This window comes from Vigna umbellata, chromosome 4 (assembly GCF_029865625.1).
Source record: "Vigna umbellata cultivar VRB3 chromosome 4, Vumbellata_1.0, whole genome shotgun sequence".
Taxonomy (NCBI): Eukaryota; Viridiplantae; Streptophyta; class Magnoliopsida; order Fabales; family Fabaceae; genus Vigna; species Vigna umbellata.
Window position 1 is genome coordinate 47,641,482 of NC_142168.1, and position 72,089 is coordinate 47,713,570.

Here is a 72,089-nt window from a genome sequence, read left to right on the forward strand (position 1 = left end):
AGCAGGAGTAGGAGTAGGAGCAGGAGCAGCAAGAGCAGGAAAAGGAGAAGGAGAAGGAAAAGGAGAAGGAGAAGGAAAAGGAGCAGGCACAAGAGCAAGAGAAGGAGAAGGAGAAGGAGAAGGAGTGCGAGCAGAAGCAGGAGAAGGAGCAGGAGAAGAAGAAGGAGAAGAGTAGGAGCAAGAGCAGAAGAAGGAGCAGGAGCATAAGCGGGAGCAAGTGCAGAAGCAAGAGCAGGAGAAGAGCGAGGGCAAGAGCAAGAGCAGGAGCAAGAGCAAGAGCAAGAGCAGAAGAAGGAGAAGGAGAAGGAGAAGGAGGAGGAGAAAGAGCATGAGTAGAAAAAGGAGTAGAAAAAGAAGGAGGAGAAGGAGAAGGAGAAGAAGCAGGAGTTGGAGAAGGAGAAGGAGAAGGAGAAGGAGAAGGAAAAGGAGTAGGAGCACGACAGGAGAAGGAAAAGGAGTAGGAGCACGACAGGAGCAGAAGCAAGGGAAGGGGAAGGAGCAGGAGCAGGAAAAAGGATCAGGAGCATGAGTAGAAGGAGCAGGAAATTAAAACACAATTGTAAACACAAAATTAAAACAATTGGTCACTTAAGCTAACATCACAATTAAATTACCACAACTGAACACAATGAACAGTATTAAGGTAAATGAAAACACTGAAATAAAACATTCAATTACCAAGGTGCCTAAACTAATTGTAATGCAATAATTAAATAAGAAAACTCATTCAAGACCTTAAATTGTAATATTGAACTAACATATAAAATGCACTTTGGAAGAAAGCTAGCAATAAAAGAGTGTGCTTAGCTAATACTTAATTGAACATTGCATCAAAATTTGGAGCTCTCCTTTTGCTGGTATCCGTGCACACCACTTTTAAAATTAAAATTTCATTCCTCACCATGCTTCCACTCTAGAGGTGAATCTCCAATGCACCGTGCCCCACCTAATCACTTCTTCATTTCTCAAAGAAAAGATTCTCCAAAAGCTTAGCCACTTTCCTTCTACCAGCCGTGACACCAATGCCATTTTTTTCCAATTAAAAATGCAACCGAGAGCTGCTTTCTTTTGAGCCAAAATGAATTGCCTTCCTCCTCTTGGCGACTGCCCTTTCATCCTTCTATTTAAACGAAAAATGTGCCTCCCTTCTCGGTGGCTGCTGCACACTTCACTAAATGAAAAGAAAATCAGAGCTTCTAAGAGAAAAGAAAGTGTGCTTCTCCCAACCAGGCCGTGACACCACCACTTTCTCCATTAGAATGCACTGCATATTTAAGCTAAAAAAAATGTGAATGGCTCTGCTTGCTTATGCTGCAATAAATCAGCGTGTGCCTTCCTCTCCACCGTGTCTTGCTGCACCGCTTCCATAAAAAAAATGTGCTTCTAAGATTCCATCATCCGCTGAACCGTAACAGCGTCAAGATGAAACTAGTGTCGCCTCTCCGTGCAGCACTTCTCCTTCCTGTGAACCACCGTGCCATCTACTGGATACCGTGCACATCATTGCTCCTTCATTGATAGAATTTTTTTCCTCTAAATCCAAACGTTCTCAGGCAAAGAAAAAAACTAAGTGTGGCGGCTCGAGCACACCCTACCCCATCCAGCTCCACAGCTCTTCCCTTGGGTGGCAGTTGCCTTAGAGGTCATGTGTCTCTTTTAATGAGATGGGGTCCACACAAAGAAAAACCCTAGGTGCCAAGTCACTCCCCTTTACTTTTGGGTCTAATCTATTTTACCAAAAATTGACCCGAAATGTAAGAGTTGATTCAAAAATTCTAAACTACTGAATTACAACTTAATTAATTCTAAAATGTCTGTGTGGAGAGTCTTGAATTTAATTGCATTCTTCCTGATGTCCCAAAATGTATCTCCAAAATTCTTCCTGTAATAAAAAAAATTCACTTAATCAGCTCAGAAAACCCAAATTAGCACAATTACAAATTTCCGACCAAATTAAGCAAAATTCGAAAAACGAGGAAATAACATACAATTAAACACAATTCCCTGGTTTATTTAAGTGCAATAAACTAAATATAATTCAAGAAATAACGACTCATCAAGGAGAAGGAGTAGGAGGAGGAGCAAGAGCAAGAACAGGAGAAGGAGAAGGAAAAGGAGCAAGAGCAGGAGAACGATCAGGAGTAGGAGCAGGAGAAGGAGAATGAGAAAGAGCAGGAGCAATAGCAGAAGCACGACAGGAGCAGGAGCAGGGGCACGAGCAAGAGCAACAGCAGAAAAAGGAGCAGGAGCAGGAGCAGGAACAAGAGCAGGAACAGGAGCAGGAGCAGGAAAAGGAGCAGGAGCAAGAAGCAGGAGAAGGAGCATAGCAAGAGCAGAAGCAAGAGCAGGAGTTATAGAAGGATCAAAAGTAGGAGAAGGAGAAGGAGCAGGATCAGGAGCAGGATCAAGAGCACGACAGGTGCAGGAGCAAGAGCAAGAGTAGAAGAAAGAGCAGGAGCAAGAGCAGAAGCAGGAGCTGGAGCAGTAGAAGAAACAGGAGGAGTAGTAGTAGCAGGAAAAAGAGCAGGAAAAGGAGCAGGAGAAGCAGAAGGAGTAGGAGCAGGAGCAGGAACATAAGCAAAAGTAGGAGCAGGAGCAAGAGCAAGAGAATGAGCAAGAGCAGGAGGAGCAAGAGCAAGAGAATGAGCAAGAGCAGGAGCAGGAGCAGGAGTAGAAAAAGGAGTAGAAAAAAGAGTAGGAGAAGGAAAAGGAGAAGGAAAAGGAGAAGGAGAAGGAGCAGGAGCAAAAGAAGGAGCAGGAGCATGAGCAGGAGTAGGAGTAGGAGTAGGAGCAACAACAAGAGCAGGAGAAGGAGAAGGAAAAGGAGCAAGAGCAAGAGCAGGAGCAGGAGAAGGAAAAGGAGAAGGAGCAAGAGTAGAAGCAAGAGTAGAAGCAAGAGCAGGAGAAGGAGAAGGAGAAGAGCATGAGCAAGAGCAAGAGCAGGAGAATGAGAAGGAGAAGGAGCAGGAGCAGAAGAAAGAGCAGAAGAAAGAGCAGGAGCAGAAGTGGGAGCAAGTGCAGGAGCAAGAGCAGGAGTGGAAGAAGGAGCAGGAGTAGAAAAAGGAGTAGGAGAAGGAGAAGGAGAAGGAGCAGGAGTAGAAAAAGGAGTAGAAAAAGGAGTAGGAGAAGGAGAAAGAGAAGGAGAAGGAGCATGAGAAGAAGCAGGAGCAAGGGAAGGAGCAGGAGCAGGAGTAAAAGCAGAAGAAGGGGAAGGAGAAGGAGCAGGAGAAGGAGCAAGAGCAGGGGAAGGAGAAGGAGCACGAGCAGGAGCAGCAGGAGAAGAAGAAGAAGAAGGAGAACGAGAAGGAGAAGGAGCAAGAACAGAGTAGGAGCAGGAGCAGCACCCGGAGCAAGAGCAACTGAAGGAGCAAAAGCATGAGCATGAGCAGGAGAAGGAGAAGGAGAAGGAGAAGGCGCAGGAGCAAGAGGAGGAGAAGGAGAAGGAGAAGGAGAAGGAGCAGGAGCAAGAGCAGGAGCAGAAGAAGGAGATGGAGATGGAGATGGAGCAGGAGCAAGAGTAGAAGAAGGAGCAGGAGAAGAAGTAGAAGAAGGAGTAGGAGCAGAAGCAAGAACAGGAGCTGGAGAAGGAGCACGAGGAAGAGCAAGAGCAAGAGTAGTATCAGGAGCAGGAGCAACAGCAGAAGAAGCAGGAGCACGAGCTGGAGTAGGAGCAAGAGCAGGAGCAGAAGAAGGAGCAGGAGAAGGAGAAGGAGAAGGAAAAGGAGAGGGACAAGGAGCAAGAGCAAGAGTAGGAGCAGGAGAAGGAACAGAAGCAGGAAAAGGAGCAGAAGCAGGAAAAGGAGCAGGTGCAGGAGAAGGAGCAGGAGCTGGAGCTGGAGCAGGAGCACGAGCAGGAGCAAGAGCAGAATGTACTTTGGTTGAGAATGTACTTTGGTTGAATTTATTGTGAATAATCTACAAAGGTTTTGCATTTGATTGAGAATTTACTTTGGTTAAATGCATGATCGCCCTCGAATTAATTAAGAATGTACTTTAATTAATTTGAAACTTAAACATTAATCAATTGAACAATTATCCGTGAATAACCAATGATGAATCTATCTTAGAAAAGCAGTGGAATTAGCCTATTTCATCGTAACTGTTTTTAAGTTTCTTATTTGTTCTTTAAACATTCTCCAAACATTGCTTTTATCCATAAGCATTGCATAGCATTCGTAAGAGTCAGATATTCAAAAGCAATTCCGTGTTCGTTGGGAGACGACTCAGGGTTACTTTAGCCCTATCTACCTTCTTGAATACTACTTGGCAATACTGAAGTTGCCTTGAAAAGTAGTATTAATTTGATAGCTTCAACGACAGCGTATCAAATTTGGCGCCGTTGCTGGGGAATACGGTTAGTATTTTAAATATTTTTATTCTTATTTTGATTTTTCTTTTATTTTTTATTTTTTATTTTTTTATTTTTATTTTTATCTTTATTTTTTTATTTAACGCACATACATTTAATTTAATTTGAGTTATTTTGTAGTCTTTAGTTATTCTTGGTTTAGCAAAAATCTTTGTTCTTGTTTTTATTAAGAAATTTTCTTGAGAAATACTTGAGGCTAGTTTGAGTACACTCTGGCTAGGAAAGACTTGGTACTTAAGTTGTCCATTGTGACGCACCTTTCTTTCCTAGGAGTGGACCCAACAAGTCTCTCTTATCTCTTATTTGAAATCTTTATCTAAAGCAAGAACAAAAGAAAAAGAGAAGTATAGTGCATGACTAGAGCTAATTCGGGAGAATTTTATCAAATTAACCCGGAAGTTGAAAGGAATTTGCGTAAGCTGCGAAGAAGATTGAAATTTGGGTGTTCTACTGAGGGAACACTTCCTACATCTGAAGTCATTCCACCTTCATTATCTCCAATCACAAACATACCATTCAATCCTTTACCTGATCCTAACCCAAACAATATGGCACAAAGAACCATCAGACAATTAGCCGCCTCCCACAATACAGCTATCCGAAGTAACATTGAATATCCTAATAAGGAGTGGGAGTTGAGACCTGACCTGTTAAATGCCTTACCAAAGTTCAATGGGTTATCAAGGGAGAATCCACACAAACACTTGAGACAATTTCACATGTTGTGTGAAAACTTTAGATCTCCCAGGATCACAATAGAGAGCCTTAAAATGAGAGCTTTTCCTTTTACTCTTCAAGGCGCAGCTCAAGATTGGTGGTATTATCTCTCTGCACGGATTACAAATTGGGAAACTATTGAAAGACTCTTTCTTGAGAAGTATTTTCCTGTATCCAGATTATCAGCTATCCGTAGAGAAATTCAAGATATAAGACAGAGAGATAGAGAGAATCTTAGTGAATATTGGGAAAGATTCAAGAAATTATGTTCTTCATGCCCTCAACTCCAAATGGAAGATTTTATTCTAAGCTTTTATGAAGGCTTAAGTCCTACTGATAGGGCATGGGCAGATGCTGCAAGCGGAGGATCTTTCTTAGACAGGTTACCAGAAGATGGTATAGATCTAATAGAACGGAAGGTAGTAGACAATCAACAGTATGGCACAAGAGAAAATTCAGTGACTTTGTTGAAGGGAGTGCATGAAATTGATAATGGTGCAGTTGATGGAAAGAGGATAGATGAAAGATTGAATAAGCTAGAAAGCAAACTTGATGAGATTGCAAGTTTGTTTAAAACCTCAACTCCACAAATTTTTAAGAAGTGTGGAATTTGCATTTCAACTAACCATTATACTGATGAATGTCCTAGCTTGGTGGAAACCACTGTGGAAAACCCATCTCAAGCTTTTGCTGCAAACATGATTGAAGGAAATAGACCATACCAGAATTATCATGATTCGTCATCCAATAGATATCAGCAAAACAGGCAACCTTATGTTCCACCTCAACGAAGGCAGCAATCTGAGCCTGAAATATCAATGCAAGATTTCATGAAGACAATACTTGAGCAAAATTCAGAAATCAAGAAATCAATTGTAGAGTTGACTCAGAGGGTGGAAAAATTAGAGGCTAAGGAGTCAAATAAATTACCTGCACAAACAGTGATCAACCCGCAAAATGTAAGTGCTATTATTTTGAGAACCGATAAGAAAGTAGAAGACCCTGAAGGAGCCCAAGAGGATAAAGATAAGGAGAAAGAAGGAGCACAAATTGATGACAATAGAGGATCAAGTGAACCATCACCTGAGACTACCACTGATAAATCCAGGTTAGTATCCTCTAACTCTTCTTCTAAAACTTCTTCTTCTTCTTATTCTCCACCTCCTCCATATCCAAATTGGTTGAAGCCGAGAAACAAAAAAATGGACTCAGAACAAAGTCTTGGAATTAATCAATTTTGTCCAAGAGTGCAAAGGATAAGTGTAGGGGTGTGCTGGGTGCATATTTATGCCCACATTTATGCTTTAAAATTCAAATTTTTGATGGGATAATTGTACTTAAATGGTTGATTTTAAGTGAATTTGTGATTATTGGAATTGTTGGGTTTGGGAAATAAAGAGACGTAAAAAGTGAGTTTTAGTGCATAAATTATTCTTGGATGTTCTAATGTTTATTTGTGCAGCTGAGAATATAAGTTTTATTGGTCCAAATGGCAATTCAAGGCCCAAAATCAGATTTTATTTGGAAAATTCAAAAAGGGCTAAAGTGCAGATAGAGGAAATTTCAGGGTATTTGTGCAATTTTGGAAAGTCAGAAAATCTAAAAGATAAAATTCAGTTGTTGAATTTAATTTAGGAATATCAATAGAAAATATCTTCCAAATAATTTTATCATTATCTAAATCTTTTAGTTATTTGGAAGATATAGGATATAAGATAACTGAGTTAATATCTATCAAATATTCTTTAAAACTGATTTAATCTAATGAATATTTGAAAGATATAATATATCAACAGAAAATATCTTATCAACAAACTATTCAGAGTCCAAGCCCAATCAAGCCTATATAAAGAGACCCAAGGGAGGCAGAAAAAGGGACTTCACTTAATTCATTCATTCTCTCATACTCCTTTCACTTTTCTTTCATCTTGTATTCAACTCCATTCATGAAGAGCTAAGCATCTAGGGCTATTCTACTGTAATTCCATGACGGATTCTAAGGTTACGTTCAGTTAATGCAATTGTTTACTTTGAATATTGATTTAAGTTGTTCTCTCTATGTCTTTCATCTCTCTATCTTGTTTGCATCATAATGTGTTTGAATCTACATGCATATTGATTATATGAGTTTTAGGGTTTCTAGGTTTAAATTGAGAATCTACTTTGATTTAATTTAGGAACTTTCATATGATTAAATGGTTTTTACTATCAATTGAAAATGTACTTTGATTGATTAGTAATAATTTCAACTATAATCAATTGAGAATTTACTTTGATTGATTAGCTTTTAATTTGGTTAGGAGATTTAAGAATAGACATGATTAAACACAATAGAATTTGATTGAGAATGTATTTTGGTTGAATTTATTGTGAATAATCTAGAAAGGTTTTGCATTTGATTGAGAATTTACTTTGGTTAAATGCATGATCGCCCTCGAATTAATTAAGAATGTACTTTAATTAATTTGAAACTTAAATAATAATCAATTGAACAATTATCCGTGAATAACCGATGATGAATCTACCTTGGAAAAGCAGTGGAATTAGCTTATTTCATCGTAACTGTTTTTAAGTTTCTTATTTGTTCTTTAAACATTCTCCAAACATTACTTTTATCCATAAGCATTGCATAGCATTCGTAAGAGTCAGATATTCAAAAGCAATTATGTGTTCGTTGGGAGACGACACAGGGTTACTTTAGCCCTATCTACCTTCTTGAATACTACTTGGCAATACTGAAGTTGCCTTGAAAAGTAGTATTAATTTGATAGCTTCAACGACAGCGTATCAGTAGGTTTATTCCATTCAGGGTTTCTTCACAGGCCATCACACAATCAATGAAGCAATAATATTTGAGTCCATGGCCTACTTGAGGAGCAATACCTGTAGATGACAAAAAGTCATTCTGGTAGCATTTTAAGGTGAACAACCAATTAAACTAATTGTCATTCTTATTTTAGTATGTTCATTAAGCAATGTTTGTTTTGTTTATTGTTACATATGAAGGTGCAGTGGAAACCTGAACATGAAACTCAAATACAAAGAAATTTCCACATGAAAGCGCTGGTCATGAGAGCGCTGCTTGGTGCTTCAGACATTCATTCCATTGTCCCTTCGACCCAGTCACGACCCTCCCCGTCACCTGCCATTCCTCAGCAGCCCATATCAGTCCAACCCACATCAGTCTAGCCCACACCAGTCCAGCCATCTATAGAGCACCGGGATGAAGATCATTCTGATGATGACTATGCAGATTATTAGTTTTATTTTGTTATTGAACATAGTTGTTAGAACATTTGGATGTTAGAATATTATGTTTCATGTCTAGATGATATTGTTTTTTGTTTCATGTTTCATTTATAAATAGAAGTTCTTAAATTTGAAGAATACAAATGATGTTATATTGTTGTCTTTGTCATTATTGATTGGATGATTTTGGGATGCATATTATGGAGGTTTGTCTGTGCTGTGAACATTTTATGCAGGTTTGTTTGGTTGGATAAGAAATACAAATATGACTTAGTTTTGCATGGATCATACCGAAGGCTTTCGCCCTTCGGTAATTACTGAAGGTCATTGCCCTTTGGTAATTACCAAAGGCTTTTTTCCCTCGGTCATTACCGACAGCTTCTGGCTGTTTCTGAGGGCTTCCGACCTTCGGTAATACCCTTCTCTTTTATAGTATTAAAATTTAAAATTAACCTAACTCGACTCAAACCCATCGTAAGCCAGATTGACTCATGAATTTTAGTCCATTTTCACATCACTAGATTAAATAAATGAATAACCTTTAACTATTACCATTAAAAGAGTACACATGACACTTTTAATAAATAAGTATGATATTTATATTAAAACTTATTACATTAATATAATAAAAATTGAGTGAATATCTATACTATTATATAAAGAGATTCTCCATTTTAGTCTACACATTTGTTTTATATTTTTATCCTATAAATATTTATTTTTTAAATTAAAATAATTATTTTTCTAATTTTATCATTTTTTTAAATTAATATTTTTTATTTGACCATATTTTGAATTTAAATATTTTTTAAAATTAAAATAGTTATTTATAATAAAATTATAAAAATCATTTATATTTACTTTTGTAATTATAATAATAATTTTATTATTTTTTGTTACCATAAAAAAAATAACAAACAGTCTAGTTTAGTAATGATCATTCAACTTTATTTTAGTTTAATTCTTTCTTTTATTGTACTTATTTTTCAATCATTTTAATGTTATAGTCCTGAGTTGTTTTATTTTATTTTTACGTAAAATAAAATTTTAAAAAATACTTTTTATAATGTATAGAATTGTCATTCTTATGTTTTATAATATTATTTATATTTGTTCCTTTATAAAATTATTAACAATGTAAATGAATATATTTATCTTTTTCTATAGTTAAAATTTATAATTTGTTTATAGATATAACGGTTAACTTCAAGTCATATGTATATTAAAATCATGATTATAAAAGTATTAGACCTCTAAATATTATTATTACTATATATAATGTTTAGATTCATATATGGTTTAGTTACTTATGCATATAATAGTTATTTTTGAATTAACTTACAAATTATTTTCAAATTAACTTATAAAGAAAAGCTGCCTAGATGTGTGCCACGGTTTTTGGAAAAATAAAAGTTGTCCTTAATATGCGTTTCTTTGAATATTTGACTCAATTTACCTTTTCGAGCTGATTTTCTCTTTTAATCTATCGAGCTTCATTAAACATTATTTATGCGTAATTTCTCTTAAATTTAGTTATTATTAGTAAATCTCCTTGAAAAATATGTATATCATATCTTATAACAGTCATATCTTATCAACACAAATGTTCATATCGCGTTGAAGGTTGGTTAGTCCACAGTCAGCATGGCTCATTTATGGGTGGATTTGTTACCTATGAGTCTTTCTCAAGTATTTTCTTCCCTAAAAGTCAATTTGCTAACTATTTTACACTTCTTATCTTGTTATTCATGACAAGAATGAATTTTTTCAATATGGTAAAATCATGTGTTCATGGCCAACATTCAATTTGAGTGTGAAACTTATTTCAACAAACAAAATAAAATAGACAATTATTTTTATATATTCTACATTTTATTTTTCATTGTTTTTACTTTGATATGAACTTTAATAATGTTAATATAAATCTTAATTTTATTTTGGTGTATTCACAATATAAAGGTTTAATGTCTCCTTAAGTTCCTATTTTCATCCAAAATTTCAAATAGGTCCTATTTTTTTTTCGCATCTCAATTGGGTCCTTATTTTTGTAAAATTGGATCAAATAAAGACTTTCCGTCAAATTGATCAAACACCGTTAAATAGGGTGTTACGTGACATGCTGACGTGACTAAACTGTGTTTTTTTTTAAATTTTGAATTAAAAAATGAAGGATAAATAATGGAAAGACGTTTTAAATTAAGGGCAAAGTTGAAAATGAAATAAAATTAAGTGTTGAAAGGGGGTGTTCTCTTTTCCCCTCTGTTAACTATTCTTAATGCATCTCTTCTCCTGTAAGGTCTAGTAGACACCACCATACCCAAAATCCTAAAACAAAAAATGTTTCCCTTTTTGTCCATACAATCCCGAAATTCTCCATGATTCCAATTTCATCTTCCAATCTTCATCCCATTACCATTCTTCTTTTCAAGTAAAACTCTCAAACGTCTACACAACAATCATCCATCATCATAACTTTATTCTTCTTTTCAAGTAAAACTCTCTCGGATTTACAACAAATTAAAGAAAGAGTTCCAGCAAAACTTGGAGAGGCGAAGCAACGTTCCTCTGTTGCACTTTGATATGGAAGTTTGAAGGAGAAGCGGCAGCAGTGACACGTTCTTGCTCTGATGGTGGCTCGCGTGGGGGAAAGAAAGAAGTTGGAATGCCGGTGTGTGGTGGCACTTCCAGCGCGGAGGGCGTCGTCGGTGATGATTATGGCCGGCCGGAGAGAGCCACGGCGGGACTGGTTCGGTGGAGATAGGGGTTGCCGTGGAAGGGAGTGAAGGAGAAAATATAAAGGAAAAAAAATTACATAAACTTTAACTGTGTTGAATTCTGCAGGTCTTCTTTCTGAATCATCCTCCCCCTACCCCTTCCTATTATTCTATTCCCTCTTCCAAACCTCAGTCCTCTAACATGAACAAGGGCAAAATGGAGAATTTTTCTCAACCCCCCTCCCCAATAGCAGCTTTGGGGCCTGCCATCCCTGTAGCCCACACCACGAACAAGAATTGTAAGCTTAACTTCGTTTTCCATGGATATCAGAGAAATCTTCCGGCAGATTTGTTTAAAATCCCCTGCTCAATCATGTTTCATCGACCAGCCACCACTCGAAAGAGTTAAAATCATGTTTCATGGACCAGTTACAAGATGAAATTTGTTTTCTCCCAAGAACCCTAAACCTCAAGTTCCCCCAATTTCATTTGGATTTGGATTTGGATTTTGCAATTGCAGAGGAGATCAATACTTTATTTTATTTTATTTTATTTTCCAACTTTGCCCTTACTAAAAAAGGTCTTTTCACTTTCTATACTTTATTTTTTAATTCAAAAATTAAAAAAATACAATTCAGTCACATTTTTAATGCTACGTAATAAAAAACTACACTGTCAACATATCCTCCTTAACGGCGTCATCTCAATTTGACGGAAAGCCTTTATTTGATCCAATTTTACAAAAATAAGGACCCAATTGAGACGCCGAAAAAGAAGGGAACCTATTTGAGATTCTGAACGAAAATAGAGACTTAAGGAGACATTAAACCTAAGATAAACTACTTAATGCTTAAAATTATAATGTTTTTCTTTGTCACTTAATAATTAATAAATTTAAAGGAAATCTTAAAAATAGTTTCTATCTTTGATATTCATCTTTTTTAAATAAGTATCTACGTGTACTAAAATATATATAGACTAAACTATAATTTGATTTACTTAAATTAAAGTATATTTTAGTAATAATATATAAGAATTATTTTAAAAATATGATGAAAGTAAGTTACTTCTTGTTGAAATTCACGTGTAAGTTTAAGTTTCATGTAGAAATAAAAAAGATGAGTAATATATAAAGTTGAATAACCATAAGAGTTTGGATTATACGTGATATTAATTTTTTACATAGATTTAACTGATATTTCATTGTTATTGTGATTTTTTGGAAAACTCATTAAAATAAAATTAGTGTTCATCGTGATAATCAATTCATACGAGTATGGTACAAACAATGTCTTGTTAAGATAAATGATAAATGAAAAATGAAAAATGAAAAAATTTCAAATAAACAATGTCTCGTTAAGATAAATGATATATATATCATTCATCATGCTTTATGTTTGTTTTATTTTACTAGTAAGTTAATAACTAATTCAACGTTATCATATATATACTTCAGGGTCAAAATATATATATCATTCTTTTTATTATTTATAAATTTCCCATACTTTGATTAATATATAATAAAAGTATTAAATAAAATTTAATGTGTTTTGCATGGTTTATTAACCTACTAGTAAAATAAAACAAACATAAAGCATAATCACGGGGTAATATAACATACATGGCCGACAAGAACATTAAGAAGTTATTCACACTCACATATGTCAATCATTGCACCATATTTTTAAGATTCAAATTTAATGAAAAAGCAAGCGTGAACTAAAAATATTAAATAATAAAACTTTTAAAAAGAATTTGTCCAATGCCAAAAGAACTGCATAATATGCATCTGATCTCACAGATAGGACAGAGACATTTTACCCATCACTAATAAAAGAATATTAACTTCATTCCTTTACGAAAACAATGGTGCCATTCATACAAATTTTTAAAAATTTACAAATTTAAGTAAATAATCTTTGAATGCACCATTTCAAAATAAAAAAGGTTGTTTCTAAACACGAATTTCACTTACACGTTAAAATTGATCTTCAAACACGTTTTTAAAACGTCTTTTTAAATAGGCTTAATACCCTATTTTGTCTTCAGTTTCGCTACGTCCTCACTTAATAAAATTTGCATCAATGAAATTCCTCCCGTTAAATCCGTACAAACGGCGTTAATTATTTTTCTCTTTCTTCTACTTCCTCAATTAACGGACTAATTTACAAGTACATTTTTAATTTTTGGAAAATCTCAGTTGTGTTCTTTTTAATGGTTATTTTTAATTTTCTTAAGTTTGGTTTTCGGTTTTAGAAGCACATTTTATCGTTTTTTTTAATAAATCAACATTTTTTTGTTTTTTAATCAATTTATTTGTTTTGTATTTATTTTAAAATGTAATTTATAATTTGAAAATAGTGTTGTTGATTGAATGTATTTTGGAAAATAAAAATTATGAAATTTTAGATGAAGATAATTGCCAATGTTAAATAACCATAACGAAGAACAAAAAAAATTAATAAAGTGGAAATTAGTTTTTTTTTTATCAATAACACTTCACATTTAAGAAAGAGAAAAAAAATTATTTTGTGTCACTAGTTACTTTACTAATTTATCTCCTATGTTTTAGTTAACGTGGTTAAGTTCGTGTATGAATTTCTATTTGTAGATTATCATAAGCGTTGTTATTATCTTCATCTTCTTTAATTTTAAAATTGGACAACACTATGAGTTTATAACAATCCATGGACAATACCAAATTGTATATTGAGCATCGTGTCATTGTAGTCACAAATATTTGATGTGATAGAAAAAAAAATTGGTTTAGATATAAACATATTTTAGGTGTAAGGAATTTGTTGGTATGAGAATTACGTGGGCACGTTGAAATGATGATCCTCATATTCGAACATTGGAGAAAATTGAAATGTATATTGACCTGTTGCTGAGGTAAAAAAATGTTTATTGATCAACTTGTTGATAAAAAAAAGTTGTGATTGAGGTTATTACGTCTCCTACAATGTATTGTACTGTTAGAAAAATAAATATGAATTGAGAGTGAATAAAAAATTATTAATGTATTTGAATATCAACTTAATCATATTGATACTAATTGTTGATGTGATATGCATAAGATAGTGTGTGGAATGTATTATTGCATGTATGCTGTGGTGTTATAGAAATTGTAATTTTTTTGAATTTACTTTTTTTTAATTAATTTGGTGATTCTGATAATTTTTTACTATTATTATTTTTATGATATTGTGATTAATTTTATTTGTTTATTCTTTCATTTATTCAAGTTGTATATTGTTAGCTTTTGATTTTTTTTCTTATCGAGCTTGTATAAGAATGGTTAACTACAACGGTAAAACAATAGTCATAGAGTATGATGTAGTTTCTATCAAAGTACTTTCTTCAAAAAGGAAAAAAAGCTAGTGTAAAATATTATATGTAGATGTCATAAATACGTAACAATTAAGAAGGTTGCATTAAATATCTTTAAAAAAAAAATACAAAATGATAGTTGACATGCAAAATTGTCACAATAAAGTGGTAGATGTAGCTGAGAGATCTTACATTAGAGATATATATATGGTGGTTAACGAAAAAAAACAATAAAAGTTTAACCGAATCACATGAGAAAAATATGTGCATCTTCGTAAAAAAAGTGACAAAATTTGCAAATAAGTAAACCCTAAACAAGCCTTTGTGCGAAAAAAGAAGTAGAATTTCTGGTGTGCCGAGCTTATATTGTATATGAGTCGGTCTTGTTAACACGTTTGTCATGTCGACCTTGTCTCCTACTCAATTTATTGAAGTTGTCTCTTGTTGAGCTTGTTAAGTTTGTCTTATACCAAGTTTGTATCCACATTTCCCTTGCCGAGGTTGTCTCATGTTGAACTTGCTACTTGTTTCCTATACTTGAATGTATGTGACTCTCTTCTATTGAACTTGTTGCTTGTCCAATCAAAAGTATTTCATGGGTCCACAATTTTGCTTCATGAGGTTAGTATGCTTCTTGTAACATCCCAAAAACTATACTTAGGGGTCCTCACATTTATAATAAAAAATAGAACAATTTACAAGTAGAATAAAGTTAACTTACAGTTATCCCAAAATAACCATAAATTAAAACTTTACAGAAAACGGTACAAGTACACATTAAAAGAAACTACTGATCGGTCATAACAAAAGGGTTTCGATCGAACGATCTTATTCTACTAGAAACCATCCTCTTCTGCCAGCTCCTGCTCCGGAATACCTTCTGCATTCTCTACTCACACCCACAGGGTGATCATTGCAAGGACAAAACGACCGAACGAACAACATGACAAGACAGGAAAATAAGGGTAAGCTAGTGTAATTTAATTGACTATATTAACATATAATTCAGATACCCACCTAACACAATCATACATATACAAAAATCATAAAAACATGTTGTAACCGACCACTTTACACTGATTGTCCGGACTAGTATGAATATGAGCTATGGTCGTTCGTGCACTCGTGGGTGGTAACCTGGAAAACCATCAATATTACCACAGCATGGAAAAACCCTTGAGCTTGCCACACGAGGTTAACCCATTATACCTCACCTTAGGTCAAGGTAATACATATCGCCCAAGCTAGGGTCTCCTGCTGTTCTCACCACATGCATCACCATTGTCTACTTGAGACTTAGTGACCATTAGAATTTCAAGATGAACGCCAATACTAAGCTTTCCCTATTCATACTTTTACCACAATACAACCAATCACTAAGACATTCCTCCTTGAAATTCTCTTTTAGATCCATAATATAATTTTCACATCATACTTTCTCATCCCATCACAATTATCCTATCATAACTTGATACCATCACACTTTCACATTACAGTAGAATTATGATCATTCCTCATCCATCACATCTTTAACTAATTTCAAACCAAACATTAAATCAACATCACCATGGAGCATAACTGACTTGGAAAATATCAACAATTATTATAAACAAAACTTGACAGTAGAACACCTTCAATCTGCGAATCTGACCGTACGGGATATGGTTTCCCTAAGATGAACCTGACCGAATGGGATATTGTTTCCCTATGGTGATCATGACCGAACGGTCATGTAAAGAGTGAAACCCAAGCATGAGTTGAACGCTATTAGTTTGATCTGAGTACTATTGAATTAGACCGAACACTTATTGATTAATGTCAACCACTAGTAGACCATACCAAACACTATTATCTTAGACTAATCACTATAGGTTTAGGCCGAACACTGAGAGCTTATACCGAACGTTATAACCAGGCTAAACACTTTAGATGAACCAAATACTTATTGTGAGACAAATCATTTTCTCATTATTCAAAGAATATAATCGAACGACATTTACTAGACAGAATCCAAAGAATTGACTGAATGCTATATAACATCTGTAATTGGACATAATCAAATACTAAAGCTTATAACAAAAAATCTAAGAACTTAGATTGAACAGTACGAGCTTAGACCGAACACCCTGATTTTCAATTTCAATTACATAATTTGCAAATATGAAGAAACCGAGTGCTTAGTGAATTCACCGAGCACTACTAAGACCGAGTGTTGGCATCTAGCCGAGCACTACCAAGATTGAGTGTTGGCATCTAGCCGAGCACTACCAAGACAATTCAAGACCGAGCGGTCAATAACAGTTATAGCCTATGACAAACCGAACATCATTTACGAACGAAAGCTATGACTAGACCGAAGTCTACAATAAATTGAAAATCACACTGAACCGAACGTTCATTATCTGAGGATCCACATTAGCAGAATTCAGTTAAGACCGAATACTAGAGAGAAGTCGAACGGTCAATTAAAGACCTTCAGCAAACTACAAAATTCTGCAGAATAACTGCAGAAATAGGATCAATACCAAACCTTACCAATTTCACTCAACCACTGAATTAGAACCAAACAGAAACACAATCATCATAAACGTATCTGTCAACACCCAATTTCGTCCGGATTGGCTAATAGATTTATTTTTTCTTAGCATGAAGAGTGACTAAAAAAAAAAAAAAAAAAAAAAAAGCGTTCGTCCTCTCCTGTCCGTCGTTCGTCCTCCACCATGCTCTTCTCATCTCCATATCTCGTGACGTTCGGCATTTCTTTAGCTACAGGCGTTCCTGCGTTTTGCCGCTCGTTCTCAACCGTTCGACCGTTCGTTTTCGTTGACGTTCGTCAATTCTCAACTTCAACCGCTCGGTCATCCACTAGCAACCGAGCCATACCACTACTCCTAGTGCAAACGTTCGTCTAGCCTGCCGGACCGTCCGTCCTCTACACTGAGAAACCGTTCGTCCTTAACCGTGCATGTATCTCTCCATATCTCAATTACGTTCGGCAACCCTCAGCATTGACCGTTCGGTCATGTTGTGTTAGTGAACGTTCGGTCATGTTATGTGTTAGTGAACGTTCGGTTATGTTTTATGTTAGTGAACTTTCGGTCACTTTATGTCAACGTTCGGTCATGTAATGTGTTAGTGAGCGTTCGGTTTATATTGTTTAATGAGCGTTCGGTCTTCACTCGAACGCTCAGTCCTTCATTTGAACGCTCGGTCTCAATGTCGGTTGTCTTTAGCGTTCGTTCTCTTGCTTCATTTCGTCCAGTGTTCGGTTTTAAGCGTTCGGCCAGGAAACAAATAGCGTTCGGCAAAGAGTGTGGTGAGGTGTTCGTCCTAATCATTCCTCCTACCGCTCGTCCATCACTTTCCTTCCTACCGCTCGTCCATCACTTCCCCTTTCTACCGTTCGCCCAGCTAATTTCTGTCTTCTACCGCTCGTCCTGACCCTCCCTTCCATTCTTCTACCGCTCGTCCTAATCATTCCTGTCTTTCTGCCGCTCGTCCTAATCACTTCGCCTCTTCTACCGCTCGTCCATCCCTGACCATAAGCGTCCGTCCTGCACCTTGCGCGTGCGTTTTCTACGCTTTCAAACGTTCGTCGTCTGTCCTACGTGACCGTTCGTCCTATATTAACGTTCGTCCTATTGGGGAGCGAGCGTCAATAGGTAGCTTTTGGTTTTGATGATGTATATTCTCATAAAGCAATCTCGAGCGTCCGGTCTTGTGGGATTGGTGATTGTGGGCGTTCGTGCTTTAATTTGTAAATCTTAAGCGTTCGGTCCTTGTAGTAGTGATTTTGAGCGTTCGGTTTTGGCGTTTGGAATACTCGGGTAACTCTTAAGCGTTCGCGTTCGACCTGGATGAACTTTTACCTTGTGAACGTTCGATCTGGACGTTCGTTCATTTTATGTGCACGGTCGTCCGTTTCCCGTATGGACCGAGCGTCCAAAAGCAGTGGTGGTTGCGTTTTTTAATTTGGCCTGAGCATTACACCAGGGATCCCCACCTTGACCACTAACGAGAATTTGCAGTATGGGTTTCTGCAAGAGAATATTTTTGGCAGGCTTTCACTTTTGGATTTTAATTTGGATAAAGGTAGATGTTTGGCTGGAAGCAGACACGATTGGAAGCATGGGGAGCAACACGCTGGCAGCAGCATGGGCAGCTCCATATTCACGGCCTGGCTGGAAGGGAAGCGTACCAACGCGGCAGAGCAATTGTCGGAGACACATGATGAAGCAAACACGCGTCCAAAGTGAAAGCTAGCTCATAGTACGGGTTTCTGCAGAAGAGGGGAATCATTTTTTGACACATTCGCTTTTGGGTTTGTCTCCCACGAGCACCCATCCGGAGGCTTCTCTGATTTTTTTTTTCTTTCTCATCCTTACACCTTACGGCCAACATCAATCTTCAATCAATACCTCCACACAAAAAAGTTCTCAATTCCTTCAGTACACTAAAAGCAACAGAACCCACCACTTTTTTTGATTCTATCTTCCATTCACTCTCAGACTCTTCTCTATTCACTCAACAAAATCACACCCTCCAAAACCAGGGCAGAAACGATCATCTTGATCATTATACTGGCCTTCATCTCCAACAATATCACAGGACCATCATCATTCATACACAGCGAATATACTCTCCAACCCCTCTGCTCCTCCCATCCGTAACCATCCCAACCATTTCCTCTTCACAACTCACTCACTACCTCCACTACATTTTCCCGTCACCATCCTTATTCTCTCGAACATCATCATCTTCATCACATCATCTTCATCTTACTCTTCATTCATCATTCATCTGGAACACCTGGTGACCACGGCTACGGGGGGCACTGGCTCCCCCGCGACACCCTTCCAGCCATCTTTTCCTTCCACTACCACTTTTCACAGACCAGGGAACCAAGCTTTCAAACCTCCCTTCATCTCCAACGCTCACGGCTACTAGGAACACCCATCACCTCCAACATCCATCTCTTCATCCCTACGTCCACTGCTACTAGTAACTGCCCATCCTCTATATTCACTCACTACCATAGCCATCTTGACACGGCCAAACACCCACGGCCACTGGAGGACCATCATCATTCACACAACCAACATGATGACCATCATCTAGAACACACTTTCTACACCTTATACTCGGCCACTACCAACACCGCACGGCCACCATCTATCCTCACCCAGTCGTCATCTTCATCCATACTCACCCACTGTCATAGCCACCCTTCAGCATCCACCCGTAATCGTGAAGATTGAACCGAACCTCCATCACCATCAGCTTCGCGTAACCACACCTCACACCATCACCCATAAACTAACCACAACACAACCAAATAACCCAACCCATTCCCAAATCACCATCAACAGCGGAGAGGGGGGCAAGATCTGACGCTGCGGCCAGCGGCGGCCTTGGAAACGCCTGTGAACTGCCGGCGACATTAGAGATCAGGCAGAGAGCTCTTCGCGGCAGCCGGCTTGGCAGAGGCGGCCTCACGCACGCGAGGAAAAGAGAAAAAAGGGGAGCGTGGGACTCCGGTGGTGAGCGGCGGTGGTCAGCGTACCGGCGGTGGCTTTGACTGCAGCTGGCGGAAGCCGGTGTTGGCTGAGGCAGTGGCGTTGCGTGACTGGGTGGAGGGACCTCCGTTGGCTGCCTTGGAAGAGAGACTCTAGGTTTTGCGCTTGAATGAGAAGGTGAGAATCCTGTTCTGAGAAAGAGAAATGGACCTGGGGCCCGGCGTGGGCTGCTTCTTTCTTCCTGCCACCTGCATTCCATTCCCACCCCCATTTCGTTTGGGCTTAAGCCCACTCTTTTTATAAGAAAAAAGGAAAATTGAATCTGGGCAAACATTTCGGGATGCACTCCAAATTTCATGTTTACACCCCTAGCAGATCCAAAGTTGAAGAAGAAGAGTTTTGGGCTCAAACCAAAGAGTTTCATTTCTTTCCACACCTCTGGTTTTTATCTCTACACTTTTATGCTTATTGGTTGCTTTGTTTTATGCTCTTTAATGTTTTTTTCGCTTTTACTTGATTGTTTTCTTTTCATATTATTGTATGTGACTATGTATGCATCTTATGTTTTGCCCGGTTTGTTCATAAAAAAATCTAATAAATATAAAAAAAATTAAAATTAAAAGACAAAACAAAAAGGAAAATACAAAATAAAAATAAAAATTAAAAATTACAAAAATATGTTTTAAAGGGGTTAGGCACATGTGTGATCGCACGCATCGTCCTTGTGCTAAAACCTGTTCTTCTTCTTTTCTCAAATAATAATAAAATATGTTTAAAGGGTTTAGGCACATGTGTGATCGCACGCATCGTCCTTGTGCTAAAAACCTTTTCTCTTTCTTAATTAAAATTACAATAAAATATGTTTAAAGGGTTTAGGCACATGTGTGATCGCACGCATCGTCCTTGTGCTAAAAACCTTTTCTCTTTCTTAATTAAAATTACAAAAAAATATGTTTTAAAGGTTTAGGCACATGTGTGATCGCACGCATCGTCCTTGTGCTAAAAACCTTTTCTCTTTCTTAATTAAAATTACAAAAAAATATGTTTTAAAGGTTTAGGCACATGTGTGATCGCACGCATCGTCCTTGTGCTAAAAACATTTTCTCTTTCTTTATAATAAAATTACAAAAATATGTTTTAAAGGTTTAGGCACATGTGTGATCGCACGCATCGTCCTTGTGCTAAAAACCTTTTCTCTTTCCTAAATACAAAAAATTCAAAAAATATAAAATCTTCAAAGACTAAAAAAAAACATCCATACTTTCAAACAACAAATAGTCTTGCTACCCAGAACTACGTAACCCTTGATTCTCCATCGAAAGTGGAGATACGTAGGAGCAAGGCTAGCCCTTGTCAGGTTCACTTTCCCAAAAATCCAAATTTATCCATAATCATTTTCCAAACAAAATTTTCTAAACAATTTTCAAACAAATTTTCAAGCAGTTTTCTAAAAGAACTACGTAACCCTGATTTCTCATTTTGAATGAGAATACGTAGGAGCAAGGTCAATCCTTGTCGGGCCCAAAAAAAATAAAAAAATATGTTTTGTTTATTTAGAATTCTATTTTAGGGGATAGTTAAACATTTTGAAAACCACATCATATTCGTGCATTTAGTTAAAGGTACTGCCTTAGGGCAGGCGTTGTGGGGTGCTAACACCTTCCCCACGCGTAACCGACTCCCGAACCCAGAATCTGGTTTTCGCGGACTGTGCTTTATCGTTTTATGGTTTTCCCGTAGTTTTCCATAATAAACTATGGTGGCGACTCCAAATCTCTTTTCCAAAATCCCGATTTCTTTTTGGATCGTCGTTCCGTCGCGATTCCGGTTGCGACAGTATCATCAATATTTCATACCAACAACATCAAATATCAAGTCATTCAATTTCATACACATGCATAATCATTAAACCAAGTTATCATCAATATTTCATACCAACAACATCGAATATCAAATCATTCAATTTCATACACATGCATAATCATTAAACCAAGTAATTAAATTAGCTAGCTTCCCTTACCTCGAAACCCAGAAAATGCTAATCTTTCACAATACTGAATATATCCCAAGTAACTCCTACGGCTTCCTACAAGATTTTGATTGGTGCAGAAGAACCCACCATGGAATCAAAGTTGGAAAAATAGTTTCAGAGAAGAGCTTGATGAACACATGCAAGACCAAACAGTACTTTGCATGTAACAAGAATGCATGAATGAACGAGATTGGATTTACCACTTCAAAACCACAACTTGATCGGTCTAAATGGAAGTTCTTGATGCCAGGAGAGCTCAAACGTTGTCTGAATGTTGATCGGAGGAAGAAAAAAGTAAGATTTTGTAGAGAAAAGAAGGAAATTGTAGAGAGAAGGAGGAGAAAAGGTAGAGACTTCAGTTTTAGAGAGAAAAAGTGGTGTCACGAAATGACAAGAGGATTTTAAAAATTAATTTAAGTACTACCACCGAAGTCACTTGTCCACTCCAGAAACACACACTTGCCTATTCCCTTCCACATGTCATTTTCGGGTGATGACATTTCTCCTGGCAAGTTCAGTTCTTGACTCTTGTCGAGCTTATATCTCTTTTGGTGAGCTTGTATCCACGACTAACATTTAAGTCAAAGTGAAGAACTTAACCGGACCATAAGCTATTATGTTGTTGGACTAACGAGATAGTGAAATCTCATTGAGAAAACCAAAAAGTCTCATTTATACTTTTTGTTGACCACATGTGTAAAATAAAGAACCACATGTTCAATCATTCAACAGGTCCCATTTTTGGGTGAGAATCTCAAATTGGTCATTCGGCGTCTCAATTAGGTCCTTATTTTGTGAAAATTGCAACAATTGGGCCCTTGCCGTTAAATTGGGCCCAACAGCATTAAGCTATGGTTGACATGGCACAATGGACTATCTTTTTAATTGACGTGACTTAATGATGTGGATTTGGATTGTTTTAAAATTAAAAGTTGGTAAAAACTGCAAGAAAAGTTGAAGGGAGATAAAGTAGTTGAGCTTGTTTTATAAATCCGTAATAAAAGGGGATAATTTCGTTCAACTTGTTGTTGTTCTTCGAAGGTGGATAACTTTGTTTGCTTGAAGATGGCCCACCCCTGTTCGTCTTTGTCATGCACTGGATGGCTCAACCACTTGGCATCAAGTAATTTAAGGTTGAACTCCTTATTGCAGGTATGGTTGTCTAGCATATTTCTCAAGTGCCATGTATTGATTGTCTTCATATAACCACAATATAACCTTAATGGGCATTTACCTTTTGCATCCACACACTTGAACCTCAATCTTTTCTTATCATTTTTAACAAACTTAATATTTCTTCCATTATCCAACGCATAACTTTTAATAGCGTCCAAAATGTCTTGCTTTTCAGCAAAATATGTCCCAACTTTCCACTTGAAGTCAACCATACTTTTTGGCATAAAATATGTTGCAAAAGTCCCATAACCCTTTACATCGTTAACTTCTTCATCATTAACACACCACCAACTTCTTCAACTCCATGCACGTCTTCCTCCATACCACCATCAACTTGTTGACCATCAACATGAACCCTCTCTTCAACTTGTCCTTCATCATTAGCAACACACTCACACAGACAAAGCAAAACAACTTTAAACATGGGGGGCCACAACATCACAATAAAAGACGAAACACAGTACAACCACGGGGGACCACCACCCAACATCGCAATCAAAAAAAGACAATATATGACCCCTATGATAAAACAAAATCAAAGATTTACTGACTCGACGACTCGAGATTCCACCGAAAGAAGGTCCCACGACTCGAACAACCACGTGATGGAGACTGAAGGCCCTCTATCAACGTCAACTACGATTAAACCCTAGATCCCCAAATTGATACCCCAATTTGTGAAATTGATTGAACTTTGCACAAATCCTACAATGTCAGAACCAACTTCTCCCAATCCTAATCCCCAATTTGATTAAATTCAATCCCAATCCCAATATTTCATTCTTACTCTCCATTTTTTTTGTTTTTTTAAAAAATTAAATATCCACGTTAGACTCAAGTGCCCCTACTAATGTCAGCCACGTCAATTAAAAAAATAGTCAACCGTGCCACATCAACCATAGTTTAACGCCGTTGGACCCAATTTAACGGCATGAGCCCAATAGTTTTAATTTTCACAAAATAAGAATCAAATTGAGACGACGAAAAAAAATGACCAATTTGAGATTTCCACCTAAAAATGGATGATTAGACCTTTTAAAAATAAAGTATCACGTTTTATCCTCTTTTAATTAAAGTTTTGACTTTTTTGTTAGTTTTTTTTTACTAACCTTAAAAGATTTGTTTTTGTGATGGTTTTAAATGAATTTTATATATGTATTGGTGGATTAAGAAGATGTGAGTTTATGATTATGACCAACCAAATACAAGTTCACTCATTAAAAATAGACATTTTGCAACACCATAAGACAAAGATGTTTCGTGAACCAAAGTGGGCCTAATCTTGCGAAGGATCAGGCTGAGTCAAAAAGTACTCAATATCATATTAAATATCCTTATCTACACAACATAATATCGTCGGGTACGAAAAGCTCCATACCAATACAAGATGGTATCTTAAAATGGACACCGCTTTATGTTAGCCAATCGTTGTTGGCAGGCTTTTTTGAACGATTGCCTTTACTAACATTCACTATCTCTCATATACAATCTAATTAATGAACCGCACCGATTAAAAAGGAAGTGGTCATGCTTACTAAAATTATGAAGAAGTGTACAACGTAACCTCTAATTGGTTCAGAGCTCTAAGGAATACATGTATTTGTAAAATTCAAAACAACACATTTAAAAAAATAATAAAACTGTTCAAAAATTTATATAAACGTGAATTTAAGTGTCGTATTAAATAAAAATAAGAATGTTAAATATTATAGGAAAAAAATCTCATAAATATATTATCGAGTGGTGTATGAATGGGTTTGTGAGTTTGGCTTATATTTAAATTTGTGAATTATTTCTTTTCAAACATCATCAGTAAGAAAGATCTGTCTTAATGACTGGGAGTCTCGATATAAAAGTCTTCTTGGTAAACCAAATACCCGTGACGAAACTCAAATTGAACAGGAGAAATAATGTTGAACTGAGTGCAAGTATTTTTCTGAGTTGTCTTGCGGTGGTGTTGTCAAGTAGTGCAAGAGAGTTTGAAGTTTCAGCTCTCGTAAAGCATGATGCTAACTGTTGTATGAAATCATCCATTACGTAAGCTATATTTCCCAGCCTAACTTTCCAGCGCGAACTCCCATGTGGATTTGTCTTCAAACCCTTCTCACATCCTTTATATAGACTAACGCAAACAAGAATCGGCCACACACCCTCTTAACTCAACACTATCAAGCCACCTTCAACAACCATGGTCACTCTTTTACACTTCTTTCTCACGTTCATGGTTCTTCTCTTCTCTTGGAACTTCTTCTTCAAAACAAGAAGGTTCTGGAACCTTCCTCCTGGGCCCTTCTCCTTCCCCATAATCGGAAACCTCCACCAGATGAGACAGCCGCTCCACCGCACCTTCCACGCCCTTTCTCAGAAACACGGCAAAGTCTTCTCTCTCTGGTTCGGTTCGCGCTTCGTCGTGATCGTTTCGTCGCTCGAGGCAGCGCAGGAATGCTTCACCAAAAACGACATCGTCTTGGCGAATCGGCCTCGCTTCCTCGCCGGCAAGTACATAGGATACAACAACACCACCGTGGCGGTGTCGCCCTACGGCGACCACTGGCGCAACCTCCGCCGCATCATGTCGCTCGAGGTTCTCTCAACGCACCGTTTGAACTGCTTCTTGGAAATCCGAAGGGACGAGATCATGAGGCTCGTGCGAAAGCTCGCTCACGACTCGCGCAACGGCTTCGCCAAAGTGGAACTCAAATCCAGGTAAATTTGGCTGTAGAATTAAGTTAGGTAGAAATTGTTGAAAGTGTAGTTAGCAAAGTTTTGATTATACTCCATAGTTTTTTTAATTTTGTATTATTGTTTGTATAATTTATTGAAGCTTTTCGGAAATGACTTTTAACACTATAATGAGGATGGTGTCTGGGAAGAGATATTACGGTGAAGATTGTGATGTGAGTGATGTGGAAGAAGCAAGGCAATTTCGAGGGATTATTAAAGAGTTGGTGGCTGTGGGAGGGGCAAATAATCCTGGAGACTTCTTGGCTTTGCTGAGGTGGTTTCGTTTTGATGATTTGGAGAAGAAGCTGAAGAGAATTAGTAAGAGAACCGATGCCTTTTTACAAGGACTCATCGATGAAAATCGTAACAGAAAACAAAGCGCCAATACTATGATTGATCATCTTTTAACACAACAACAATCACAACCCGAGTACTACACGGATGAGATCATCAAAGGACTTGCCCTGGTAATTACTATATCTACTTATATCATTTGGGGTTGTTTAAAACAGTTAAAAAAAGTAAAGTAAATGCCTAACTAGTGTATTCAATATTGCTTTGCTTATTGGCATCTGGATAAGTCAGTCTTTTCTAGCGTTCGTGAATAATTATGGTGATGTAGGCCCACGTGATTTGAGATTGGTTATGTGAATGGAATGATGCATGAAACAAAAATTGGAATGAAAAATAATACATGGAGCATTAAAGATGACAGTTGTGCATGTGGTCTTAACAGACTGAATGTTGACTCTTTTGTGAGCACGCATTGGTCCAGTGAACGGTTGTTCAACCATGTACTTAACTCCTTTCTCAAAATCTGTGAAATGAACTGTTAGAGAGTAAAAGATAATTTAAAAATTGTATTTTTCTTAAATGAAATTCAAAAACTAAACAAAACTACTTAACATTGTTGATTAATTTGAAATAAACTGAATTTGTTTATACTGAAGTTTTTGAAGAAATATAGAAGGGTATTATTTAAAGTGTTATTTTATTTTTTTTAGAAGTTGGAAATTGTGTATTTTAGTTTCATTATTTACTAGACTTTTTGTATTTGGTGCATTACAGGTTATAATAATGGCAGGAACAGACACATCAGCTGTAACTTTGGAATGGGCAATGAGTAATTTATTAAACCATCCAGAGATGCTAAAAAAGGCAAAAAGGGAATTAGACACTCATATAGGTCAGAACCGTCTAGTAGATGAAGTTGACATTCCTAAACTTCCTTATATTCAAAACATTGTTTATGAGACACTTCGTCTGCATCCTGCTGCTCCAATGTTGGTACCCCATTTCTCTTCCGAAGATTGCACCATTGGAGATTACAATCTTCCACAGAACACAATTTTGTTAGTGAATGCTTGGGCTATTCACAGAGATCCCAATTTGTGGAATGACCCAACACATTTTAAGCCTGAAAGGTTTGAAAATGAAAGTGAAGTTAACAAGTTGCTTCCTTTTGGGTTAGGGAGAAGGGCTTGTCCTGGATCAAACTTAGCTCAACGCACAGTGAGCTTAACTTTGGCTTTGTTGATTCAATGTTTTGAGTGGAAACGAAGCAGTGATGAAGAAATTGATCTGATTGAAGGAAAAGGAATCACTGTAGGAAGGAAGTTTCCCTTAGAAGCTATGTGCCAAGTGTGGCAATCATCAGCAATGAAGGATATTTTCTAGTTAAGAGCACTACAATGTAGAAATGTTCTTGATAAAGTTATGGAAATATGCATTATAAAAGAAATTAATAATACTTTGTTTAAAAACAAATCATAGGATCAAGTCTATCTTTAACTACACAAACTTTTTTGCTTATATATCCTTTTTGTTTTGAGTTATCTATTATATTACTTTAAGTTATATCGGAATGTATTAATACATCATATGCTGTGTTCATTTTTAAGTCATTTTAATGATATGCATAAAATATGACTAGAAGAATGTAAAGGTAAACAAATCAAACTAAACTGAGTAGAACATAAATATATAAATTAGACTTGACTATTATTCTTCACCAAAACAAAAAGTAGTGCATTTTATTCAAAATAAAAATTAAGTCGTACAGTTAAGTGGAAGAATTACAAAATGGCGGTGATTCTTCTCCTGTCATGTTTATTCTTTTGGCAAATAAAGTAGAAGCAAAAAGCTATATAGAAGTATGAAATGACAAAAATATTGCAAGTATTTTAAATGCTGTCCCATTCTGAACAATTCAAATTTAAATTATGGTTTATGTTTTTATTCTATTTTGTTTGTCAAAAAGATATCAGAAAAGCGAAATAATCTTGATCCGTGATCATACAGAGATTAAATAATAGTAAAATTTATGATACAAGAAAACACAATCATAGTTCGCTCAAAGATTTTGAGTTGTCATTACCTATCAAGAGATATTTAGAAAATAAAAATTATGTATTATTTTTTAAATATTTATAATATAATATTTTTTACAAGATTATGTTATATTTTCAAGATATTATAAAATATTTCTAAAATATTTATTATTAAAATTTTATGATATAATAATTGATTATCATTTTTGTCATATTTCTAATATGTTATAGTAATAATTTATTATTTAATATTTCTAAGATATTATTGATATAATATTTTCAAGATATAATATTTGGTTATTTTTAAGTAATAAAATTTGTTTAATATACTTGTTTATAGTTCAAGAAGTTATAAATACACGCAATCAAAGAAAATATAGGAATTTGCTAATAATTTTACTTTTATATATATTTATTTATTTTGTATCTTTTTTCAACTTAAAGCATTAGTCTCTTTCTAACTTGAATGTAAAAAAATCTATACAAATAAACTTTTCACTCGTGGTTATTCAAAACTTGGTGACACACTAGCAATCAGGTAAATCCATCTCAAAAACTACTCCACCAAATATGATAAGAACAAACACAAAAATTAAAAAGTGATTTGAATTCATGAACAAGAACAAATTGTAAATAAAAATAACTCAATTAAACCATTAACTCATTGTTTTAAGATTTTGGATAAAAAAATTGGATTCAGATATTATTGGTGTTTGTGTTTTCTAATAAACCTGCTGGATAGACCCAACAATTCCAACACATTTTGATATAAAAGTATTATTTGGTTGTTGTTCGATGGAGGTTGAGGTAAAGATGGGAGATGTTTTTGTATCACCACCCTATTTAGTTTTGTTCTGGTTTTGAAGTTAGCAGCATCTCTCTTTCATTAAATGATAAGTTCTAAGATTTAGTCACATTCTGTTATTTGAACCACATTATTCTATTATGTCTAGATTTCTTACAGGCTTTGTGCTTCTCTGATTAACTTTAAGCCTGATTTTCAATAACTTACGTCATGCCTTTTGATTTTTTGTTTAATGTTTTGGATACAGGAAAGGGACAAGACTTCTGAAGAAAGGACAGCGATTTGTATTGTTGATGATGTTGTAGAGCAGTGTCGTGAAGTTGCTGTCAAGTAAAAGCCCATTGTTCTTGTAGAGCTTTCTTTTTCAGTATGAACTGATAATTATGAAGGCATGTGTTTATCAGCTTTTTTTATATGCTAATTGAGTAGGTTGTATGATACACATCTGAATCTTGTAATGATGAGAATTCTGAAGTCAGACAGGTCAAGATGAGGCTATCTTTGGTGGTTAGCATTTTGAATACCACTTTTATGGTGTAAGCTTAGCTCTTTGATTGTTTGTTGCTATTCTCTCACATTCTCACAGGCTGCTTTATGGCCTTGGTGTTTGTGCAGAGTTAGGTGGATCTGTGTTCAAACAACTAGTTAGAGGTACTGCTTGATACATTAATAGACTAAGAAAAAGCTCTATTGCATTGAGTAATAAGTAATTGTTTTATTGCAGAGGCTTTTTCAAGGTTAAATGCTCTGATCATTTGGCCTAGACATGTATATAAGTTTCTTTTACTTCACTTCTACATTTTGCTTTGTTCTGAATAGAGTAAATAATTCAGTAGGTTACATAATTGATTTTTCTTTTATATTGTCTTTTAATAATTGTGGGATGTAGGTAAGTATTTGAGTTTAGAAACTACTAATTTAAATTTTGTAAGGACATGTTTCCAGTGGTGTTGTAGGCTTTATAGTTGAAAATGGATATATAATTTGTGTAGTAGCATGTTGATGAACCAAGATTTTCCTCACTTCACTTAGTTTAATGTGCTAGAATTAGTCGGGGAATTATGCTTAAACGTCCGGTATTTTCCTGTTTTTCCTAATTGTGCTTAATTTGATCGGAAATTCTTATTTTAACTAATTTGAATTATCTGAGCTTATTATTTTGCATTATTAATTACGGGAAAATTTTGGATAACTTTTTGGGACATTAGAAAGCTAAATGAGAAATGGAAATTGAGCCAATGCATCTTAGCCATTTTTATTTTCGCTGGCTGCCGCGTGAATGTTGTGTCAACTTGTGTGTCTTCGTTTGAGTTCAATTCTTATCCGTTTTCCATGCAGTTTTTTTTCATAGTTTCGTCTGGATGTCTATTTTAACATATAGTTTTTACTTTGTTCAAATTCATTCTGTGCTGTTCCCAGTATTTATTTTACTCTCATATGTCAGTCCAGTGATTACTGCTGTTTGTGTCAACTTGTGTGTCTTCGTTTGAGTTCAATTCTTATCCGTTTTCCATGCAATTTTTTTTCATAGTTTCGTCTAGATGTCTATTTTAACGTATAGTTTTTACTTTGTTCAAATTCGTTCTGTGCTGTTCCCAGTATTTATTTTACTCTCATATGTCAGTCCAGTGATTACTGTTTGAGTGATTTCTAATCTGTTTGCATTGTTTGCTTGCTGTTTAGTAATTGTGGTGGCTGGAATTGATCATTGGAAAGTGCTAAAACCTCCCAACACTCTTAAACAAGGAATACAACAGCTTGGCTTTATTGAATAGAAAAAAAAAAAAGAAAGCAGCCACATTCACGGTCCAGCAGAGGAAGTGGCTTTCATTTTTCCAGAACTTGGTTTATGCACCTTTGGAGCTTGATTCCAGCAAGCACCGTCCAGTGGAGAAGGTGGATCTGTTTTAGTGAAGTAAAGAAAGGAGGGGGTGCAGGAAGAAAAAAAGAAAGAAGCACTTTGGAGGTGGCATCTAGCAAAATGAAAGCACGCGGATTCGGATGTCCAGCAGCTTGGAAGTGGTGTGAGTATTGGAGAATGACAAAGAAGCCACGCTGGCAGCACATGACCGAGAGCAACACGGCCCACATTTTTTTTCCTAGCAAAGTGGAAGCATCCAGCAGCACGGAAGAAAAAGGAGGGCATCCATTCTTCATAGAAAGGCATCAGCCGCCACCTACAAAAAGGGCTGGATATATTTTTTTCATTGGAAGGTCACGCACATGGAGGGCTACGGTTGAGTGGTGATTTCCATTTTCTTGGCAGGAGAAACGGTGCAGCAGCTCACTCATTTTGTTTTATTTCATTGATTAACGTGTTTTCTTTTAATGCCATTCCCGCTGCAATGTGTTTTCATTTCTTATATTAGTTTGAATGTTGTTCTATTTTTCTTCTTCTGCTGGAATGTACTGCTAATTCATTAGCTCATCACTGCAAATTTACTAGCATGGACTTGTCCTTAGAATTCCAGTTGTTTACACAAGCTTGAAAGTTTCACGGCTGTCCAAAACAGAGAAAGAAGAATCATAGTACAGTTAATGGAGGTTTACGGTTGATGCACTCATCTTCTTTGCTGTAATGTTTAATTTTCAATTTAGCTTTCTTGTTCTTTGTTGTAATAATTTCATGCACAATTTAATTTCTAAGCAAAGTTTGGTTTCAAATTCTGTTTCTAAATTTCCAGATTTTACTGTCTCTTTTTACTGCTGCAATTTAATTTCTGTTGTAATTTAATTTCAGTTGTTGTTTTCTGCAATTTAATTTCTGCTCTTCTTTATTTTTGCATGTTGATCATTTACTATAATTTTATTTTCTGTATTTTACTGCAGTGATTTTGATTCTGTTTTTACTGTTTTCTAAATTTACTGTTTTCTGTATTTACTATTTTCTGTATTTTTGTTGTTTTTTACTGTTCCAGATTTATTTTCACTGTTTCATGTTACTGTATTTCCGTTTTTACTGTTTTAATTTCATTTACTGTACCAATTTCATTTTACTGTTTTAAATTTCGTTTTACTGTTTTGAATTTTATTTCAACGCTTTTAATTTTTACCACAACCAAAAAAAAAAAAAAAAAATCAATCACAACCCCCCCACTACGTGTTTGATCTGAGACTGAACCCAAATTGGTCCTTGAGAGACGACCTAGGAGTCACTTCCTAGTAACTGTACTGCATTCTTATATGCTCAACTTTTGTGGGAGGTGCGACCCTCTCATCAAAATGGCGCCGTTGCCGGGGACCAACGGTTCGGTCTTAGGTCTTTTTGTTGTGTCAGTGTGTGTTGTGTTTTGTCTTGTGTTGCGTGATGTGTTTTAGGATGTTTAGTTAGTCTTGTTTGGGTTTACTTCTTTTATCGATTTTTGTGTTTTTAGATTTTTATCACTTTTTGTATTTTGTGCATTTAGTTGTTGTTTCTGGAAGTTTCAAATTATGTAAATAATGGTTTTCTCCATGTTATGTTTCTATATGTTTGGTTTAATCTTTGTTTGAAGTGGAAGTCCAGGTTTGAGACAGGTTTTGCACTACAATAGAGGAGATGACAGATTCTCAAGACTGGATATATGATCTGATCCAGAGTCTTCCCAAATTCCATGGGTTGGCACATGAAGATCCATACAGGCACCTCAAGGAGTTTTGTTTGGTGTGTTTGTCGATGAGGCCTCCTGGTGTTTCAAAGGAGACAGTGTTGATGAAAGTGTTTCCAATGTCCCTTCAAGGTGCAGCAAGAGACTGGTTCATATACCAGTATCCTTTTGATAGTTGGCAGGAAACACAACAGAGATTCCTCAACAAGTTCTTTCCAGCAGCAAAGGTAAGCAACATTAGGAGGGAGATCACTACCATTGAGCAATTTCAAGAAGAAAGCCTGGCAGATTATTGGGAGAGGTTTAACAGGCTCTGCACAGCCTGTCCAAACCACCAAATTTCAGAGCATTTGCTCTTGATTTACTTTTATGAAGGGCTCCTGGACAATGAAAGGATATTAGTGGATGTAGCTGCTGGTGGATCTTTGATGGACAGAACTCCAACAGAGGCAAAGAAGTTGCTCTGCAAGCTGGCGGGTCAAAATCCAAGTGAGGTAGTAAAGGAAAAACCTGAGCAGGTTTATTGTAAACTTGAAATCCCTACTCATGTATCTGAGGTTCAAGTAAATTTTAATGCTTTTGAATTGGTAAAACTTGAACCATTTAAGCCTGTTCTGGATTCTGATATTGATACACATGTGCACACTCATGTTGTGGATTCATTATTCCCTGTAGAGCACATTGACATACCTGATGTTCACTATCCTTGCACTGATCTTGATTTAAATGATAGCCTTGAGGATGCAGCTGATGACTTGGAGATTGGTAAGAAAATTTTCAATGAGCAAAAACAGGTTTATTCTGAACTTGAGATTCCAAACACTTTACCTGATTTGCTTATGCATTCAAATGCCTGTGATTTGATGCAGACTGATTCTATAGGATTCATGACTGATACTGATACAGATTTGATTGATCATTCTAAAATTTTTGATTCAGTATCAGCCATTGAACCCATTGGTCTAAGGGTTGTTTTGAATGGACATGATTGCCGTGATGAAATTTTGAATGATAATAGCCTTGAACTGACCTTTGATTCTGTTGATGATGTATATATCAATATTGATTTTGAGGTGGAAACTGTGCAATCTGATAACTCTATAGAGTTAGGACTGAACTTTGATCTGACACAGTTCTCTGAGAACTTTGAATGTGATTGTGAATCTGGTTCTTGCCCGATTTGTATTGAAATTGATTATGTGTTACAGACAGATTCTAAGCGTATAACAGATGCTATTAATTGTGAGTTTGATGACCATGCTGCAGAATTAAATGAGAATACAGGTGCTGACATTAAGGAAATCGTGATTAATGAAGGAGAGTGTACTGCTACTTCTTTGATTGAGCCAGGGATCTCCATTCAGATGTCACACACTGAACAACTGCCAGTGGAAGGAAAGCTACTGATGGAACAGTTTGCTGGGAGAAGAAAGAAGAAACATCTCGTTTTGGATGATATGACAGTACTGATGAAGTTGGTCCTCCTCAAAACTCGTTTGCTGAATCTAATGGTGGAAGACATCTCCCTGAAAGTCCAAAATTGGCAGCTTCCACCATAACTCAGGGGAGTTTTCCTTTTCTCTTCTCCCCCTTTCCCTACTTTTATTGCACTTGTCCATGATCTGTTGACTGTTTTGATTTCCGATCTTATGCTTATGACACATTGAGGACACTGTGTAGTTTAAGTGTGGTCTATTGGGGGAGATTCTGATTTTTCTTTGTTAGTTTTTGTTTTCTTGGTTAAATTTTTTTTTTTTTTTTTTTTTTCTTTTCTAGGTTATTTTTGTCATGTCTTGTGTACAGTTTTACATGTTTCTCTTGATTTCTAGACTTTGTTTGGGTTGTAGATTTATCATTTCCTTCACTTGATTGATACTTATATGTTTGAAATCCTTGCTTTTCTCTACTTGGAAGATGATTATGATTTTTGAGAGTTGAATTGATTGTGACAGAATTACCCTGTGTGAGATTTGAGCCACTTTATGTTCTTTCTTGTGTGTGATATGCCTCTTGATTGCTTGCGCATATGCCTTGGCTTGACTCTTGTTGATAACTCTTGATTGATATGCATGTTTGGAAGTGATAAAGGCAATTTTGTTCTTGAGCCTCTCTAGCCAAATAAGCTTACCTTGTTTTGATCCTTTGATAAACCCTTTTGAGCCTATACTTTCCCCCATTTCTTTGTTTTGAAGCTCATACACTAGCCCTAAGTGAAAAACCATGATTACCTTAACCTTAGGGAATTTTGGAGCTTTGGAAGTGTTTTGGGAACAAGTGTGGTCTCCTTAGGGATTCTGATGAGTTGGCTAGTTGGTTCCTCTTCTTGTTCTTTTGTTTTTGTAAATCTTGTCTTTTACAGTTTTGTTTTGAAAAGAGAAAAAAGAAAAGAGACAGGATGAAAAAAAAAGTGAGAAAGATGAAAAAGAAAAATGAAGAAAAAAAAAATTGTGAATAATTGTGAATAATGAAGTCAAGAAGAGGATGAAATTAGAGATTGTGGGTGTGTTTGAATGTGTTTACACTTGTTCCCCATTGCTCCTCTGTTCCTTATGGTTTGTAGCTTCTTATCCAGATATATCCTGCCTTGTCCTTGGCGCCATTACAACCATGAACAGACCTTTTGATTTGAACATGCATATGTTTCTGAGTGTTGATATTAGAGGCTTGCCAAGTCTGTTGTTGTTTGCTTTCTTGAGTGCATTGAGTGACATTGATTTATCCCAAACACTTGAGAGAAACACTGATAGTGCATCTGTGAGGTTTTGTTACTTTTGATTCACCTCTTGAGCTGATTAATCATTTTGCCATGTCTTGAATTGCTTGGATGATTTCATGAGTATCTGCTTTCTCTGATTCATTCTGTGTTGGAATTGTCTACTTCTTTTCTCTGTCCAGATTTCTTGAGGACGGTGTAAATTTTGTTTGTTTCCTTGTGAGTCTTTATTTTATATGTGTCGACGTTGTGTCACCTACTTAAAAGCCCGTTGAACTATTCCCTGATTTGCGTCTTGATTTTGCCCAGGAGTGCAAAAGACTAAGTGTGGTCTATTTTGATGAACCAAGATTTTCCTCACTTCACTTAGTTTAATGTGCTAGAATTAGTCGGGGAATTATGCTTAAACGTCCGGTATTTTCCTGTTTTTCCTAATTGTGCTTAATTTGATCGGAAATTCTTATTTTAACTAATTTGAATTATCTGAGCTTATTATTTTGCATTATTAATTACGGGAAAATTTTGGATAACTTTTTGGGACATTAGAAAGCTAAATGAGAAATGGAAATTGAGCCAATGCATCTTAGCCATTTTTATTTTCGCTGGCTGCCGCGTGAATGTTGTGTCAACTTGTGTGTCTTCGTTTGAGTTCAATTCTTATCCGTTTTCCATGCAGTTTTTTTTCATAGTTTCGTCTGGATGTCTATTTTAACATATAGTTTTTACTTTGTTCAAATTCATTCTGTGCTGTTCCCAGTATTTATTTTACTCTCATATGTCAGTCCAGTGATTACTGCTGTTTGTGTCAACTTGTGTGTCTTCGTTTGAGTTCAATTCTTATCCGTTTTCCATGCAATTTTTTTTCATAGTTTCGTCTAGATGTCTATTTTAACGTATAGTTTTTACTTTGTTCAAATTCGTTCTGTGCTGTTCCCAGTATTTATTTTACTCTCATATGTCAGTCCAGTGATTACTGTTTGAGTGATTTCTAATCTGTTTGCATTGTTTGCTTGCTGTTTAGTAATTGTGGTGGCTGGAATTGATCATTGGAAAGTGCTAAAACCTCCCAACACTCTTAAACAAGGAATACAACAGCTTGGCTTTATTGAATAGAAAAAAAAAAAAGAAAGCAGCCACATTCACGGTCCAGCAGAGGAAGTGGCTTTCATTTTTCCAGAACTTGGTTTATGCACCTTTGGAGCTTGATTCCAGCAAGCACCGTCCAGTGGAGAAGGTGGATCTGTTTTAGTGAAGTAAAGAAAGGAGGGGGTGCAGGAAGAAAAAAAGAAAGAAGCACTTTGGAGGTGGCATCTAGCAAAATGAAAGCACGCGGATTCGGATGTCCAGCAGCTTGGAAGTGGTGTGAGTATTGGAGAATGACAAAGAAGCCACGCTGGCAGCACATGACCGAGAGCAACACGGCCCACATTTTTTTTCCTAGCAAAGTGGAAGCATCCAGCAGCACGGAAGAAAAAGGAGGGCATCCATTCTTCATAGAAAGGCATCAGCCGCCACCTACAAAAAGGGCTGGATATATTTTTTTCATTGGAAGGTCACGCACATGGAGGGCTACGGTTGAGTGGTGATTTCCATTTTCTTGGCAGGAGAAACGGTGCAGCAGCTCACTCATTTTGTTTTATTTCATTGATTAACGTGTTTTCTTTTAATGCCATTCCCGCTGCAATGTGTTTTCATTTCTTATATTAGTTTGAATGTTGTTCTATTTTTCTTCTTCTGCTGGAATGTACTGCTAATTCATTAGCTCATCACTGCAAATTTACTAGCATGGACTTGTCCTTAGAATTCCAGTTGTTTACACAAGCTTGAAAGTTTCACGGCTGTCCAAAACAGAGAAAGAAGAATCATAGTACAGTTAATGGAGGTTTACGGTTGATGCACTCATCTTCTTTGCTGTAATGTTTAATTTTCAATTTAGCTTTCTTGTTCTTTGTTGTAATAATTTCATGCACAATTTAATTTCTAAGCAAAGTTTGGTTTCAAATTCTGTTTCTAAATTTCCAGATTTTACTGTCTCTTTTTACTGCTGCAATTTAATTTCTGTTGTAATTTAATTTCAGTTGTTGTTTTCTGCAATTTAATTTCTGCTCTTCTTTATTTTTGCATGTTGATCATTTACTATAATTTTATTTTCTGTATTTTACTGCAGTGATTTTGATTCTGTTTTTACTGTTTTCTAAATTTACTGTTTTCTGTATTTACTATTTTCTGTATTTTTGTTGTTTTTTACTGTTCCAGATTTATTTTCACTGTTTCATGTTACTGTATTTCCGTTTTTACTGTTTTAATTTCATTTACTGTACCAATTTCATTTTACTGTTTTAAATTTCGTTTTACTGTTTTGAATTTTATTTCAACGCTTTTAATTTTTACCACAACCAAAAAAAAAAAAAAAATCAATCACAACCCCCCCACTACGTGTTTGATCTGAGACTGAACCCAAATTGGTCCTTGAGAGACGACCTAGGAGTCACTTCCTAGTAACTGTACTGCATTCTTATATGCTCAACTTTTGTGGGAGGTGCGACCCTCTCATCACATGTATATGAATGTAGTTATAAAGACTCTATTAGGTTCCTGGGTTTGGAACCTAACAAGAAAACACTCAAAAGATAGAAACAGAAATGAAAGAATGAGTTTTGCTATTATTCACCGTAAACGAATCTCTTTACAAGGACTGGGTTTGGGAGCATAACCTCCCTCTAGAGAGCCTAACCTCCCTCCTCAGGATGACAAATCCTGTTAGACTACAATCAAACCATCGACCCCCCACTACAATTGATTATTTGCTATTTATACAACCAATAACCCCGCTCTTCCTAACTGCTAAGGCAGTTAAGGCAGTTGGGCATTTAATGTTTTATTCCTTCACTCGTAAACTCTCCATCCCTAACATTACATCCCGTTGCCGAACAACCTTGTCCTCAAGGTTGGAAACGGGAGGCTTGATCTCATGGCTCCTCTTCATCATCGTGTACTCATATGAATGGAACCCTCTGGCAACTGCCCTCTAACTCAGGTCTGGAGGTTTGGGTGGTGGCAATTCCTCCTCCAATGACTTCCATTCTTCTTGGATTTTATTAGCTTCCAACATTCTGGTCACCTCTTTTCCAGAATTATAATCTCTGAAGAAATGGTCTTTGATGTCTTTCAAAGCTTCAAAAAGTTCTCTCCCCTCTGCAGGTGCCTCACGAACGGCAAGGCCCTTCTTTTGTTCGCTGGTCCACCTCTTCACAAAATCCATCCTTCTCTCCCGACCATTGATTCTTCCATCCACCTTTCCCTCCTTAGCCTTCATTCTAATTGTAAGCCCGTTCGGCCAATTACTGAGAGATTGTTTGGACTGTAAGACCGTTCGACCTTTGAATGTAACTGTAAGACCGTTCGGCCAATGACTAGGAGATCGTTTTGAGTGTAAAACCGTTCGGCCTTTGATTGTAAATGTAAGATCGTTTGGTTCCTCCTGTCCTTTTACGTTTGGATTCGGTAGTTCTTTCCCGTTCGTTTCCGAACCGTTCGGTTCCTTCAGTCCTCTTGGGTTCGTCAAGCCTCTCCCGTTGGGTCTAGCAGTCTTCTCTTGTTCGGATCCGACCGACCGCTCGGCCTCTCTCGATCGACCTGGGCTATAGTGCTTGGCCTCCGACCGTTTGGTAACTCTAGATCGGCCTGGGTTATCGCGATCGTCCTCGGACCGTGCACCTCACCGTTCGTTCGTCCCCAAGACGACTTGTCTTCTATGGCCTCGGACCGCTCGGCCACTCCCGATCGGCATGGGCTGTAGCACTTGTCCTCAGACCGCTCGGCAACTTTCGATCTGCTTGGTTTATAGCAATTGGCCTCGAACTGTGTCACCTCGCCGCACGTTCGTCCCCCAGACAATTGGTCTTTTATGGCCTTAGACTGCTCGGCCACTCCCGATCGGTATGGGCTATAACACTTGTCCTCAGACTGTTCGGCAACTCTCTGGAACTCCTCAACATCCCTTGCGATCCGCATCGCCACCATCCATTCCTGCGATTCATGCTGCCGGACTTGATTCCGGATGTCCTCTTTCAATCCCGCAAGAAAATATCCCAACAGCTGCTCGTCCGATACCCTCTTCGTTCGACCCGCCAATATCTTGAAGTATTGTACATACTCGTCCACCGTCCCCGTCTGTCTCAATGCTGCCAACCGCTCAACAATGGTTCCAAACCTTATCACCAAGGCTTCCTTCAAACCATCCCATGAACGATTCTTGGCTTTCTCCTTCCAAGCTTTGAACCAATAGCCAACGCTCCCCTCCATGCTCACATACGCTAATCGTACCTTCTCCTCTTCCGCTACTCCTTGAAATTCGAAGAATCGCTCTGCCCAATTGATCCAGTTCAATGTATCTAATCCTTCGAACACGGGCAGCTCCACCCTCTTTCTCCAATTGAACCGCTCACCTTCTCCACCCCCAATTTCGTCCTTGCATCTCGTACTCCTATTGGCGTTCACAGGCGCCTGACTGTCGTCAGACAGTTCCCCTTGAATGCGGTGTCGTCCCCCCGATAATCGCCTCACTTCTTGAAGATCCTGGCATGTGGCTGCCGAGTCTTGTCGAACTGTCGTCGTTTTCACCTTCATTTCCTCCCTTGACGACTCCATCTCCGCCTTTCGTCCATCCATTGACGACTCCATTGCCGCCATTCGTTCCTCCATTCTTCCTTCTAGTGCGTTTAATTTTTCCCCCCTTTGTCTTCGCTCTCGTTCCTCCCCCGAGCACTCCCTTCTCCTTCTCTGATTCTCGTTAATAGTATGTTGATCTTCATCTACAAACCCTGGACTGCCTTCTAATCCCTTTTCCTGGTTCCACACCCTTCCTCCAAGAACTTGCAAGAGTTCTCTGGTTTCTTGCCGCATTTCTTGCATATTTCTTCTCCATTCTGCTAGGTCCCTTTTCTGTTTACTGATCCTCCTTTCCCAAGAATTGTCTCTTCCTTCCATGCTTCCCCCTTTCTTGACCACTTCTTGATCCGTTCTTGACCCCTCTCCTAAGGATATCCGGCAGACTCCATGAGAATGTATGTACTTGCTAAATTAATTTGATCAACAACATACTCATTCAAAAGGGTAGAGACATGCACATTGCGTTGCCCTCAGGTAGTGGAGAATGATATAGATGAAATGATGGCTAGACTATTAGGCAATATAAGTAATGCAGTTGCTCCATGATCCTTTGTTGCATACTGTCTAGTTATGATTTAATTTGTCGGGATATTGAAAGATAAGGAATGCTTTGCTCCTGTATATAAACATTTAAGAAGATTATAATGGATTAATTTGGTTATTAATCTGAGAGAAATTATATTTCTCACTGTACAATGACTATAAGTTCAAGAAAAGCTCAAGAAAATTCATCAGACGATATTAATAATACAGCAGACTATACATCAGAAGATGCGTAAGATGAATCATTAAACAAAGCATCTAATGTAGCTTTTGATGTTGTAAAAGAAGAATGTTAACCAATTGGAGAAAACTCAATGGAGAGACTATTGAAGTAATAATAGCAAAGAAACAAAGGAGGGCAACAAGATCAAGGCTCAAAACACAAATGGTTATGATATCTTAGGTAGAACCAAAGAATGTAAATGAGAAAAATTGGATAAAGGTTACATAAGAATAGGTTGATCAATTTGAGAAAAGTGAAGTATGAATGGTAACATGGTCATTGAAACGATCATATTAATACTACTAAACTATAAAATTTTCAGTGTTGCTAAGACAATAGTCAAAAGATTAGTTTTGGTAAAGATAATTCAAATTTGTCTCCAAACGAACTCAAAATTCATTTCCAATACATTAGTTCATACAAAATCTATAAAATAAGGATTAACTTTTGGTCATGGAATTGTCTAGCTTTCTCTATAGTAGAACATTGAGTTATCATAGGTCGTGAGCCTAATCTCTTTTAGTTCTTGCTACTGAAATAGACGAGTCCTAATAACCAATGACGTTTTGATGATAAAACACAATTACTCTACCAAACAAGTAAGCCTTTGGTTATAAGTAAAGTTGTGTTAGATGACTAAGAGAAAATGTCTAACAAATATAATTAATGAGGTAAGTTGGATGCTAAATACTTACGATTGTGTATGCTCAATTGCTAATATTCAAATGCCACACATGTTACTGTAAGTTGGAAGTTTAGTATATGCAAAGGCTAAGTCTTAACATTAAACGAGTTATAGTGTTAAACGAGTACAAAACTTGTGTTCACCAGGTTTAAAGCATTGTACGACCCAAGTCTCTAGACAACCTAAGTCATTGAAAAATGTAATGTGTTAGATGACTAAGGTGTTAGACGACTCAAAAGTTAGACAACCCAAAGCAGCTTAAGCTATTAAATGACTAAGGTGTTAGACGACCTCAATAGTAAAAATAACTCTATAGAACTTTGATAGTCCGATTATCTCCAATTGATCTTGCAAATTGATATATTGATCTAATTGTTGAAATAGAGAATTAATAACATGACCTTTGCGTTTATGTGTGATAATTGCATTGTGAAAGAAGAAATTTTTCTAAATCCAATAGTCAAGCAATATGAGCACTACAAAACACTCTATATGACTGATGAATGAAATGTTTTATTTGATTGAATGATATTATTGCTTTAATGACTCAGGCAGAATCAAGTTGCACAAAGTTTCCTTAACATTACAATTGTGAATGTTGAAGTAAGATTATAATTTAAATCAAGTCTAAGCTCAATAACAAAAAGAAAGACAACATCTTGAAGAACATAAGTTAACCTAGAATTGAAGTCTTGAAGAATGACGTTGAAGGTTCAAGTTGAAAATCAAAGGATGCAAGTCATTACATATCAAGAATGGATCAAGTCATTTAAATGCAACATCTATATAAAGGATGCAAAGACTTACGTGAAGAACAATGAAGATATTTACAAAAGATCAAAGTTTTGAGAAAATGTTATATCATTAGTGATTATTAAACAGGGATGAGAGCTTACAAATTCTATATCCTTCACTAAGTGAAGTTGTAACTTATGAGTTGTATTATACACTTTTGTTGTGAGAGCATTTTTTTATTTTTCATTGTCATTGAGAGTTATTTCTCTCAAGGGATCATTTAGTCTCTTAAGGGGAGATTCAAAGGGTACCTGGAGAGCTTAATACTCAGTGTAGCTTAGAGAGGTTTGTACTTGTGTACCTAGAGAGGTTGATGTTGGTGTAATTGGCTTTAGAAGAGCGATGTGGGGGGGGGGGGGGGGCAGCTGAATACAACCTAGCAATAAATTAAAAAAAATACACGCATTAATATACAAGCGCAATCGAATTAACTAACAAAATCAAAAGTGTAGGGATAGAGAAAATGCACACAACAAATTTATTGGTTCACCTCTTCATGAGGATACATCTAATATCTTGAGCAATATGCTTAAGAAATTCCACTAATCACTCCTTTGATTAATAAAGATTATCACCCTCTCTAGTTTACACGAGTTTCAACCTCTTCAAGTACACAAATACAAAACCTCTCTAGGTTACACCAAGTATCAACCTCTCTAGGTATGCTTCTCAATATCCCTTTAGATCAAGAACTCTTAATTCCATTGAATAATCAAACAACATTCTCACAACATTAGTGTACAACAAAACTCACAAGGTATAATTTCACTCAGTGAAGGATTTTACAATATTCAAGCTTTCAACCCAATTCAGTAATAATTAAATATGACAATTTCTCAACAATTTGATCTTTTTCACTTCTATTTGTTTGCCAAACTTCTTCTTGTAAGCCTTTGAATCCCTTATATAGTTGTTTCATTTGATAGCCTTTGAGAATTCAAATTGCAGTTTTTTGTTTGAAATCTTCTTGATATGGAATGATTTTATCAATTTCATCAATTTGATTTTTTTCTTGAACTTTCATCATCATTATTCAAGCCTTCAATTTAGAATCAACTTTGTGGGAGGTCATCGGGTTGTATCCAACACAAGTAACATAGAAGCTAAGAAGGGGTTGTGATGGGTCGTGAGAGAGGGAAAGTTAGGTCAGTTCTTTAGAATCATTAAGTCACAATAATGAGTTTTGTGAAAGAGAAACAAGTGATTGTGAGCAAGTGGTGTGGAAATATTTTTTTCCTTTGTTTTATCTACATTGTAGATATAATATTGTTTATACTTTGCTAGTTCATTTGTGGCAAAAAGTAAATGTGTAGAGGATGAGAGGGTCATGTTGTAACCTTTTTGCATGGCAAAGTGAGAGTTCATAGGTTTTGTGTTTCTGAGTTTATCTTTGGGTTGGGGCCCACAACATTAATGTTGGAAAGAGAGAGATGATTTTAACTACATTCATGGGCCCACTTCATTGCTTAGAAAGAGAGTGGTGCTTGTTTCTTGGTAGTAACGAAAATAAGAAATGGGGATGCATTTAGTACGTCATTGACTATTTACTATTAGTTTGACTTTGTGTTGTTTTGTTAACTTTGTTTGAGTATTTGCCTTGAGATTACTTCTATGAAAGGAATAATTTTTGAATAAGGTTACGGGACAATATGTTTCGAGAATAATGACAAAATTATATGAGGTTTATCATGTTGGTATGTGTATGTGAATAAAGATAGGTTGTTATGATGTCGTCACATCCTACCTGGTAAATCTTGGGGTGACTCTTTCGCCTGTGTGAGTCAGTGGAAAAAGATTATCTTTGCTTGTGCGAGGCAATGGAAGAGGATAGTTCAAGTGTGTGCCTTCTCGCCTGTGCAAGGCAGTGGAGAGGGGAAAGATGTTTTTCCGTTTGCTCTGGCTCATTGTTAAGTATAAATCTCGATGTGAAATGCATCAAAGTTGTTATTCGTAAGTCCTTGAGGGGCAAAGGAGATAGGTCCTTGTTGCGATGATAGGATGACTCAAACTACTTTTTTTCTAATGATTAGATTTTATGGTAGGGTACAAGAGAATAACCACTGGTTGCACTAATGATTTGATAATCATGTTGAGTAACCTGTCATTATTTGTTAAGATGATATGTATTTAAAATGTTGTTATAATTCCTATGATAGATGATACTCAGATAACTCACCTCTATTTTGTTTGTTATGTGTGTGATGATTGTGTAACTTGTGTGGTTATACGAGAGCAGATAGTATTGCAAATGTTTTAGATGAAGTATACAACGGTGAGCTGATTCAGAGTGATGGGGATTCATAATTTTCTTTAAAGAAATGTTGTTTTAAGATTTCGTGTAATAAACTCGAATTATATTTAAGTTTTCTGTGATTAATAAAATTGTATACAACTTTTACTTTCGTAATAGCTTTTGGCAATATTTTTTTTTAATTATTTTAATGAAATTGTAAAATCTTAGAATAGGGTGTTACATTGTCTCTTTAGTGGTAGACGTTGTCAAAGAACTTGCTCATCAAGATAGTCGTGCTCAACCAACAACCCTAATTCTTAATGAATATGCTTTTGATGATGAAGTTCCAATGTTGTTGGACGACATAATGGCCAAGGATAAACTACCTAGCCCGAGAACTAAAACACCTAGCCCTAGACCTAACCCACCTAGTCTCACATGATGGAAACCCATCTAGGGAACTTGATGGAGATCCATCCGGAGAGCTACAACTTGAACCAGGGTTAGGAGGGTGGAAGAAGAAGAAAGACTCTAATCTTGTGGACATTGTGTTTCAAGCTTGTTTTTTCCCTTCTCTTAAGCTTCGTAAATATATACATATGTCTTTCGTTAGGCCTTATATTTGGGCCAAGGACCTACCCATCCATGGAGCTTACTAAACGTTGAAAATTTTGAAGATTTAACTACATCCAACTTAGAAGTCAAGAAAACACGTGTTTATAGTCAAATGAAAGCCCTTTTAGTCTAATTTCTTAAAAAGTAAATAATTATCTCATTTGGAGTTTCATGGAGAAATTATTAGTCAAATAGTCAACAAAGGTCAGAGAGGCCAAGATGTTGTCAATTGGGTTAGTTCTTAGGCTCCTAACATCATATGGGATTTTGAAAGGGGAGAACACCTCTTTTGGCTTGCTTAAGCCTTAAGGTACATTCTAGAACTTGGTTGGTTGGATGAAAAGGCTCCCATGCATACACTTGGACAAAGGAAAGGCTTTCATTCTTTGCACTTGGACATGAGAAGCTTCAAGAACCTTTGTTAGTTCAATAGACCTCCTATTATGACAAGATCGTCTAAAGAGACTAGACCGTCTAGTAACCCAAGTTTTGAAGTTTAACAATAATCATTAATAAAAATATCCTTTTAGGAAGAGAAGTGATGGCACACCCCTTAACCATGGTCAAGCATCTATAAGAATGGTTGAAGTCATCCATGAAGATGCTATAAACTCTAACCTTTGGACAACCTTTGGAGCCATCATGGACCATATTGAAGAGTAGTGTAGGATATCTAGGGCATTGTATTCGGTCGTGTAGTGTAGGTTTGTTTAAGGCTTGTATTAAGGCTAAGTAGCATAAGATTTTTCTTAAGTTAGACATGCAAACCAAGTGGAAAGTGTGTGCCATGTGTCATGCTTCCATTGGAGATGATTTTTTTAGAAGTGGCCACATGGGACCCTAGGAGTGGAGAGGATTTCTTTTTAGTAGCAGCCACATGTCCCTCCATCATTGGAGATGATTTCTTTTTAGTAGTAGCCACATGACGCTCTAGGAATGGAGAGGATTGTGTTTTTAGGGTTAGAAGGAGACACCCTTGGCCTATAAATAGAGGTGTCTCCACCCTTGTATTTCATCTTGGATTAATGTAATGTTATGGTGCTAAATTATGGCCATACACTTCTTAGATCAAGACTAGAGCAATCTTAGAGCCCCTCTAATCACCTTCCTCCTTTAGTTGGCTTAACCTCTCTTACAGTCACCAAACACTACACCTTCACCACCATATCTCCTAGAGGTCATGAGCTCCTACACCATCCACACCTTAGGTCATCATCCTTGGACCATTTACCACCACTTTATTCCCAAGTTAAACCATGAAAAAATCACCAAAAATATATGTTTGTATGTTTTTCAAAACTGCACTTTTGGGAACCTTTGAGTACTTTTTTTGCATATTTGAATTCATGTTTGTTGTTAGTTCATCAAAAAATTCAGAGTTATGTTTCATACATGTCATTTTTGAGTTTTTTGCCAAAATTTTGATTCTAGTAAGATTTCTTTACCATTTTGTATGTGTGACCTTATACACCTTTAAAGGAATCTTTAAAATTAGATTTGAGGTGTTTGTTTGTGTGATTTATGTTATGGAAAGTTACAAGAAAAACAAGAGACAAGATAGAAAAAAAGAAAAAGTAACAAAAAAAGTACAAAAAACAAAACTACGAAGCAAAAAGCAAGGTTCATTTCACACTACCACCACTACTTTTTTGTGTGCATTTGTATGATGATTTGGTGGTTGTTTTGCACCTGAAATTTATATCCCAAACCTCTGTTCCAGCAGCTGGTCCATGCCATTTGATGCTACAAACTTGGTCTAGTGCCACATGTGCTCAAAATTGGCTAAAGGAAAAAATCACCTTTCTACTCTAGTAATTGTTTAGTTTTTGTGGTCTTTTCTAGAGCTTTTCCTTAGGAGTTTCTTTTGAATGGTGAACCTTTATTTTTAACCATTTATTTTCTTTCTTGTCTCCTTGCTAATCTTGGTTTTGTCACCTAAAAATTCTATTTGAGATAGCCTTGTTCATTTTGACATTTTCTTGCTTTTCTCCTAGGTTATTTTTCGGTTTTTGGTGCTGTTGATCTCTTTTGGTGTAGGTTTTTCGTCCTAGAGGTGGTCCAACATCTTAGAGGTAGCATCTTAGGTGAAGAAGGCCTTGTGGAGAGCTTGAAGTCTTGGTTGAAAGGTACCTCTGACATTACTATCCCATTTTCGTATTGTCTCATATCTCCTTACATGTCTTGTGTTTGATTGATATATGTGTTCATGTGTGTTTAAATTTTGGTGCAAAAAATTTGTTCTTCTTGAACCATCCATGTGTGTGTAAGAGGATTTCTTTCCTTCCATTTGGGTATATGCAATATTTTTTCTATTTTCAATAAGAGGTGCTTGAGTTTTGAGTCTTTTTTTTTTATTATTTTATGATCCTATTGTTTTGTCTAAATTCATGTTGAATCGAAATAGACATCACTTGCATATTTAGCCATTTTATTTTCCTTTTACAAACATCAAAAAATTGAAAATCCATATGAGTTGCGTCTTGTATGTGCCTTGTGTTTTGGGTATGGTGCCCTAAATAAGTTCTTATAGATAAGCTTTCATTGAGTCTTTTTGAAATTGTCAAAATACTAGTTGATTCTTTAGGATTCTCTAAAATTTTTATTGTCTTAGCCTTTGATCAGGGGTATTAAAATGTAAGTCATATGTTGGTTGTTGTTGTTTAAAGTTGATACAAATAAAAAGATAAATCCCCTCAACAAATGTTAAGGAAAAAGGATGTTAAAAAAGAAGTGCTTCGTTTCTCACACCAAGAGGGGGGGGGGGGGGAGGTGAATTGGTGATGTATAAAAATGATAGCTTCTTAAATCTTTTTCGCAAAACAGAAAGTCTTTAGACTTTTCTTGAATCGTAAGTAAGAATGTGTGCAATGCAGCAGTTCACTTAATCGAATGTAATGACAATATAATCGATTTAATGTAGAGAGAAGGGATAAGAAAATTCAAACACTGAGTTTTTATAGTGGTTCAACTAAGCCTACATCCAATGTCCTTCCAATCAACCTGAGTTGGAAGCCAATGCACTATATAGATATGAGTTTTTACACCAACGACTTTACATCGACCTCACGTCAAAATGTAAATCAGGTCTCTAACTCACTAATATAACTATATGCTATACAACAAACCGACAAGCAAGAAGAACAATCCTCTTCTGCTATCAACCCCTTTGAGACACCCTTAAAGTCAAGAACCATGTTCTTCTTCCTGTAACACCACAAGGAAACCAACAATACTCAATGTTTGCCAAAGCCTTTTCTGATCAAACAGAATGCATCATCCTGTGCAGAACGATCAGACTTTTGATTACGGTTGAATTTACCGTTATTTGTGATGCTATTTTGATACTAAAATAACCCTTTTTGACTTTGAAGCTTGCTTAAACTCTTGTTTTAGTTGAATTTGGTAAATAAGTGAAGAAATATTATACTTTATGAATTTGATCACTAATTCCCTCTATTTTGTAGGTTATTGGTATCATTAGAAGAGGAGCAAAAGTATCAAGGAGTCTAAACTTAGGGGGGACAACATAAGCACTAGGAAAGAAGGCTGAAAGAAGGCTGAAGAAGGACCGTAGGACACCTGGTTTCCCTTTTTAGGGGACCTCAACGTCAAAAGTCTCGCAAGGGCGCCTGGTTGCCTCCATTTGGAGCGTTGAGCGCCATTCTCCTCATAAGCACGCCTGGGTACCCCCTCTAAGGGCGCTAAGCGCCAACCAGCCACACCCTCGGACGCCTGACTATCCTCAAGCAGGACGCTGAGGGCCAGTATATTCGTAGTCACGCTTGGGCGCCCTTAGCTGGGGCGTTGAGCGCTAACGACGTTGGCCCATGATCCATTGTTGATCTATTTAAAGGCTTTTACACTCTAGGGTTGACATCTTTGGACGGCTGAAGCACAAAAAAGCTGATTTCGACCCTTTGGAGGGAGAATGGGCATGCGGGAGCTTTCCTTCTCACTTTCTAGGGTTTTCATTCATTCATTCTTCCATTGTAAGCCAAGATTCTCCATGACAATGGAGAACTAAACTCTTTTATTGTTTGGATGTTGTAACCTCTAAACTTTCATGTATATGAATATGATTTAAACATTTTATGTTTCTTTCATTGAATGTTAGTGATTTTCTCTTATTCTTAATGCTTGTTATGTTTTGGCCATTCATAACTTGATGTTTGATTTATTTGAGTATTGGGAAATATCTTATGAATAATGATCTAGAGGATTTCACCCAAAGGGAATATTGCCTAGGGATAGGGATAAGACGTTTGATTGTCTTAAACTTCTTTTCTTAAAGTAGGCATTTTCATTTTTGTTCTTAAAGTTTTTGATTTGTTGATGATGTTTAATTCTATGCATGATATAATGTTTGTTGAAAATAGAATGACTTAATTTCAATTCCAAGAGGAGGGGTGAATTGGTAAAAAACAACAATAAAGTTTTCTTTAAATCTTTTTCGCAAAGTAGATGCCTTTAAAAGCTTTCTTGAAACGCAAGGAAAAAGACTTTGTAGTGCAGCGAAATATAATCGAATAAGTAAAATGTAAAGTCAACTGAATGTAATATAGTAGGGATAGAAACAATAAACGTTGAGTTTTTATTCTAGTTCGACCCAGCCTACATCCAGTGTCCTTCCACCAAAGGAAGCAAATGCACTATAATGATCAAGGTTTTTACAACAAGGCTTTTATAGCGACATCCACGTCAAAAATATAAAACACCTCTCTAACCCTCTTATCAAAATATAGGCATATACAAACAAAGAACAACAACAAGATGTCCCCTCTCCTGCACTCTTTAACACTTTGAACAATCCTCAAAGTCTAGAACGTCGCACGTTCTCTTGTAATCACAACAGGGCAACTCCAATCTTCACAAGATTGATAGAAACTGATCACGAAATAGACACCTCAAGTGCATATTGATCAGACAATAAGAGCACACATATTCCTACTCATCAAGCAATCACCAAAGATGAACACCACAGTCTTCTTGATGAATTCTTGGAGCTTTCACACTTTCTGCAAGAAATCACTAATCTGAAAGAAATCAATCAAATCGTTAGAATCACAAAAGTTCTTGCAGAAATCAAATTCGGGTCAATTTATAGCAATTCGCAACTCTGACGCATTTTAATCGACTTTGCTACTAATGTACTCGAATATAACAAAACAGTTATAACATTTAGCAGCAATCAATGCAGTTAATTGAATGAACAATTAGTGCAGTCGAATAACAATAAATGCTTGGTCAACATATTTAAAAATATAGTTGTTGTGACATTTAATTCAAGCATTAACAGAATTTCAAAACTATAACAGACTTAGTCGAATGCAGGTTGCATGTAATCGACTATACAACATAGTTAAACATAGTTTTGAAAAACTTTCTCTTCAAAAATTCTCACAGCACACTTTGAAAACGTTTGTGCAAAGCCGCGAGTTTTAGTCGACTTACTTCATAATGAAGTCGACTTAAAATTGTTGTTTTGCCACATATTACAAGTTCAACAAAAGTGCATGTGATTTTCCTTTTCTCAAATATATGTCATGCATTCATAGATAAGATCTCATGTAATACACAGTCAATTGCAGCAATGACATAATCAACTCAAACATGTTCTCAAATAATCATACAGGAAGCAGAGATGAAGTGCTAAGGATATAGAGCTCAGAAAGGCCTAGAAAAGCACCAGAAGAGGGAACCGCACGAAGCTTGGGCTACCTGCAAGAGGCTTGGGCGTGGAAATGTCGACTCCCGCTGCCCGGGCGTCGGACCCCTGAAGCCCGGGCAAAATTGAAGGCTCAAGCCTTACGGAAATCGTATCCGAGAGGACTCTCGGCACTAAACAGTCATGTGATAACTCGATTAATTAAGACTTGAAGAAAACAAGATCATTGATTTCAGATGCAAAGACAGAAAATTAAATATGAATGCAATTGGATCAATAGCAGAATTGCACAGTGATGAACATATGTTGTTTGTAATATGAGATGAGTATGTTGTTGGGGTTAGATTTCACCAAGTTCCCTCTCATGCATGTAAGAATTCTTCTTTATGCATTAATGTTAACGTCACTCACTAAATCACTTAAACTCGATCCCTCGGCAAAGAAGCCTGTCCTTAATCACCAACTCATGCAATTCCTAGCATTCCTAGTAATTAAATGTGAAGATCAAGAGCTTTAAGACGACCAAGACTTATACCCTCATCCTTGAGCAATATTACTCTTGAGAGAATTCAACAAGAACCTGAATTGTAAGGAACCTCCCGACACTCATGCAATTCATACATCATGCTATGAATGAGTTAAACAAAGCATGTAATAATCACAGATGAATTACTCTAACAACTAATGAAAAAGCATATGTTATTGAGAATCAATTCAAATACATGAGAGTTCACAAGGTTACATCATCCCCCAACAACAAAAAAAGTTTAGTTCACCATAGACATGGTGAAACTAGATGAATAATGGAAAATCATGAGATAGCAAAACCCTAAAAGTAGAGGATGGAAGCTTCCGCATCAAAATCCGCCTTCAGAGAGTGGAAGAGTGTGTTATTATGCTGCTCTAGCCAGAGATACAAAACCTAGGACGCCTGAGTCCTTTAAATAGAGCGAAGACAGAATAGAAACAAAGCCCAAGCCTGTATCGCTGGCGCTCAAGCGCCCCACTTAGGGCGCACGAGCGATGACTGGTGGTCTTCTATGCTCAAGCTTCAGAGATGACACCCAAGCTTCGTGCTTTTGGCGCTCAAGCACCCCAAAAGGGGCGCTCGGGCGGTGAGCGACACTCTTTTACGCTCAAGCCTCCAAAAAGGAAGCCCAAGCCTCTAGCATTCCTCCCTTCTAGTGATTTTCCAAGCCTTTCTGAGCTCCATCTCCTTGGCATTTCATCTCTGCTTTCCATATTATCTCATTTCCTACCAAAACAAGGGGAATTAGTCATAAAATCATCAAATTCAATCTCAACTCTCTTATTCACACAACTTAATAGAAAAACATTATTCCAAGCAAGTTTCTAAGCAAAAGGGGGTGCATTTAGTATCAAAATTACATCACAAATAATTGTATTCTCAACCATTATCACCCCCATCCCTGAGCAATATTGCTTTTGGGAGAAATTTTCCAGATCGTGATTTGTAAGATATCTCCCGATACTCAAGCAAATCATAAAATATAAGAATTTAACAAAGGAGAAAATCACTAACAATTAATGAAAGAAGCATAAAATAATTCAGAACAAATTCAAATACATGAGAGTTTAGAGGTTACATCTTTCCCAACAACAAAAGAGTTTAGTTCTCCATCGTCATGAAGAAACTAGATGAACAATGGAATGAAAGAGATAGAAAAACCCTAGAAACTGAAAAGGAGAGCTCCCACATCCCCAAATCTGCCTCCAAGGGCCGAAAAGTGTGTTTCTATGCTCAAGCCATCAAGAGATACAATCCCTAGGACGTCCAAGTCCTTAAATAGATAAAAAGAATAACAAAAAACGGGTCCAAGCCCAACACGCTGATGTTCAGCGCCCCTAAATGGCACTCAACTTGGTGCGATACATGAAACTGACGCTTAGCCCCAGCAGTAGCATTCCAAAACTCAATTTTTTGCTATTTTGCTTGCTTTTATGGCTGATTCAGCTCTATACATTGTTGGATATTCTTCCAAGCACATTATTAGCTACAAAATAGAGGGAATTTAGTGATAAAATCATAAAGTATAACCTCTATTCACTTATTCATAAAACTAAACTAAAAACATGAGTTCAAGCAAGCTTCTAAGTCAAAAAGGGTTGATTTACTATCAAAATTGAATCACAGATAAAGATATTTTCAACCGTTATCACAACCCCAAACTTGAAACTTTGTTTGTCCTCATGTAAAATGTAACTTGGCTTAAACAAAATAATAATACTACAATGGTCTAGCACACCAAAAAGCATTTTCCTCTAGGACAAGTAAATAAGTCATGTCTGCTCATCATAAAAAGATTAGTCAAAATATAATGATGCTTTAGCCAATCAAGATTCAACTATAGTGCTCACATAATCAAGACATACACAACAGATGCAACAACCTTATGAATAATCAACAAGCAGACATAATGTTACCCTATGGGCATGAAACTATTCCTCACCAAAGAGAGTGTTTCACTTAATCACTCAAAAGTGTTTCACTCAAGCACTCAAAAGTATTTCACTCAAACTCAAAGGTGTATAGTGAGGTGACACTCTTACACTCTACCATCATAATGTCACATGAATCAACTTTGCCTTTCATTTAACCAGATATCAAACCCACTTACAAGCAAGTTATCATCACAAGGACTTTTTGAGGTTTGTATTGAGGTCGGGCTAAGAAGAAAATTGGTTTTTCTAGACAACAAAATCCTTGAGTTAAGAGAGTGCACAATTCATTTATTCTCATTAACAATAATCTCTCTTTCTTCTTTTATGTGATAAATCAATCTTCAATTCATTCCCAACTTTCCTTTCATTGAGCTTAACGTTTTCTTTTCTTCTCTTTTTCTTTTTGCTTTTGCTCAATGATCTTTTAATGAGTTTCACAAAGTTCTTTCCGGTTTCTCACAACCCCAAACTTGAACCATTATCCATTACCATATAAACATACTATACTCAACTCAATAAGGATTTCAAAAAGGATATTCAAAATTTCACATTTAGGCTCAAGGTTCAAAGGATAAAAAAAAACATTGTTCTTTGTTGGGTTCATATATTGGCATTGGCTTATAAGGGAGAAGAAAACATGGCCTTGATCATGTGTAACAAGCAAGCAAGTGGTTCAATCATAGAAAATTAGGCAAAATCAATCATGCTTCCAAAGCAATAACATTAAATCAATCAAAAACTTTGGAGTCCAACCTCTCATCGGTTAATTCAAGTTCCACAATTTGATAAACATCCTGCCCTGCATATTAATCACAATTGAAATCATTCATCTATTTCTAACAAAACTATGAGCAACCACCATCTATGCTTAAAAACCTCACCAATCATTAACTGAACATGCATCACAGACAATAGAGCAACACAAGAATATTACTCATCACAAACAATAGTTTATCACATCATACCCAACCATTGAAGCCCAATTGATGAAACCAAGTACATAAGCAAGCTAAAATAAAAACAAAATAACCAAAATTCAAATAAGCATAAAATAAAGAAAAAAATATAAAAATCTTGATCCAGCAGGATCCATTAGTAGATGCTTTCATCTGAATCTTCCAACATCTATCTATAGATGCGAATTCTTCTCATCAGCATCCATTTGTAGATGTTGATCTTTCTCATCTTCATCGACATCCATAAGTAGATGTCGTTAGTAGCATCCATCAGTAGATGCTATCATTCATCACCCTCATCATAGCAACATCCATTAGTAGATGCTCTCATATGTATCTTCATCATCATAGCATCCATCAGTAGATGCTTTAATCTAGTAGCATCCATCAGTAGATGCTCCTCTTCATAGCAGCATCCATCAGTAGATACTCTCATCTAAATCATCCTAGCATCCATTAGTAGATGCTATCATCTGAGTCCTCTTAGCATCCCTCAGTAGATGTTGTCCAGCATCTATCAGTAGATGCTTTCATTAATAATCCAAACCACACAAATAATCAATTAAAAAGAAAAAGTCAAAAATTGGGTTGCCTCCCAATAAAGAGCCTCAATCTCAATAACTCCATTGTAATATTGTAAGACCCGTGTGAAATGCAAATACTTTTTTTTTAAGTTATTATTATATTTTATAGTATTGTGATGTGTTGTTGAATGAGGAAAGTGTGTTGGAAGTGATTAAGAAATCAATTTATTTAGTTTTATTTAAATTCCCAAAATTTGCTTAAATTTGGTTTATATATTGATGTTTGTAGTATGTTATCAATTAAATGCCTTAGTCTAGTTGCGTTTGTGATTGCTTGAAAGGTTAGGAACCCCTTGGTCCGTGCTCGATTCTCGTTGGGCGCTGGTAGTGTTGTTTTCCATTTTTGGGTTAGTTTTCCTTTTCCTTTAATGGTAAAGAGTGGGACCCGCGTGGGCCATGGGTTGCTTTTGCTGCACTGTTTTGTGTTCGTGGGGACCTTGTCTTAATTAGTTTTATTTTCTTCTCTTCTACGTGTCTGCATGGTTCAAGAGGAGGGTTGAGTGTCTTTATTTTGGGGCGTGCAAGCGGAGGGCTTGTCTGTCATTTGGTCCAGGATAGGAAACATTTGATGCTTGTAAATGCCATTAAAAAACGTAAACTCGCAACTTTGAGCATTAGGATATATTAGGCAATGGTGTAGAAACTAGAAAGGAAGTTTTAGGTAGAGTTTTAAAACTGAATTATTGGAGTAATGAAGAGAGAGCATCAGGTTAGTTTTTGGAAGCGGAGGGTAAGTGAGTTTGAGTGGTATATATTAGATTAGAAATAGGAGGATAGGGGCGGCAAGAGTTGTAAGGAAACCCTACCAGAAAAGTTGTGAGAAGAGTGCAAGAGAGGCAGAAAAAGATGGTATTTTTACTCCAACATCTAGTTGAGCGACGAGAGGAAGAAAACTTGAAAGGGAAACTGTGAAGCCCTGTGGAAGGCTAGTTGCTGCCGTGAGCCAAGAGGGACTAACCAGTATTGTTTGAACCCAAGGAAATCTAAAGCTTCTCTAGAAAAGACCAGGTAAGGGGAGTGAACCTTGTCTAAGCAATGTTATAATGCTTGAGTACACCTGGGAATAAGCATGTGTTTTAGTGGGTTAAGGGTAATACAGTTACTTGGTAATTTGGAACGTTATTATACTTTGGTTATTTTCCTTGTTTCAGAACAGAGAGGGTTGATATATATATATATATATATATATATATGTGTGTGTGTGTGTGTGTGTGTGTGTGTGTGTGTTTTGTATTATCTTCGAATGTCTGTTTGTGGTGATCCGTGGTGATCATGAAGTTTAATCTCTTGTTTTACTGGTTGTTAAATTATGGGTCTACCGTGGGGAGACTAGAATGCCTTGAGTGTGAGGGTTTTGGCCATCTAGGGGAGTTTTGGGTATTCTGTGTTTGTGTGAGCCAGAAGGAGGTAGAGCGTAAGTCTTTTTTATTAGCTTCGGAAGAAGACACAAAGCTTAACATTGGGGGGTCATGAGTCTATCTCACGTCGTTCTTAACTGGAAGGAGAAAGGTGTGCGTGGTGCGTTTAGTAGGTGGTTGAGTGATGATGGGAGAAGGAGTGAATGAGAGTTGGGTCCGAAGTGGGCGGGCCCATAAGCATCGGAAGGTAGTGGTTATGGAGAAATCGAGAGCGTGGGTGTGGGTGTTATCACCTGGCAGAGAGGGTTAATGTCTTATTCGGTTGTGTTTACGAAAGTAGCAGAGAGTAGTTTCGAAATTAAAATGGAAAGAGAGGTTTGGGTAGTGTTGTGATTTTTGGAAGTGAGAAAAAGAGTAGGAGAGTTGGATTGGTAAAAGAATTATAGGGGATGGGTTTCGCGGGTTTGGTTCTGTATGCTAGAAAGAAGGATTATGGAGTAGTTCAAGGTGGTGTTGCATGGGTTTCGTTGAGCATGGGAAAGGGGGACGGACTTACGTGAGGGATTTAGGAAAAACGAAGTAGCGGATGGGTGCCAGTGGGTGGTGTGTGAATGTGTGGAGTAAGTGTGAGAGTGTGCCAGTGAGTAGAAAAAGAGTAGATGGGCAGAGAAGGGGTTGGCTGAAGATGCAGGGCTGGGAGTGTGCATCAGGGTATAGATGGGTTCGGGTAAATGGTTTGAAAATCTATTATTCAGGGGTGATTGGACAATGACTAATGGAAATATGTATGTGATATATTTTATGGATACTTTATTAATCGAGAGTTATTTAATGTGCTGGTAGTAATTTATATGGAACCGATTATTAAAGTTACTCCAACGTTTAGGTTGATGGTTGCGTTTAGGTGCTGCAAATAATTTATATTTATTGATTTAAAATGTAAAATTTTGTTTGGAATCTGGGTTGCATTGTGTTTTTGACTAAATGTTAAGATGAACATTTTTGTAGGTATGATTTTGTAAGAATTTCAGTCCTCCTAAAGGTCCAATAGAGAAATTTCCAAAAATATTGCATTGGATGAATATAAATTTAGGAGACAACTTCGTGAAAGGAGTTATGAAGACGAGTGTGGTATGTGGTTTATTGTTTGACTGTTTATGTTATGATATATTCACTGAACTTTGATACTATGATATGCATTGTTCAATTTCAGGTTCATCATGATGTTGATGTTGGTGCCTCAATGAAGGATGAGAAGGATGACCAACCAAGACCAAAAATGAAAGATGACCAACCATCACCAAAGAAGTTACAAAAAAGAAAACGCAGAGAAAATTTTATGCGTGCTTTAGACGAGCAAGAAAATCTACTTGCAGAACTTAAAAGGAGGGTTGTTGTCTTGGAGGCGGAGTTGGCCGAAGAGAAAGCTAGAAGAAGAAATGAAGATGATGGTGGACAGAGTGTGCCACATGAAGAACCGTCAATGAACATTGGATTTTTGTTTCCCGGGAGGCATGTCCACCAATCCACCTTCAATGAAGACGTATGTGAGGATGGGGTCACGAAGGCGTTACAAGAGCAAAGTGCTTAGGACTCCTTACATTGGATTTGTTAGAATAAAATATGAGTGATATTTGTATAGATTTCTTAAGAGAAAGTAATACAAAATTGTACATAGATGAACAAATGTTTGTAATTTGGAATATATTTTGTTTAATGTTATAGAAGATGCATGCTTGCTTGTGTTACATATTATTAATGTTAATTAAATTTCCTTTGTTATTGTCATGGTGAAATGAGGTTTTGTTTGAATTGTTAATGAATAAAGTGACCACTTTGATTTACTATTCATGTATTTGATGGAGGAATGAAACAATGCTTGTGACATGATGAAGTTAGCAGAAGTCTGGAACTTCTGCACCAAAAAAACACAAATGTAATCAATTACAACTCCTTGGTAAACGATTACACGAGCAAAAGGTGAGATTTGTACAGAAACTTGTAGTGTAGGAGCCAGCTGTGGTAACATAGGTGACCATAGTCTATATATTTAATTTTTTGGCATAAATCCAATGGTTTTGGTGTGATTTTGTTGTGTAAGTGTGATTTTTGTGTGGGAAGTCATGTTTAAACAGCCCATGTTGGACATAAGAAACAATTTTGTTCACTTGAACAAGTTAGGTGAAGTCCTGAAACTTCTGCACCAAAAAACACACTTGTAATCGATTACAATGCTTTAGTAAACGATTACACGAGCAAAAAGTGATATTTGTACAGAAACGTGTACTGTAGGAGCCATCTATGGTAACATAGGTGACCGTAGTCTAAATTAATATATTTTTGGCATAAATCCAAATGGTTTTGGTGTGATTTTGTTGTTTAAGTGTGATTTTAGTGTCGGAAGTCATGTTTGGGCAACCCATGTTGGACATAAGAAACAATTTTGTTGAGTTGAACAAGTTAGGTGAAGTCCTGAAACTTTTGCACCAAAAAACACACTTGGATTACAACTCTTTGGTAAACGATTACACGAGCAAAAAGTGAGATTTGTACAGAAATGTGTACTGTAGGTGCCAACTTTGGTAATATAGGTGGCCGTAGTCTAATTTTTTATTTTTTTGGCATAAATCCAATGGTTTTGGTGTGATTTTGTTATTTAAGTGTGATTTTAGTGTGGGAAGTCATATTTGGGCATCCCATGTTGGACATAAGAAACAATTTTGTTCACTTGAACAAGTTAGGTGAAGTCCTGGAACTTCTGCACCAAAACACACACTTGTAATCGATTATAATGCTTTAGTAAACTATTACACGAGCAAAAAGTTGTATTTGTACAGAAACGTGTACTGTAGGAGCCAGCTGTGGTAACATAGGTGACCGTAGTCTAAATTTATATATTTTTGGCTTAAATCCAAATGGTTTTGGTGTGATTTTGTTGTTTAAGTGTCATTTTAGTGTGGGAAGTCATTTTTGGGCAACCCATGTTGGACATAAGAAACAATTTTGTTGAGTAAAACCTACGTCATTCAGTCCAAAAAGTCATAAAACTACTTTTATTCAAATATACAAATTAAAGCACATGAACATAGATTGATGATGTCTATTGTGGTTCACACTGATATTGGGTGATTAAGTGTTAAGACTTCGGCAAGTGTACCGAATCGTATCAAATAATATAAAATGGTAAGACCAAGTATCGTATGCCAAAGGACTCACAACACTAAACAGTTGTGTAAATGCTTAACGAATTAAGACTTAAGAACATTTTTTTGGGTTTTTGAATGCAAATGCAATTAATGCAATTTGATCAATTAAGGCTAAACACTAGAATGAATGAATGAAGTTGATAATATGAGATGATAATGTTGTTGAGGTTTAGATTTCACCGAATCACTCTCATGCATATATGAATTATTCTTCTTCATTAAATTGTTAACGTCACTCTCTAAATTACATAAAACCCGATCCCTCGGAGAAGAAAGCCTATCCTTAATTACTAGACCACAATCCCTTGCATCCCTAATAATTAATTCTGCATTACGATTAGGAACTTAAGACGACCAAAACTCATACCCCCATCCCTGAGCAATACTGCTTTTGGGAGAAATTCTCCAGATCGTGATTCGTAAGATATCTCCCGATACTCAGACAAATCATAAAATATAAGAATTTAGCAAAGGAGAAAATCCCTAACAATTAATGAAAGAAGCATTAAATAATTCAGAACAAATTCAAATACGTGAGAGTTTAAATGTTACATCTTCCCCAACAACAAAAGAGTTTAGTTCTCCATCATCATGAAGAAACTAGATGAACAATGGAATGAAAGAGATAGAAAAACTCTAGAAACTGAAAAAGGAGAGCTCCCACATCCCCAAATCTGCCTCCAAGGGGCGAAAATTTTGTTTCTGTGCTCAAGCGATCAAGAGATACAATCCATAGGACGTCAAAGTCCTTAAATACATCAAAAAAATAACAGAAAACGGGTCAAAGCCCAACACGCTGGCGCTCGGCGCCCTCCTTTAGGGCGCCCGGGCGGAACTGCAAGATAACTGGCGCTCAGCGCCCTGAATGGCGCTCAACCCCTTTTTTGGCACTCAGCCCCAACGGTAGCATTCCAAAACTTACTTTTTTTTGCTGTTTTGCTTGTTGATTCAGCTCTATACATTGTTGGATATTCTTCCACGCACATTATTAGCTACAAAATAAAGGGAATTTAGTGATAAAATCATAAATTATAACCTCTATTCACTTATTCATAAAACTAAACTAAAAACATGAGTTCAAGCAAGCTTCTAAGTAAAAAAGGGTTGATTTACTATCAAAATTGAATCACAGATAACGGTATTTTCAACCGTTATCAGTCCTCAATAGATTGAACATTAATGTGGGGCAGGTTATAGCAAATGAAATCGAACAGTGTGCCCATGCTCCAAGTAACAAATCTCCTCTAGGGCACCCATCTCTCATTACACACCTTTGTGAGATAGTAGGGGTGAACACATCTACTCCTCCATTTTAGAGACCGAGGAAGGATATAAATTCTTCATACTATACCCAATACTACAGGCTGGATGAAGAGGGATTGCCAGTACCAGCACCTCAGCCTCTTAGAGCCCACAGGAGACCTTCACCTACTCAACAAGATCCATTTCAGATGGGAGACATGCACATGGCATTAGAGAATGCTAGGTTTGATGCATTGTATAGAGGACAACATGTGTTATTGAGGACCATGACATCCGCCTTTCTTGAGCATTATTTTATGTCTCCGGACGATTTTTCAGCCTATGTTGGATGGCCTAGGGACCAGGCCCAAGCTAGTGAAGGAGGTGGCACGTCTGGAGCTGTAGCCATGGATGAGGATGATGATGATGAGGATGAGGATGTAGATGAAGATGAGGATGAGGATGAAGATGAAGATGATGAGGAAGACTCAGATGACAGCAGAGGATGATGAGACACCAGCATTTACTGATGGATGCTGCTAGATCAAGATGTGTCTTTGTCTTTATTTTTATGGATGTTTGAACTTTGTTTATTTTAATTTGATTTTAGTAAGTCATGTAGTTGGTTAAATAGACAGTGTGCTGCAATGGTTTGGAATGATAAACTGTTTGTGTGATGATGAGAAGTATGATTGACTTGTGTTTGCTTTATTGTGTGAAAGTGATATTGAGATATTGATTGCTTTAGAGTTTAAGCATAGATGTGGAACCTTGAATTAACCTGTGAGATGTTGTGCCCCAGATTTTCTCTATTTGAACAATTTTCTTGCTTGTTACAAATGATAAAGGCCATCTATGCTTATCTCTTGTAAAACAATGCCAAAATTTCAACCGAAAAATTTTGAAAATTTGTTTTATCCTTTAAACCTGGATTCTAATGTGAAAAAATAATACCCTTGAAATCTTTGCCTTGAGTTGAGTAGAGTATGCATGTATGGTATAGGAGAATGGTTCAAGTTTGGGGTTGTTGGGTTGTTCAAAGTGAAAAGAGCATTGAGCAAAGTGAATAAAGCAAGATAAAAGTAAATAAAGCAAGAGAAAAGCAAAAGAAGAGAAAAGTAAATAAAGCAAGAGAAAAGCAAAAGAAGAGAAATGTAAGCTCAATGCATAAAAGTTGGGATTAATTTGAAAAGTGGTTTCTCAAGTGAAAAGTAGAAAGAGAGATTAATGATAAATTATGAAGTAATTGTTCACTCTCTTAACTCAAGGAAATTTGTTGTATCCAGAAAAACCAGTTTTCTTTTTAGCCCAGAAACAATACAAGCCTTAAAAAGTACTTGTGAATGATAACTTGCTTGTGAATGTGTTTGATGTGTTTAAATGAAAGGCAAAGTTGAATTGTGTGAGATTGTGATGGTAGAGTGAAACAGACACCTCACTATACACCTTTGAGCTAAAGTGAAACTCTTTCTTTCTTTGGTGAGGAATAATTCCATGGACTATGGGATAATATTTTGCTTGGTTGTTGATCACTCATAAGGCTTTTGCATTTGTGTGTATTATGTGTTATGTGAGCACCATCGTTGAAGCTTGATTGACTAAGACTTTATTATATTATTGATGAATTGGAAAGTGTACTGAATCACACAAGTAATATAAAATGGTAAGACCAAGTATCGTATCCCAAAGGACTCTCGGCACTAGACAATCGTGTGATAACTTGATTAATTAAGACTTAAAGAAAATGAGATCATTGGTTTCAAATGCAAAAAAAGAAAATTAAATATGAATGCAAGTTGATCGATAGCAGAGTAGCACAATGATGAACAAATGTTGTTTAAGATGAGATAAGTATGTTGTTGGGGTTAGATTTCGCCAAGTTCTCTCTCATGTATGTAAGAATTCTTCTTTATGCATTAATGTTAACGTCACTCACTAAATCACTAAAACCCGATCCCTCGGCAAATAAGCTTGTCCTTAATTACTAGTTCATACAATTCCTAGCATTCCTAGTAATTAAATGTGAAGATCAAGAGCTTAAGACGACCAAGACTCATACCGTCATCCCTGACAAATATTACTCTTGGGAGTAATTCAACAAGAACTTGAATTGTAAGGAACCTCCCGACACTCATGAAATTCATAAATCATGCTATTGAATGAATTAAACAAAGCAAACGTTGTAACAGATGAATTACTCTAACGATTAATGAAAAAGCATATATTATTAAGAATCAATTCAAATACATGAGAGTTCACAAAGTTACATCATCCCCCAACAACAAATAGTAGTTAGTTCACCATAGACATGGTGAACATAGATGAATAATGGAGAAGAATGAGATAGGAAAACCCTAAAAGTAGAAGAAGTAGGCTCCGGCCTCCAAATCTGCCTCCAGAGGATGAAAGAGTGTGTTGTTGTGCTCCTCCTGGCAAAGATACAAAACCTAGGACGTCTAGGTCCTTTAAATAGAGCGAAAACAGAACATAAACAAGGTCCTGCCCATGTCGCTGGCACTCAAGCGCCCTAAATGGGGCGGCCGGGCGTGGAACGATACTTTCTTGCTCTTAAGCACCCAAAAGGGGCGCCCAGGCAGTGTGCGGTGCAATTCTGGCGCTCAAGCGCCCCTGAGGGGTACCCGGGCGCGGTGCGGGAAGAAAACTGGCACTTTGGTTGACTTTTCTGCACATTGGTTGACTTTTCTACACTCTGGTTGACTTTTTTGCATCCCGACTCCTTCATACTTTGACTCCTCTTCCAAATCACTTCATTAACCTACTAAAACAAGGGAATTTAGTCATAAAATCATGAAGTTCAACCTCAACTCTCTTATTCACACAACTTAACAGAAAATCATGATTTCAAGCAAGTTTCTAAGCAGAAAAGGGTGCATTTAGTATCAAAATTACATCATAGATATCATTATTTTCAACCGTTATCATATATCTTCTCTTCTCAAAATTTTCTCGAACGAAGTTTGACGAGCATCACATGTAATCTTTCTTTCATTTGATACAAATGCATGTTAATTAATTACTTTATGTATGATTTTTGTTTTTTTAACCGATTATTTTCGTGCTCATGTCCTTCATAGTTGCATTCTGCTTTCTCTCTCACTATGACGAAACTTTATTCCGACGAACCCACCTTTTGAAGGTTAGTTTTCGTTTTGAAGAACTTGTTTGTTGAACTTGTTTTTTGTTTTTTGTTGCTGTTTAGTTGAACTTGTTTGATTGAACTTGTTTTTTGTTGTTGTTTAGTTGAACTTGTTTGATTGAACTTGTTTGTTGATGGTTATTATTGTTTGTTGTTGATACTGCACTACACGTTCATAGTTCATGCTTTATAAAATACCAAACACTGAAATTTGTTGTTTTTTGGCTATTCAGGTCTCGTAGAGTTGTAAAAAAAGATCAGAATTAATTTAAAAAAAACAAAAAAATTTGATTAACGTCGAATATTGATAAAATTCGACGATAAGTTAACGTCGTATATTAACAAAATTCGACGTTAATTTAACGTCTTCTGATATGATGTCGTTTACAAATTCGCCGTTAAAAGCCCAAAATATTTGAAGTTGTACGCGATTTTTGTACTAGTGGCACTTAGAATATTTTTGAGAACTTTTCTTCTTCAAATACATCACAACACTCTTGAAACATAATTGTACAAACACACGAGTTTTAATCGATTTAACCAATAATGTAATCGACTTAAAACTTGTTGTTTGCCATACTTTAAAACTCAAATAGCTAGAGTTAGGTGCTTGTGTTTTTTCATTTCCAAAACTTCATATTTTGCATACACAGATAAAATCACATATCAAATACAGTAAGCTATGATCAACACAACAAAATATGCTTGTACAAATATAACACAGTAAGCATAAGCATATAACATGTATAAGACAATATAACACAGCATAACATGTGGAACACAGTATAACACAGTATAACATGTGTTAATATTCATTATGTGTTGTCATCATCAAAAACACAAATATCACTAAGATTGTGGGTTAAGCTAATCTTGTGCTCCCCCTATCAACAATCTCAACAATCTTCCCCTTTTTTTATGATACACAACCCATGATTAATAAAACCATGTTGTACAACCACAGTTCAAACATAGATTATTCTCAATTACTATTCTCCCCAATTTTATCAAATATTCTATCCCTCTGGGCATTAGCAAATAAACTATTCATACTATAATTGAAATAAAGATAATTAAGCATGTGGAGATGCATCAATTATAATAACAGAAAAATTTGATGCTCCCCCTATCAATTATAAGTTGAATAAACAATCAACAGATAATATAATAAGGTTTAAAGATATCAGATATCAAAAGTTTGGAATCTTCAAACCGAATGGCAAAAAACCAATCGATTAGAGTTTCATCATACTTGATTTCTTGTTGCAGAGTAATGTTGATTTTCCATCTTAGCTTTGTTAGCAAGCACTGTCCCTGAATAACCTTTCAAGCTTAACTAGATCAAGCATTTTAGTAACAATGTAATGCATTAATTATCACAGTTAAGGTATGAATATGATATGGTATGCTATAACAATGACATGATCAGAGTGCATACATACACACAAGTTAATCGAGTTTCAATTAGATTAAGTCAACAATCACAAATTCATACTCATATTAATTAACACCGAAATCTAATTTCATTCATTTATCACAATGATTACAATCAGATGAAAGCAAAAAGTTGTGGCATATAATGCCATAAGCACAACCAAAACAAGATAACAAACTAAAAACATAGAAGCAGATTCCATATTGGCATTCTAAGATCCTATTCTGAATCTGATATATTCATCGAATCCTCATCAGTATTTTCAGTTGAAGAATCCTTCTTGTCCTTCTTTTCAAGCTTCATAAGTCTATCAGATATATTTTTGAACTGTTCTACAACAAATCTATCAAAATTTGTCTCAAGAATGAAGTTGGTATGATCTTCATTGACAACAGGTGTGCTTCCTGAACTTTGAACCAAATCTTCTTCATCCTTGAAGCACCATCCCTTCATGATCTTCACTAAGCCGATGGAAGTCAGGGTATTTTGGTTAATCACATTAGAACAATTACAAGAGCACTTATCTTCCCCATTTACATCCATGCCTTGAAGGGTCAAGATTTTGCTTATGAATACAACATATGGTAGATATTGTGCCTGATTAAGTCCAACTTTAATCATGTGGTCTTTTATCACTTCCACCCAGTTGGTGGGAATATAATTTTTGATAGCATACAACAGATATACATCCTTAGTTGACATTCTGTCTTGCAAGATTCTTCCCAGCAGAATTACCCATGCAAGAATATGTGCTACCATCTTTTCTTCTTTGTTCAGCCCTTCATGTACATACAGTCTTTCAATTGTATACCTGCCCGGAAACCTTAACCAATTTATGTAAACATCTCTCTTCTTCAGTCATCGGTTTGTTTTAGAGTTAGGTAAGTGTAAGAATAGTCCTTCAGCTTTTAATCCTGCTACTTACAGCCAAACATTATTGTCAATGTGAACATTTACCCCCTTCACTCGGGATTGAATATCTCCATTTACATTTTTCAGGTTGTTCTAGAAGACTCTCACCAAGTTTGGATACCAATCTCCTTTCATCTGAACAAAGGTAGAGAGACCGTGTGTTTCGATCCATTCAGAAAAGTGGAAGCCCTCTTCTTCAAATAATCTAAGGTTTAGGTACTTGTGAGGAACAACAACCTTGATCCTCTTTCCTCTCAGAAACCTTTCACGAGTCTCCTCATCACTGATCCACCTATAGGGATCAACACTTCTTGCAGCTACAATAGCCTTTCCTCTATCTCTTCAAGGATGTGAAGAAGAAGCCATTTTGAATATAGATTCCAGACAAGCTTTCACAGTATTAGGGTTCCGAGTTTTTCACACACAGAACATACTCAAAATAAACTGGATTTCAAGCATAACATATATAAGGGGGCAAAATGATACTTTATGAAATCAGGCCCATTTAAATTTTAAGAAATAGAAAGCCCATAACAGAGAATTTTAATCGATGTTATTATTCTCAGAATCGATTCTATGCTTAACATTGTTTTACCCAGAAACAAAGAACTATAAACACTGAACATAATCAACTCTATACATAATCCAATCGATTAAAAGTCGTGCAAACAGATGTTCATACAATCAAATCAATCAAATAAACACTCAACAAACATACATATAACAATCATTCATACAGGTATTTATGATGCATGAGTGGGTTAATATAATTGTTCTCGTTACCACATTTAAATACTCAAGAACTTATGATTTATTCCACTGCAATTCATCCTTGAGCACTATACTGCTTCAGTCAGCAGCTTACTTTCTTGCAAAACAATTAACTAATTTTGATGCAGGTATCCAGACAAACTTGGTTCCTTTTTGGTTAGTTGCAGGAGGTTGTTCCTTAAGTATCCACTTGTATTTTCCTTTGGGAACCCCAACCTTTCTGTAGTAACAAATTCTAAGAGTATGACCAATAGTATTGCAATAGAAACAAGCATTTGTAACAAATTTACTCAAATCAATAAACTTCTTAGAATTAATCCTATTACTCTTTGCTTTATAACCAATGCCTTGCCTATTTATTGCTCTTCCTGAAGATCTTAACACATCATCTAGATTATCTTTTCCTTGAGTGAATTTTTCTAGAGTGCTAGTTAAGTAGTCAATTTTCTCTAAGTGAACAAGGCAATTTTTACAATTCTTTTCTACAATCTGTATTTCAGTTTTAACATTTTTTGAAGATTGTAAAGCATTCTAACTCCTGATTAAGCTTATCATTATCTTTAACAAGGTTATAAATTCAATATTCATAATCCCTTCTTTCAGAGCTTAATCGATTTACCTTATACTATGGTTTCATAGCTTCTGCATGTATTTCCTGAAAAACATCCAGTAGCATGTGATACTTCACTTCGATAGGCTCATTCTCAAAATCATCATCACTGTCTTCAGATTGTGTAGAACCTACCATGAAACACAAATTGGTCTCCTCTTCAACACTACAATCATCATCATTGTTTTCCCAGGCAATATAAGCTTTCTTATGCTTGCTTCTTCTCTTCTCCTAAGGATACTTGGTGTCAGTTTTCATCCTGTTTTTCACTTAAGGACAATCTGGCTTTATGTGACCCTCTTTTCCACATTCATAGCATGTGATCGTGTTGTTCCTTGAGTTCTTCTTTCCTCCTCTTGAATAACCTGCATTATCAGTTGTAATATTTCTATTTTTCATGAATTTATTAAACTTTCTTACCATCATGTTCATGACTTCCTTTTCTGACATTTTTGTATCTTACTCAGCTTCAGATTTAGCTTTCTTTAAATCTTTTTCACAACATAGATGCCTTTGAGAGCTATCTTGAAACGCAAGGAAAAAGACTTTGTAGTGCAGTAGAATATAGTCGAATGCGTGAAATATAAAGTCGACTGAATGTAACAGAGTAGGGATAGAAAAATCAAACATTGGGTTTTTATACTGGTTTGGCCAAGCCTACATCCAGTGTCCTTCCACCATAGGAAGCAAATGCACTATAATGATCAAGGTTTTTACAACAAAGCTTTTATAGAGACCTGCACGTCAAAAATATAAAACACCTCTCTAACCCTCTGATAACAGTTGAAAAACTAGCTTAAAATTGATACTAAAAGCAACCTTTAACACTAAAAGCAACCTTTAACACTAAGAAACTAGCTTGGAATCATGCTTTTGTTTATATTTTTGCAAAATAAGAGAGTTGGACAGGTTTATGCTTGATTTCAGTGTTTTATGCAGGTTTTAAGATGAATTTGATGAAAGAAGTGAAGAAGGATAGAGATGGAATCAGAAAAGAATTCAAAAAGTGCAAAAGAAGAGAAGCCGCAAGTACCGCTCAACGCCATTTTACCGCTGAGCGGCACCACTTAGCACTCGTTGGCACGCTGAGGGGTGAAAGTGAAGCTGAGGGGAAGAATTCAACACACGCACTTACCGCTGAGCGGTATTTTACCGTTGAGTGCTATTATTTTGGGCTTGGGCCTACTTTTCTGTAATTTTTAGAATAGTATATAAGCTTTAGGACTTCGTACGGTTTGTATCTTTGGCAGAGTACGAAGCAAACACACACACACACCTTTCCACCCCTTGGAGGAAGATCTTGGATGCTAAGGCTACCTACTCAACTTTCTAGGGTTCTATCTTTCACTCTTTCATTGTATTTCATGTAGTTTCATCATGAATATGGTGAACTAAACTCTTGTTGTTGTTGGGGAATCAATGTAATCCTTTGAAGCTCTCATATATGGAATTTTTTGTTTAAACATCATATTTATGATACATTCTTTCTTTCATCATTAGTTAGGGTTTTTCCTCTTTGCTCAAAACATGCATTGTTTAACTCATTCGATGTCATGATTATTGGTTTTATTGATATGGACACATACGGTAAAATCTGGATCCAGGGAAACTCTCCCATCAGTAGTATAGACCTAGACATAGGAATATGACGGTTGGTTGTCGTTAAGCTTCCGTTCACTATAATGCATAATTAATTGCTAGGGAGAAGAGACATTGTAAACTAGTGATTATGATTAGGCTTTCTTCGTCGAGACATCGAGTTTAAGGTAATTTAGAGAGTGGCATTAACATTGATAAAAAGAAGGATGAATTCCTAAAATATATGAGAGTGGATAAGATGAAATTGATTGCCCCAACAACATACTCATCCACATATTTCAATTCACCTTTTTTGTTTCTTCTTTCCCATTGATCATCACATGCATACATGTTTACTTTTTGTCTTTTGCATTTGAAACTTATAACAATTTGTTCTCAAGTCTTAAATAATCAAGAAATCATATAACTAACTAGGTCGTGAGTCCTTTGGGAGAACGATACTTGGTCTTACCGAGTTTATTACTTGATACGATTCGGTCACACTTGCCGAGGGTTAAACAAGTTTTTGGCGCCGTTTTTAGGTGTTCATAAATTTGTCATCAAGTTTTTGGCGCCGTTGTCGGGGACTCGTGGTTTAACTAGTTTATTTGTGTGATTTTTGATTACTTTTGACTTGTTTTGAATTTTGTTTTTCTATTTTAATTTTTCTGTTTTTATTTTCGTTTTTTCTGTTTTTATTTTCTGTTTTTCAGTTTTTATTTTCTGTTTTTATTTTATATCTTTTGATTTTTTATCTATCTTCTCCATCTTTTTGTGCTAACAAATATTTTCTAGAGTTTTGTGCCTAATGCTTGTAGGATGCAATTCGGACAAGAATTGAACTATATGGGCACTCAATTCTACCAAAGTAATCTCAACCACTGGTGGGAACCTCACTCAATCATGGATCAAAGTCAATTTTGGCAAGCTGCCGGACAATTTGAGAATCAACCACAACAACAATGGCAGCAACAACCTTCTCTATCGGAAAGAAGGTCAACGTTGGATGACACACTTCAACAGTTTTTGCAGGTGTCCATCTCCACACAGAAAAACATTGAAGCATCATGTAAAAGGATGGAGATGAACCTTCGTCACATTAGTCAGAGATTGGACGATTTTGAGGTTAATACTGAAGTTAACCCTAAGGAGGAAGGTCAAGCAATTGTCACTGAAAGTGACAAGATTTTTGATGAGAAAAAAATAGGGAGAGATGAGGAAAAGATAGAGAGAAAAGAAAAAGAAGAGTTGAGTGAGAAAGATAAAGATGAAGAAAAAGAAAAATAAGTGGTTGAGAGAGAAGAGAGAAAGAAAATTTGTGTGAAAATAAAGAAGTTGAGAAGAAAAAGAGAAGGGAAGAAAAAAATAAGAGAAAAGAAAAAGAGAAAATTTAGGGAGAGGAAAAGTAAGAAAAAGAAGATGAGAGGAAAGAAGAAGGAATCATATGAAAAACCCCATCCTCATCTAAAGAAATATCATAGGAAGGAAAAGAAATTTAAGTGCTTTATGGAAATCTTCAAGAAATTCGAGATTAAAGTTCCTATGATTGAGACATTGCAACAGGTTCCTGGTTTTATTAAATTTCTGAAGAAGTTCAGTAGAAAGAAGAAAAAGAAGGAGGAACTAGAGTTTTATTGGGTCAAGCTAGTGACGTTAAAAGAGCACTTGCTGGGAGGCAACCCAGTGATTTAAGAACTTTTGTTTTTGGTTTAGTTATGAACTTTTGTTATTTTTGTTATAAATTTGTTTACAAGGTATAACATCTACTGATGGATGCTAGGTGGTTAGGTATCTACTGAAGGATACTATGTCTGTATACACCTACTGATGGGTGTTGGTAAGAAAGATTTGCATCTACTGAAGGGTGTTGGAGGATTTTGGGTCAGGCTCGTGACGTTAAACAAGCGCTACCTGGGAGGCAACACAATTGATTGACATTATTTTCATTGTTTTTGTTGATTTTGTTCTAGTTGCATGATAAGGATTGAATGTTTGAGTGATGTGAGAACCTAAATACATTGAGTGAGTGAAAGGTATTAGAATAAAGACACCTAGGGCGAGCTAGGAAGAAGGTAAGTTGAAGCAGCAAGTGTCGCTTAGCGGTAAATACTATTGAGCGCCACCACTGCATAATTGGATGGACTTCCTAGGGCGTGTTTTGGTAGGAACTTTCAGATCTCACTCCTCCCACACACTCTCAAGCAATCTCCCAAGAGTTCCCTTCATTTTTATTTTTCTTCCCCCTTCATAAAACCTCTCTTCCATTCATTTTTGCATCAAGTTTCCATTCAAGTTTGGGGTTTGGTGAGAGCATTGTTGTTACGGGCTGATTTCTTCATTGTGGTTTACTAATGCTTAACAATGTGTCTTGTGGTTTTTTGAATTATGTTTGATGCAGGGATGACCTCCTCATCGGGAAAAAGAATCAAGACTATAGGATCCAAGAAGAAGGAGAGGAAGAAGACTCTGATGATAACATGAGTTGATGAGGAACTGAGATAGCATTCACTGATGGATGCTATCAGCACTAGAGCAGGATTTGTTTTATCTTCTGTTTTCTTCTAAACTTATTTGCTTATGTTAGTAGAATAGGGTTTGATGTACTCAATTGGAAACTTTGTTTGTTATGATGGTTTGCTTATGATTGTTGTGTGGTAAGTAGTTCATGATGATGCTTTGATATTGATTGATGTTGAGATTGTGCACATTATATGCTTATACAGGTGGTTCACAAGCCTTGTGAACAAATGCATGATGTTATGATTTTGATTATGATGCTCAGCAGGATGTGTATGTGGAATGAGAATGAGCCTATTTGTGAGGTTTTGAGCTCCAGAGTTTTTGAGATTGAATACTATTACTTTGAAAGCATGAATGACTTTGCCCAGGTTTTCTATGATTAACTCACTTGCTTGTTTGCATCATATGATCAAGGCCATTTGTTGGTAACCCTTTTTGTTAGCCAAATGCATGAATTTAACCCACTAAAAGAGAGCACTAAGTATTCTATCCTTTGAACCCTTAGCCTTGAACATGATTTGAAAACCCTTTGTGAAAAGCTTTACCTTGAGTTAAGTAGAAAATATTATGTGGTATTGATAAATGTTCAAGTTTGGGGTTGGTTG

The 72,089-nt window shown here is 36.4% G+C and overlaps 2 protein-coding genes and 1 pseudogene across 2 annotated transcripts; 2 read left to right on the forward strand and 1 right to left on the reverse strand.

Moving 5' to 3' along the window:
• The first annotated feature begins 25,015 nt into the window (after nucleotides 1-25,015).
• LOC124820099 (cytochrome P450 81E8-like) lies at nucleotides 25,016-27,707 on the forward strand. The gene is made up of 3 exons (XM_047291730.2): nucleotides 25,016-25,809; nucleotides 25,928-26,294; nucleotides 26,896-27,707. Exons 1-3 carry the CDS (start codon nucleotides 25,292-25,294, stop codon nucleotides 27,502-27,504), a joined length of 1,494 nt encoding a protein of 497 aa, XP_047147686.1. The 5' UTR covers nucleotides 25,016-25,291; the 3' UTR covers nucleotides 27,505-27,707.
• An 11,116-nt stretch (nucleotides 27,708-38,823) lies between these two features.
• LOC148200422 (uncharacterized) lies at nucleotides 38,824-44,959 on the reverse strand. Its single transcript, XM_088112945.1, has 2 exons — nucleotides 44,841-44,959; nucleotides 38,824-40,339 (listed from the first exon to the last, which is right to left on the reverse strand). Exons 1-2 carry the CDS (start codon nucleotides 44,957-44,959, stop codon nucleotides 38,824-38,826), a joined length of 1,635 nt encoding a protein of 544 aa, XP_087969071.1.
• Nucleotides 44,960-69,783: 24,824 nt separating this feature from the next.
• Nucleotides 69,784-70,445, forward strand: LOC148200423 (uncharacterized; annotated as a pseudogene).
• The last annotated feature ends 1,644 nt before the right edge of the window (nucleotides 70,446-72,089 follow it).

Bases quoted from the DNA above. Each gene is read 5' to 3' on its own strand.
- LOC124820099 (XM_047291730.2), top strand. From the start codon at position 25,292: ATGGTCACTCTTTTACACTTCTTTCTCACGTTCATGGTTCTTCTCTTC. The intron at 25,810-25,927 runs GTAAATTTGGCT...AATTTATTGAAG, and splicing joins AAAGTGGAACTCAAATCCAG to CTTTTCGGAAATGACTTTTA. The intron at 26,295-26,895 runs GTAATTACTATA...GGTGCATTACAG, and splicing joins TCATCAAAGGACTTGCCCTG to GTTATAATAATGGCAGGAAC.
- LOC148200422 (XM_088112945.1), bottom strand. From the start codon at position 44,959: ATGTCCACAAGATTAGAGTCTTTCTTCTTCTTCCACCCTCCTAACCCT. The intron at 40,340-44,840 runs GTGGGTTAGGTC...AAATTAATTTAG, and splicing joins TTTCCATCATGTGAGACTAG to CAAGTACATACATTCTCATG.